Source organism: Salvia miltiorrhiza, chromosome 7 (genome assembly GCF_028751815.1).
Source record: "Salvia miltiorrhiza cultivar Shanhuang (shh) chromosome 7, IMPLAD_Smil_shh, whole genome shotgun sequence".
In the NCBI taxonomy this organism is placed as follows: domain Eukaryota; kingdom Viridiplantae; phylum Streptophyta; class Magnoliopsida; order Lamiales; family Lamiaceae; genus Salvia; species Salvia miltiorrhiza.
Window position 1 is genome coordinate 19,646,611 of NC_080393.1, and position 53,292 is coordinate 19,699,902.

The 53,292-nt window shown below is 35.2% G+C and overlaps 6 protein-coding genes across 8 annotated transcripts; 3 read left to right on the forward strand and 3 right to left on the reverse strand.

Annotated features, from left to right (window-relative positions):
• The first annotated feature begins 2,837 nt into the window (after positions 1-2,837).
• LOC130993241 (transcription factor SRM1) lies at positions 2,838-6,259 on the forward strand. The gene is made up of 3 exons (XM_057918062.1): positions 2,838-4,253; positions 5,506-5,952; positions 6,140-6,259. The coding sequence occupies exons 1-3, from the start codon at positions 3,883-3,885 to the stop codon at positions 6,141-6,143; spliced, it is 822 nt and encodes a 273-aa protein (XP_057774045.1). The 5' UTR covers positions 2,838-3,882; the 3' UTR covers positions 6,144-6,259.
• A 9,741-nt stretch (positions 6,260-16,000) lies between these two features.
• Positions 16,001-17,450, forward strand: LOC130993242 (putative GEM-like protein 8). Of its 2 annotated transcripts, XM_057918064.1 has the most exons (4): positions 16,001-16,459; positions 16,546-16,626; positions 16,719-16,993; positions 17,078-17,450. In XM_057918064.1, exons 1-4 carry the CDS (start codon positions 16,267-16,269, stop codon positions 17,252-17,254), a joined length of 726 nt encoding a protein of 241 aa, XP_057774047.1. In that variant the 5' UTR covers positions 16,001-16,266; the 3' UTR covers positions 17,255-17,450. The 2 variants fall into 2 exon arrangements, with proteins under 2 accessions (XP_057774047.1, XP_057774046.1); XM_057918063.1 differs by having other exon boundaries at positions 16,719-17,450.
• Positions 17,451-17,850: 400 nt separating this feature from the next.
• On the reverse strand, positions 17,851-22,482 carry LOC130993234 (F-box/LRR-repeat protein 4). The gene is made up of 2 exons (XM_057918053.1): positions 20,613-22,482; positions 17,851-19,171 (listed from the first exon to the last, which is right to left on the reverse strand). The coding sequence occupies exons 1-2, from the start codon at positions 20,944-20,946 to the stop codon at positions 18,279-18,281; spliced, it is 1,227 nt and encodes a 408-aa protein (XP_057774036.1). The 5' UTR covers positions 20,947-22,482; the 3' UTR covers positions 17,851-18,278.
• Positions 22,483-23,453: 971 nt separating this feature from the next.
• On the forward strand, positions 23,454-23,873 carry LOC130993938 (uncharacterized). The gene is made up of 2 exons (XM_057918975.1): positions 23,454-23,591; positions 23,664-23,873. The coding sequence occupies exons 1-2, from the start codon at positions 23,454-23,456 to the stop codon at positions 23,871-23,873; spliced, it is 348 nt and encodes a 115-aa protein (XP_057774958.1).
• Positions 23,874-29,376: 5,503 nt separating this feature from the next.
• On the reverse strand, positions 29,377-33,017 carry LOC130993238 (FAD synthetase 1, chloroplastic). 2 transcript variants are annotated; one of them, XM_057918057.1, is made up of 5 exons: positions 32,416-33,017; positions 31,787-31,836; positions 30,364-30,499; positions 29,999-30,174; positions 29,377-29,929 (listed from the first exon to the last, which is right to left on the reverse strand). In XM_057918057.1, the coding sequence occupies exons 1-5, from the start codon at positions 32,661-32,663 to the stop codon at positions 29,418-29,420; spliced, it is 1,122 nt and encodes a 373-aa protein (XP_057774040.1). In that variant the 5' UTR covers positions 32,664-33,017; the 3' UTR covers positions 29,377-29,417. The 2 variants fall into 2 exon arrangements, with proteins under 2 accessions (XP_057774040.1, XP_057774041.1); XM_057918058.1 differs by having other exon boundaries at positions 31,787-31,831; positions 32,416-32,841.
• Positions 33,018-33,987: 970 nt separating this feature from the next.
• LOC130993223 (myosin-1) lies at positions 33,988-44,223 on the reverse strand. The gene is made up of 23 exons (XM_057918033.1): positions 42,901-44,223; positions 41,818-41,919; positions 41,593-41,736; positions 41,350-41,500; positions 41,244-41,271; positions 40,558-40,723; positions 40,368-40,431; positions 40,228-40,241; positions 40,051-40,135; positions 39,673-39,776; positions 39,439-39,577; positions 38,839-38,963; positions 38,568-38,720; positions 38,395-38,484; positions 37,773-37,850; positions 37,209-37,367; positions 36,661-36,867; positions 36,189-36,394; positions 35,961-36,096; positions 35,700-35,829; positions 35,479-35,625; positions 35,128-35,195; positions 33,988-34,919 (listed from the first exon to the last, which is right to left on the reverse strand). The coding sequence occupies exons 1-23, from the start codon at positions 43,246-43,248 to the stop codon at positions 34,263-34,265; spliced, it is 3,501 nt and encodes a 1,166-aa protein (XP_057774016.1). The 5' UTR covers positions 43,249-44,223; the 3' UTR covers positions 33,988-34,262.
• Between the last annotated feature and the right edge of the window lie 9,069 nt (positions 44,224-53,292).

Genomic DNA, 53,292 nt, shown 5'->3' on the forward strand with positions numbered 1-53,292 from the left:
GAGAAGGAGAGAAAGATAACAGAGAACGGTATTCTATATTTCTGTAATCGCAGAATCTATGTTCCATCATATATATAATAAGTAATGTACAATAAATAATATTATTTACAATAGTGCTTTATTAGTACTAGCAATTATTACTCTAAACTAGTAAATTTTTGTTTAACTTAGTTAATGTTTAATAAATTAATTAAATATATGAATTATTCAGGTATAAGTGTAACGAGTGTAGTCAATATTTAATCACAAATTATTGGAATGGGGCGATACAATATTATTATTATGAATCATACCCGTAGCCACTTCCCACTTGGTGGGCCCCTCTCCCTTTCTGAATTTTCTCAATCAAAATGAACACCACCTACATTACCTGTCTCACTCCAACTAGTTTTTGCCCCCACACACATACACACACTCTCTCTCTCTCTCTATATATATATATATGACTTGAGTGACTCAGTGAGTGTGGCATGCTTGCTTTTTTGTGGGCGGTTTGATTTTTTCAGGATATCCAATCAATGCCATCTCGAAATTTCATGAAACCCCAACTTTTCTTTTTTATTTTCATCCCTCTGTTTTATTTGGTGCTCTGAGTACCCATGGTGCTCTCTTAATGCAATAAATTTTTATTAACTTAAAAAAAAATGAATTGCATATTAATGTTGTTAAAACTAATAAAATAGAAAGTGTGCTGGAGATGAAAGCCCTTGGTACACTAATTAGAAAATTCATAAATTAGTAGAGTTGATGTTCGATAATTCATTGATAAAAAAGTAGGAGAATATAATATTCTTAAATAAATATAGTACTACGATTTATGCTTAAACAGTTCAAACTAAAATGTAAACTTTTATATTGATTGTTTTTAAAAATTATTCTTTAAGGTTTGTAGTACTTGTTAATTATGACGCGTAACAAACAACTTTATGTCAAGCCATACCAAATGTAACCATGAAATCATTCCATATGTTTTACAATAAACAAGCGGTCATTTATTGAAATATATATATAAAGGAGAATGTATTTTAGTATATCATGAAATATGGAAAAGACCCACCATAATGTTTGAAAGATTTATCCCAAACATGCATATGATGAAGGGAAATCAATAGACATTTTAGCTAACTTATAATTAAGCCGTAAACATATGTCAAAAACATTATTCCGCAATCTCTTTCTCCAATTTTCTTGAGTTGATTTATCTGAAATATTTGAACATATGACACGGTTTACGCAAAAAAAAAACTCTTCAACGAAAAAAATTTAATTCCTTTCAAAAAAGAAAAAAAAAATCAGTAACCAAATGAATGTTTGACTAATAATACGTGAAAACAAGTATTTATATATATATATATATATATATATCTAAAAATGACATTAAAAATACTAATATAAAATAAATAACATACTTATGAATTCGTTTGGAATCCCCCCGTGACCGTCTTTATCTTTAACCTAATACACATCACCTATTTATTCCACATCATATTTTAAACAAAATAAATTAATCGAAAGGAAAAATAGCCCACCCAACACCATAGTATCATAGTATCGCCATCCATTGTTATATTCATCTGAAAAAACAAAAAGACTCAATCAATTATTGCTTCCAAAAACGATGAAGAAGAATAAAAACCCTACCAAATATCTAACCAAAAATTTCACGCAAGAGAATGACTGAATGAAACTAACAAAATTTACAAAATGCAAAAAATTAATGAATGCAGGGTTAAATACTCTGTTTGCCTTCACTCTATAAAAATAACAATAAATCTATGCAGCCACAATATTGTGGCCACCCACAAATTATTTAAATTGATTTTTTTAATTTATTTATTTTTTAAAAAAAAATTAAAATAAGATTTAGTTATTTTATTGTTCTCCACATTGTACCTATTTTATACTAATTTTTTTCCGCATTTTTATTTTTATTTATTTTTTAATAAAAATAAAAAAATTACTGCAATGTATAGAATACAATGAAATAAATATATCTTATTTTTATTTTAAAAAATAAGTTACAAAAATTTATATATATTTTTTAATTTATATAATTTGTGGGTGGCCACAACGTGACTATTTAGCATCACCATAAAAATAACTATAGGAGCTAAGAACTACGAGTTTTAATAATTATAATTAAATATATTGTGAATAAAAAAAGATATATACTTAATTAAGTGATTGTAAGCAAAATGACGAGTCATATATAATAAAATATATAAATCAATTAATATATTAAAAATAATATAATACTCATAAATGGAATAAGTATAGTATTTTTTTAGATATTTTAAAAGAAAAATTAATTACTCCTTCCGTCCCATTCTAATGATCATGTTTTCTTTTTCGGGACGTTCCACTAAAATAGTCATGTTTTTATTTTTGATAATGATTTTACATTATAAATAATGCGGTCTTTCACACCTTTACACGGTTTTATATTTAAAAATCAAGTTTCTTAATTCTCGTGTCGAAAAATAAATAAATTATTCTATTGGGATGGATAGAGTATTTTTTAGAGAGGGAAGAGATCGTTTAGTAATCTCTTTCCAATTTAACTACTTTAATAAGTTTTCAAACTTTCCAAAATTAGATTGAATGGTCTTTCCAATTCCATAATTGTATTTAAGGAACGTGAGTATTTCCTTTATTCTTCACATAAAAATTGGAGTTAAGATCTTTCACTGATGTTGGTAACAGAGAAAATAATTGACGACCAATACCATCTCTACATTTTACGCTGCAAAATTGATTCTTGAAACAGAGAAACCCAGTTTAGAGAGAGAGAGAGATGACGAAAAGGAATGTCTCGTGGTTACTGCTATAAGATAAAAACCTTTTCCAATTTTCAACTATTCATTGTGCGAGCTTTGGTAAACTGTCAAAAGATGGTTATAAAGTAAATATCAGTTGAAAAGGTTGCGATTCTTTCGAGTATGTCTACCTTTTTCACAGATTTGTACGCTTCTTCATGTCTTTTTCTTGTGCTGTTAAAACGGGTGTTGGTAGGAAATGGGAATCATTGATTTTCGATTCCTTCATCATTTTCTTCTTCTTTGTTATTCAAAAATGTTAAATGGGATTTTTTCGGATTTGTTGATTCTTCAACTCTAAATATGTGTTTGCCTTAATCCTTCTTCTGCTTCACGTGTGCAAAGTTTTGATCTTTATGTGTGTTTCTCTCATAATTCGAGTGTCCAAAAAAAATGACGGCTTCCCTTTCTATGAGAGAGAGAGAGAGAGAGAGAGGTTGGACTGTAAAAGATTGGTATAATTGATAGTATTTAATAGTGGGCCTGTGCAGTGAAAAGAGGAGCTATCAAAATATGGGGTGCTTGGCCATTTGAAATTTGTAGGGATGAGTGATGGCAATTTGAGTGCTGTTTTTATCCATTTTAGACTTCTGGGGTTTCTTGTTTGGTACCAAGGTGGTCTCTTTCACACCTCACACACTGCCCTAATTACTATCACTATTCAATACAAACTCACCAATTAAAACCTCCCCATCTTTTTCTCTTCCTCACTCCGTTTCCATAATTGCAACTTAAGTAAATGCTTTCGTTTTTATGATTTTCAGATATTTCTCATGCTCTCCTAACCAATATTGCCTTTTCTTTTTTCCCTCATCAATAGGGGTCACCATTTCACAGAAACACTCCAGTTCTTGAATTGCAAAGCAGAAAATTTCATCATTCATCATTTACTTCTCAATCACCTTCCCTCCTCTGTTCTTGATTACAATAGATTAGTTTAGATCCCAGCTCCAAGATTTAGCTTATTTCTTGATTGCCTTGCTGCTGAGTGGTGAATTCTTTTCTTGAAAAGAGAAAAGATTAAGTTTTTTAAGATCAAGAAGTGAACTCGAACAAGCCTAGATAGATGCCTGCTGTTGAATCAAGTAGCTCTGTGTGGAGTAGGGAGCAGGATAAGCAGTTTGAGAAGGCAATAGCTGCTTACCCTGAGAATTCTTCAGATAGATGGGAGAAGATTGCTGCTGATGTTTGTGGGAAATCAGTGGAGGAGATTAAGCATCACTATCAACTCCTAGTTGATGATGTTAGCCGCATAGAATCCGGTTTTGTTGAGGTTCCTAGTTACAATTCATCTTCAGATGGCTCAAACGGCCTTGCTGCTGATGATGGAGCTTCTAAAAAAGGCGGCAGCTTCGGCCATTTGAACGGTGATGCCAAGGCTTCCCGCTCCGATCAGGAACGCCGCAAGGGGATTGCTTGGACAGAGGATGAACATAGGTATACAATCCTTGTTCCTCAATTTTGGCATTTTTATGCCATCATCACCTAATTTATTTTACTGTGATTGTGTATATGCAGTGTTGAGCAAATTTGAATATTTGATTGTGGTTTGAATGCTGCTACAGCTCCTTTGAAATCTTGTTTGTGCACACTAGTTATAGAAATCGATCTTTTCCCGTTGTGCTGCTTCTAGTTAAATTCTTACTGAGTGCATTCATGCTTGATTAATGGGATGATTGTCTTGGATTAGTGATGGTGTATGGTAAAAAGATATTCTCAATTCAGTGTGGAGTTCTAGGATAATATTTGCTTGTGAAATCTTGTAGGCACGCTACACGAGGTGGCCCCTGCATTGCTAGAACTAACTGGATCTATGTCTATATTTTGATATAATAACTGATTTTTAGCAGCCCAAATGCCTGATTTACTGCTTTGCAAATAAGTTCACACCCTTCTCTCCACAATCTTCTTTACTAGCTTATAATTAGTGTTCCAAATCTACTCAGAGCTTTCTAACTGATTATTTCTGCAAGTATTGCACACTCGTGGTGCTTTTCTATTTCGAATAGAAGTAGCTAGAGACCAAATCATGCTGTAGATAACTTAAATACCACTGCATATATCTTACAAACCTAATTAATCTTTTGAATCTGCAGCAACCTAGCTTTGTATCTAAAAATCACTTGGCATTTCGCATTGTCTGGTTTTGCATGTGCGACGCTAAGAATACCCCTACTTGCATGCTTGTTATGATGCAAAGTTCCACTTCTTTTCTTGAGACTGTTTATTACCATTTGCTAGATTTTATTCAAGAAAGCCGGTATTCTGTGAGAACAAGGCCAAGCAGGGAGCCTTTATCTATGTTGATTTCTTTCTTTATATATCTTTGCTTCGCGAGGAGATTGAACATTTCCCGACTGCAATAGATTTTCCGCATAGATTCTGGTTCCATATGAAAATATTTCTGCATCATCTCACCACGACACTCTCTTGATTTGAGCATCATCTTAAGTAGTCAGGAAATATCTGGTGTTGGATTTGTAATTTGTTGTTGAGTAGCTGTTGTATGCATCTGTGCTAGACTGAGTACTCGTTAATCTCGTGTACTAGGCGTTCAGAAAAGTCGACACCTGCTACATTAAGAGAAATAGTGAGAAAAGGAGATCACTTTGATACATGGGAAACATAGATGTGATAGCACTACTTTGATAGTTGACTGATGGTGTCATTTCGTCATCTCTCCCAACAGATTGTTTCTCCTAGGTTTGGACAAATATGGAAAGGGTGACTGGAGGAGCATTTCTCGTAATTTCGTGGTGACGAGGACCCCCACGCAGGTGGCCAGCCACGCGCAGAAGTACTTCATCCGCCTCAACTCCATGAACAAGGACCGGAGGCGTTCCAGCATCCACGACATCACCAGCGTCGCCAATGGGGATGTCTCTGTGCCCCAAGGTCCGATCACCGGCCAGACCAATGGGGGACCGCCCGCCAAGCCCAACAAGCAAGTGGTGGGTTCAGCAGCTCAGGGAGTGACCATGTACGGTGCACCAACCATGGGGCAACCCCTAGGCGTCGTCTCAGCAGTCGGGACGCCAGTGAGCCTTCCTCCGCCGCCACACATGGCCTATGGAGTTGGGACCCCCGTCCCGATGGTGCCTGGCGCCCCGATGGCGTACCACGCCTCGGTTCACAGGTGATCCTTCTCAACCAACATGGTGATGAATCATATGGACTGATTACTGATTTATTTCCACTTGAGAAGTAATAATTTTTCTGTATTGCCCTAGAAATGCTGTTGTAGAGCACCATTTTCATATATATTTTTTTTACTTTTTCTTATAAATGTGGAATAGTTGATGGGAGAAAAAAAAATTGTATAGGTGATTGATGGTGGCGGTGCAGCTGGAGATTAGGATGGGGAAAATATTAACTAATATGGTTATATTGAGTCTATGAAACTTTATGCATTAATAATGAGCTTTTGCAGAGATCATTCAACATCTGAGGAAGAGGCTTGTTTTTTCAATGGGTGAAATTGTGAATTCATCTTCTTAATTATTATCTCTCAAGTTCTCAACCACCATTTTCTGGCTAATGAAAAACTATGAAAAAAAATCCATCAATTTTCTTGGAATTACTTTTTTTTAGTGAAATTTGAAAGTTAATTCAGATAGGAAAATGACCAAGAATTTTCCTCAAAAAAAAAAAATGACCAAGAATTGATCCTAATAAATTGCACGACATTGATTAATTATCATAGATTTGGACATTGATTAATTATTATATTCATACATCAATACGTAAATGCGAGAACAAGATATGAATGACAAAAAAAAGTACTTTATTTGTGCTTAAAAAATAAATCTAACACTCATTTAAATCACATAAAAGTGAGTTGGAAATCCAGTACCTTTGAATCCACATTCTGTAAGATAAAGATTACAACCCATTAGATTCCACTCAAAGAATGTAAATGTAAATCATGAGTGGGCAAAGTTGAGGCACCAATATATTTCTTTTCATGTACAATGTCATTCGTATGAATTGCATCTTATATGTTTGAATATTTAATCTAGTTATACTAGTTTGTATTCATTTGAGAATGGTCTAATTTATATTTATATAATTAAATCATTGTAATACATATTCAGTTTATGATGGGATGTATATATCATATCTAGAAAAAGTACATATATATGAATTCATGGGAATGGCTACTGTGAGAACACCTCTTAAAATAAGAGATAAGAATTAAGAAAAATATATGAATTTTATATAGAATACGTATGAATTCACTGTATAAATGTATGAATTACGAAAAATAAATTTTTGCTAGCTTTGAGCTTCGAACTCAGGACCATGAATTCATTTAATATGATGATGAATCAACCGTAAATATTGATGATCTAAAGGCTGAAAATGATTCTTATTTTATATCTTAAGAAGGGTACTTATTTTAGCTTGAATTACTACTCTCAACTTTCCATTTCCCTTATTTGTTTCTAGACCATGAATTGGTGTTTTTATTATTTTATTTTCATTTTATTACGGAGAATCAGAAAATATATATATATATATATATATATATATATATATATATATATATATATATGTTAGAGAGGTACTACAAAAAAGCCCACTTTTTAAGTTATAAATAGGGGTGATCATTTAGTTTTTGATTTAACTTTTCGCTAAAAATGAATCAAATTAAATTTATACTCGATTTAAAAATAAAAGATCAATTTGAATTACATAAGCCAAATAAATCAGATCGAATTGACCAATTTTTTAAAAATTAAAATCCAACCAAATCGAAAAATTAGAACAACCCAACACCAAAAAAAAAAAAATCTAAAAATATTGAAAAAGAAAAGAAATTAAATTGTGTATTTTTCTTTAATATCATTATCCATCTTTTATCTCAATTCTCAAGAACATGCAACACGTATAAAACAAGAAACAATACACTCGCGTGATCATTTTGAAGAAGGAAACTCAATATTTGGCCACTAATTGAAAAAACACAAAATTTGACAATTTTTTACTATTTAGGACTGTTTTGCCCTTAACTAGAGCAGACCGGATTCGAGTTTGCTTGTGGCTTAGGCACACATGACACTATTAGTGCCAAAAGTACCAACAGAAAAAATAAAATAAAAAAATCAAGTAAATTGGTACACTTGACACTATTAGTGTCAATATGCACAAATGATACTAGTGACCATATTAGTGTCATATACTTGTGCTGATACATTGTCTTATCTTATATAGATGAATATAGTTATATGACCATTTTGAATACTTCCCCGTAGGTTTAGATTGTTCATTTAGGGTTTAGATTATCCATTTAAGATTTAGATTCTTCATTTAGAGTGCTGCACGAATGGTACTTATGGCCATATTAGTGTCATTAGTGCCATATATATACTCTCTTTTATGGTCACTAGTACCATTCGCACATGACACTAATTACTGCCAAAAGTACTACTAGTTTTTTTTCGTTGGTACTTTTGGCACTAATAGTGCCATATGTGCCTAACTCGCGCGCAAATCCAAATTTGATCCGCCCTAATTAAGGGCAAAACAGTCTTAAAATGTAAAAATTATCAAATTTTATGGTTTTTTAATTAGTGACAAAATATTATGTTTTCTTATTCAAAATAGTTATTTTAAAAACGCTCTCTATATAACAATCTAACAATCATGATATTTATAAGTAACAAATCATTCATAACAAACAACTAAAATAAATACCTACCAAATGCAACAACAACTTACCATCAATCATACAAAAATAAAGAGTTCAAACTTTCAATGTTCACAAAATCACAATACTCAAAATCAATAACCATCCATCATCAATAGCTTCTAACTCCCAAAAAAATAATGAAGATTTATTAATTTAATGGAGCTTGCAGTAATAAATTTTGTATACCTACAAAATAACACTATACATAACACTAGTACAAAATAATTGAAATAATATAATTTGATTTTTGATTTTGTTCAATTTTAAAAAAGTCAATCCAAATCGAACTGAAAAACTAATTTATTTTTAAAAATAAAACCAAATCAAACAAAAAAAAAACTAATTGCATCAAAATACCTGACTTTATTCCAAAATTTGATTTTTTGGCAATAGTTTTATTTCAACGAGCTTTCAATTTGTTGCAATGTCCGTCCGGAGTAATTTTTCTATCAAATTAAATCTGAGTTGGCAGCCAGAATGCCAACGTGGCATCAGAAATGCCAAATCATACTCACCCTCCCCCACCCACGTCACCCTCTCTCTCTCTCTTCCCCCTGCGCAGACCCCTCCCCCTCCTCCACCCCAGCGTTGCCGCGTCTTTTCCAACCAGCGAACCCTCCCCCTTCTCCACCGCCACTTTCTCCAGCCGGCGAACAGGCGAGAGAGATCTCGAGAAGGGCATCAAAGCAGAGCACTAATAGCTGTCTCCGTCGCCGCGTGCGCCGGCGTTGGTGGTGCCAAACTCCAACAAAGACGGGGAGAGGGGGAAGAGAGAGAATGACGTGGGAGGGGAAGCGGCGACGCCGCCCTCAACAAATCCTCGCTAATCCTCTCTCTCTCTCTCTTCGAACAGAACCGTACACAAACAGCCACATCTCATCTCTCCACCCCCCTCCGTCCTTGCCTGGGTAGCAGCGGAACCATCGCCTCCGAGCTCAGCCTCCCTCATCCTTTCGACTCTCTCTCTCTCTATCATCAGCCGTCGCCGCTCGTATTTCAAGCGGTGGCGCCGCCCTCTGCAAATCTGGCATTTCTGATGCCACGTTGGTGGGGGATGGTGGGTGTGATTTGGCATTTCTGATGCCACGTTGGCATTCCGGCTGCAAACTCAGATTTAATTTGGCCGAAAAATTACTCCGGACGGACATTGCGACAAAATTGAAAGCTCGTTGAAATTTTTGCAACAATTAAAAAGATTGTCAAAAAACCAAATTTTGGAATAAGGTCATGTATTTTGTTGCAATTAATCCAAAAAACTAATAGTATTTTAATATTTCAATTTGGATCAGTCTGGTTATTCGATTTCAGATATTTTGCTCACACCTAAAAATACATTAAAAATTGTATAAATTAGTTTATAGTAAAATTAATAATTTATTAATTTATAGAATATTTTCTTAATTTCAAAAATTTCTCACTCCATCCACGATATTGTTTCCACTTTTGCCATTTTGATCTGTCCACAATATCATTTCCACTTCTATTTATAGTAGTGAGGTCCACAAACTCTATTCACAATAATAGTGAGACCCAAACTTCACTCAGAGCCCCACCACTTTATTAAAACTCGTGCCGTCCACAAAGTGGAAATGATACCGTGGACGGAGGGAGTATAATTTTCAATCAAATTATAATGTGTAAAAAATGGTAGATAATATTTTAATTTATTTAAATTAAACAAAGTCATGCATATTTAATAAAATAAATTCATGCATCTACAAATTCAATGTAAATAATTAAATATATATTCATGTGTCCACCTGATGCATTGTAATTAATTAAATATATTCATAATACATTGTAACTAAATTTTAATTTCAGGAAAATCAAATGATAATATATTTATATTTTAATAAGTTTCCATCATACTCATAATTATAATATATAAAAATTATTAATTTATACTATTAACGAGATCTATATATTTATTAAGGGATTATTCAAAAAGTTTTTATTTTATGATATGATTTTTTGAACTAGCCCAAACTGGAATTTGAAGAAATTTATTACTTAGAGAATTTATTAATTTAAAAAATATTACTATTATAAAATAGTTTTATTGTATATTGAGTAATTTTATCAAAATTAGCTTTTTGTATCCTAATTCCCAAGTCCCAACAAACTAACGAAGACACGCATATCCTCTCATTTACTCTTTTAAGTAAATTTTTTTTGGAAACTTACTCTTTTAAGTATTTGCTACACAAGTACTTTTTTATATATATAAATTAACATTATTAAATAAAGAAATTAAAAAATCGCTTCACAAGAACTCGGAATCTAAAATCTTTAGTCTTAGGCATTAACCACGCACACCTGCTACACAAATACTTTGTTCTTATACTTATTTGTCATTACCCACCAATAATTTATTAGACTTTGGATGTTGACTTTATCTTTAGATCACACATAATCTAGACCATCAACATATTCAATTCGTATATCTCTTCTAATTATTTATCATGCTACAACTATTCAAAATGCTTACATTTCAATTTATTTAAATCGTATAGCTGGATTTTATTTTCTAGGGTGTAGCCAGATTAAGATATATGTTGCAAAAAATCATAATTAAATTCATATCTTATTTGAAAATCTACATAATTCAATCGTCACCATTTTCTTCGATTTCCTTGAAATTACACCATCCAATTCATATCTTATATGAAAATCGATGTTACATCATTCAATCTCCACTATCCATTATGATTTCCTTTGAGTGTGTATTCTTTTTTATTGATAAAATTACCATAAGAAAATAAGAAATAACAAAATATCTCGATTTAAATTCCTTTTTTTTATCAACCAAGAACACACACTAAATCTACATCATCTAATCTATATCTTATATGACACCATTCAATAGCACACTGTCATATAAGATATAGATTACCGGTCAGACGATAGCACATGTCTCCCCCAACTTACGTTACGTTGTGTTTTCAATCAATCAAGCTTGTACATGTTTTTTTAGGTAGATGAGAATTATTATTTGTCACTACTTTCCGAAATTCATCAAATTCTCTATTATAATAGAATTGTATTTATATATACTCCCTCCGTCCCACTATACGTGAGACCTTTTTTTTTACACGGAAATTAAAAAAAGTGTATTTTATTTGTAGGTGAAAAAGTGAAAATGTGTTTAAAGGGTAAAATCTTTACCAAAAAAGGAAAGAGTCTCACTTACAGTGGGACGCCTTAAATAGAAAGAGTCTCAGATACAATGGGACGGAGGGAGTATATAATAAGATAGTTCTAGATTTTAGATGAATTTCCGAAAAGAAAAACTATAGAAAAAGAAGAAATTACTAAAATCAAAATGACTGAAATTTGGGAGCTAGGATTTCTGTTTCAACTAGTTAAATTGAATAATTTGATATTTCCAATTAATATATATGAGGTTCTAAACTATTCTGATCGCATAACGATGAAAATTTTCGTTAATAAACTCAAAAAAATCGAGCAGTAAAATGAGACACCGACAGACTTACGTCAAACTTTACCCAACGCTAACATACGCGTCAGTAAATTAATCACCGACGAATTTTTACGACCGCCGGTAATTATCGACGGCCCTAGTCCTCAAGACCAACAATGTTAACATAAACACTAGCAGATTCCGAAGGGGTGATCGAGAGTCATGATGATGCAAATTCTCTTCCACTCATCTAATAATAAAATATTAATTAGTAACAATTTAAAACGGTGCAAAGATACACACAAACTCTAATATTAGAATGTGTAATCGGACAGAGTGTCTTATTAGAATTTGTGTATATATCTGCACCGTACAAACATTCGCATAAGAGACCTCCTCGTTAACAAAAAAGAATCTCACACTAGGAAAAAAAATAATCTAAAACATTTAAATTATAGATCTTCTCAATAATTATCACTTTTGTTTTCTATTTTACAGAATATATATAATTTATTGCTTAAGTTTCATTTCTGTTTTACGACGGATCGAATCGTCCTCAATACCAACAATGTTAACAGGGACGGATCTAAAGGCCAGGCACCCCAGGCCGTCGCCCGGTCAATTTTTTTTTTTGTTACCTATAAATGTATGATTTTAAATTTTTTTTTTATCTATATATGTTAATCTCGTCCGGTCATAATTGTGTCATTTCAAATAATTATTCAAGATTCAACTCGTTTTCTTTATTAAAATTTTAGGGTTAAGGTGCAGATAGGACCCTCAAGTGGAGGCCCTTAGAGCGTTTCAGTCCCCTTACTAACTGTGTGTGCAGATTGGCCCTCGAACTCAAAAAAATGGTGCAGATCGCCCCCTCTGACTTAACACCGTTATGGACCGTTAGTCAGAGGAGGCGATCTGCACCGTTTTTTTGGAGTTCAGGGGCTAATCTGCACATTTTCCCTTTTTGGAGTTCGGGGGCTAATCTGCACACCGTTCATTAAAAAAAATCACATCTCATCTTCTCCGACCAACTTTTCCGGCGTCAATCACCGTCAGATGAGGAAAATCACGAAATCAAGTTCCCAAGCCCCAAATCGGGAATTCCAAATCGGCGTCATTGCTCCCGGCCAAATCGGCGCCGTCCGCCAGCCTCGCCGGAGCTTGAATCAGCGACAACGACGATCAAATTTTGAGCGAGAGATATGAATTAATTAAAAAGTTAAAAGGTGCAGATTAGCCCCTGAACTCCGAAAAAACGGTGCAGATCGCCCCCTTGACTAACGGCCCATAACGGTGTTAAGTCAGAGGGGCCGATCTGCACCGTTTTTTTGAGTTCGGGGGCCAATTTGCACACACAGTTAGTAAGAGGACTGAAACGCTCTAAGGGCCTCCACTTGAGGGGCCTATCTGCACCTTAACCCAAAATTTTATTAAGATCATCCGGTGAAATCTCGCCCGGTCATTATTAAATTTCTAGATCCGTCCCTGAATGTTAACATCTAGCAGACCCCAAAAAGTTGATCGAGAGTCTTGACGATGCAAATTCTCTTCTTCTACTCATCTAATACTAATAAAATACTCCATCAGTCCACGAAAGAACTTCCTATCTTTCCTTTTTGGGACGTCCACAAAAGAACTTCCTACCTATTTTTGGACTATACCCCACCACTTATAATCCTCTTACTTTTCACTTTTCACAACTCTCAATATTAATTATAACACATTTTCACCACTCCCAATACACTCAACTACCTTTTATCCACTCTCAATACACTCAACAATATTTTTTCTTAAAACCTGTGTCACTCCCTCCTAAGAAGTTCTTTCATGGACGGAGGGAGTATTAATTAGTAACAATTTAAAACGGTACACACAACTCTAATATTAAAATGTGTAATAGGATAGAGTGTCTTATTGAAATTTGTGTATATATCCGCACCTTACAAACATTCGCATAAGAAACCTCCTCGTTAACAAAAAAGAATCTCACCCTAGAAAAAGAATAACCTAAAATATTTAAACAACAGATCTTCTCAATAATTATTATCTCTTTTGTTTTCTATTTTACAGGATATATATAATTTATTTCTTAAGTTTCATTTCTCTTTTTTCTTCTTTGTTATGGTGCTCTTATAAGTATATATATTTTACCTAAACTTTATATGCGTGTTGTGGACAAAATCATGTCAAACGATAAAATACCATAATAAAACAAAAGCATATACTTCCATGGTATATATAAATATTATGAAAAATATTGTCATTGTTTCCGAAAAATAAATATAAAACCCTTATTTGCTGTGATATATGTTCGGATATAAGGTGTCACCAATATAACGAATAAAATAATTAACCACTCACGCACATGCCAATGTTTGTTGTTTAAGGAATCAAATAAAAGGGTATAAACATATGAACATGCAAGCCTTTTCTGGGTTGGAAAATTTGCACCTTGAAAAAGAAAAAAGAAAAAAATGCTGACGTAATGGCCGATTGGGAAAAAGAGAGATTTCTACGACTTTACACGTCGTGATGATATATGATTTAAAAAAAAAAATTGCCACTATTTAATCTTTGTATACATAACATGATAAGCCTCTTTAGCGTCCCTACAAAGTCGTGACTTACATGTTAAGCAACACTTTGAATTCTCATCTTATTTCTATTTTATTATTTATTTCATGTATTTTAGAATTGGGGGTCGTATTTGTATTGTGCTTGGCCCAACTAACTAACTTTTTCTGGTCCAACCAATTCTCATCACTCTTTGATGTAAGTATACAAAAACATATGTACCTAATAACATACCACATGTGCATTATGCCACTTTTGCATGGTTTGGACGTTGCTAGCCAGCCGAAAGTAGTTAGGTTTTTTTTCATTTTTTTTTCAGAGCAGTTAGGATTCTTTTTTAATCTACACAAATGTCGAATTTAATACAGCATCGTTAGTTGTTAATATATGCATATATACATAGTGAAATACGAGACATGCGATGAACATAGAAGACTCGCGTATTTCAAACCATAACTTTATTCATCCGTCACAATTGAATTTCCACAAAAATTTGGGTACAGCCAAGTTGTGCCGTACAATCGGGTTGACCCACACATCCAGACCATGACTCGCATCTTGACTTGAACCCGCATCCTAACCCAAATCATATAAATGACAATATTCGGTTATACCATATAATTGACACTATTCGATTATATAAATGCACTGTAACATTTTAAAATGTTATAGTGTCATTTAAAATATTATAGTGTCATTTACAATCTTATAGTGTCAATTACATGAAGTATCATTTATATGTCAATTATACACAGTATCATTTACAATGTTATAGTTTCATTTATATGCAGTGTCATTTGTATCACAGAATAGCGTCAGTTACATGCAATGTCATTTGTATAACCAAATAATGTCATTTACACGATTTGGATCAGAAAGCTGATTCGGATCAGGATGCGGATCTGGATCTAAGTGCAAATCAACTTAATTATACGGTACATCCGGTTGTACCCAAAACAACCTATTTAATTTTTGGGCAACTCAGTTACAGAGAATTAAAATAAAATAAAATTGCCAACTTTTACGTATATTGGGAGTGTGTCTCTTGTTATGGTAATCACGTCGGTAGATTCCTCAATATATTAAAAAATACAATTACACTTGGCAAGTCAATTCACGTCGGTAGATTCCTCAATATATTTATAAAAAAAATGCGATTACACTGAGCTACAAGGCTCGTGGTAGATCGTAATGTTCATTCTTTTTCCAAATCTTATCAAAATTCCTTTTATGCAAATTGGGGAAGTCTCCTAAATTTGGTGGGTGCATTAATTTGAAGATGGTGGGATGGTGGCATCAGAAAGGGGGCTAAGCCAGCTCAAAAGGTGTTGCTTACACACTCACATTTCCAAAAAAATTCAACATGTTTGGTCTCTTGAAAAAATTAATACAGCTAATTCCTAACTTGGTGTGCACTTTTTCACAAATGTGAAATGTGTCAATTTCAGACATGAGCCCTTTATATTGAAAGGATTAACAAAAAATGATATTTATCTAATCTAATCACTTAAAAGAAGCAAAGAAAGCAAGCTGAGAAACCAACTTTATCAGAAAAATGAAAAGAAAAGAAAAGGGTGATATCTTCCCACCTTTAGCATTTGATGATACAAAGCTGACTCATGCTGCTAAAAAGTAGAGATTAAACAACTGCTCTTGATCTGTTATATATTGTGGCAAAGACATGCTCGTACCAGAACAAGCTTCAGGCAAGGGACAAGTTTTCAGAGACGAACATTCTAAAGCATTTGGTTGGTTTGCAAGCAATGGAAGTGAAGCATATGAGAACGAGATATGGGAAGACGAGTATGCTTAAGGAACATGCTATTGGGGCTCCGATCAGCTCAGCAAAGTACGCATTCGTGTATAAGAACAGTTTGAAGGAACTTTTACCTGATCCTGCTGCACAGTACCAACTGCTGCCTTCTCCAGCCAATCATTATTCCAAGATAAGAACTGGTAAGCGCTTCATTCTTGATCAATCCTGATAAAAAAATCACAGTTAAAGATATAAGTCTGAATCTGAAACTTTGATGACATTGCAGATAGAGGAAATTCAGTGATTGCCAAGATGATCAAACTTGGCAAAGCCATGGATGTCATTGCTCAGGGAATCAGAGAACATGGTATGCACTAAAAGAAGTTCAATGAGTAGATGTTCACCTATTATCACATTTCCATTTTTTCTGATATAGAAATATGTTAATGATTCCTGCAGTGAGACTAGGGCCAAAGTTAAGTGAAACAGTTAAAGGAAAACTGAGTTTAGGCGCGAGGATCCTCCAGGTGGGTGGAGTCGAGAAAGTATTCAAGCAGAAATTCAACGTTACCGATGATGAGAAACTGTTGAAGGCTTCTCAATGCTATCTATCAACAACAGCAGGACCAATAGCAGGACTCCTCTTTGTTTCCACTGAAAGAGTCGCCTTCTGCAGTGAGAGATCCATCAGAATCTCGTCTCCAAATGGAAAGCTGCTAAAAGCACATTACAAGGTAAGATCATCACTTCTATATTTCCAACTCAATACGTTTACATTTCAGCCAAAAAACATGGTGCAAATAAAACTATATGTGCAGGTCATGATCCCCCTAAGGAAACTAAAGAGAGCCCACGAAAGTGAGAATGCGAAGAAACCAGCAGAGAAATACGTGCATCTAGTAACAGGGGACAATTTCGATTTCTGGTTCATGGGATTTCTCAACCATCAAAGAACATTAAAGTATCTCCAACAAGTAATCCACCAAGCAAGATGAGACTCAAGACACAAGGATTCATAGCATATGATCTTTTTGCTTTTAACCTAGTATTGTTGTTTCTTCTTTCTACCCCTCCTCTTAGGAAGTGTAGAGATGTTAATCAGAGCTATACTCTCTATCCTGTACAATTTTGTGAAAATATTTAATCTAGTAGCAGTGATCAAATTCACTTCTTGTGAAGGATTAAAACTCAGTTCAATCTTTCTCTAAATGTATACTCATCTTCTGGAGCAAAATCAAATGCACTGACTAAAAACATCAATAGCAAGACTATGAAGATTTTACACAGAAGTATTGCATACTTACTGCACTCGGCCAATTCTTTCTAAGGAGGGGAATCTAAATGTACAGCATAGAACACACATGTCGGCCACAACACCAAGAAATATCAGGAAGTACCTATGGATGCAAAAAGAAACACTTTGCATGAACATTATAAATGAGATTCTGCAGAAGGTGACATAGTACAGATATCTCCCTTGCACACCTAAACTACAAAATGTAAAGCTTTCGTTGTTCTCCAGAAAAATCTTAGAATTCTCTGAATAAATTTAAAGTAATATAATAACAAGAATTTAAAAGACAGGAGCACAAATAATAAACAGAATGTCACACATAATAATAGCATTGTTTTACAATCATGTTGCGGCTGTTAAGGCCCTCATTTGCACCCGGGGAATACCTAAGAGTAGATTGACATAGAAGAAGCCCTTTATGCCAATTTACAAATTAAGAAATCATTAGACAATTGTACAAAACATGGTGGTGTCTGCTTAAAGAAATGTACAATCAATGGAAGGTATCTACTTCATAATATAATAAAACTATCAAGGAAACAAGGGTAGCAATTGTAATATACATCTGCAGTGACAGACTTGTTTCGGGAACTCAGCTATGCATAAGAATCCCTCTGATCAAGTGGGCACTGCACGCGGGCTCAAGATTCTCCACCCCTTCAGGTGGACAAAGATGAACCCAAAATCCAGAAATCGCAACCGCACCAAGACATTTAGTAATATTCTCAGCATAGGACATCTGGCTCCGACAAGCTCCCAGAAAAATTGACCTTGCATCCTACTGGAAACTGCAATCCAGCCTCCTGGCATCTTACTTCAGTTACATGGGGGCACGAACGCACATCAAGATATTCAAGAGCTTCGCAAGACTTCAAGAGCTTCCTGATTCCATCTACTGTAATTTTGGGACAATTACTTACCCTCAAAATTTTTAAACTCAACTTAGAACCATCATTTCCCAATCCCTGAAAAGCAGCATCAGTGACCTCCTCACAGCATCCAACATCAAGAACCTCAAGCTTCCTGCAGAAGAAAAATATGCATTCTAAGGAAGCGTCTGAGACATTTAAACACCAATCCATTCGGAGATTCTTGAGACTGTCGTGACATGCAGAAGCAAACTGCTTTATGGATTCATCAGATAATTCTCGACAACCACCAATAATTAATGTCTCTAGATTTTTGCAGTGTTTGGCCAGGGAGATTATGGACTCATCCCCAATCTTGTAGCAATCAAGTAATTTCAGAGTTAGCAGTGAAGAAGAACAAGCTTTTGATATACTAGATATGCCAATATCCCCGATATTACTGCACTTATTGAGATCTAATTGTTTCAATCTCTTGCAACCCTTGACAAGAACAGTGAGACCCGAGTCAGTTATATTAGAGCATCCTTGCAAACTTAACTCTTCTAAATTACGACAGTTCATCGAAAGAGCACTTAATAAGGCATCTGTGACAAATCTGCAACCCACGACATACAAGGCTCTCAGGTCGCAGCAACCCCTTGCTATAGATGAGAGCCCCTTATCAGTTAGCTTTCTGCAATAGGATACATCTAAGAACTGCAAAGAAGGAATCCCAGATGCAAGTGATGCCAATCCCTTATCTGTTATGCCTGTTGAACAGAAAAAATTTCATGTAATCTGTTATCCTTCCATCATAAGCCAGCTTAAAAGCCACATATTTGATTTAGTTGATTGTGTTAGTAAACATGAGAATGGTAGACCTCAAACTAATTAAGTTCCATGTAATAGCTGTAATCTCAATTCGGAACACCAAAGTAGCTTCCTACGAATTGGAAGCATAAGTCATAGATCTAATCTAGCCATAGCAAACAAAACCATGCTATTACTTTCCCGTCAAAATAAAATAAAAACAAGAATCCTGTAGAAGTTATAGGAACTCCAATTCTCTTATTTCTTTAATTCAAATCCAAGCCTAGGCCCTACTCCATTTCCACATTGCTATCAAAAAACTAATTAAAATTTTTGCCTTATAACTAAATTTGAAATTTGTTGGTTCATTATCATAAAATTGCAAAAAGAGAAGAAAGAAAAAGAGTAATGAAATAAAAAATGGCCATTTCAGGTCTATTTGAAACAGATTACCTTTTACATTAAGGTTAATAGATCACACATGATGGCAAGTGGAAAAATATCTACAAAGCAATTAGTATCTCTCCAGAGAGAGTGATGAATCACAACATAAATGCAGTTACACTTTGCATTAGGTTGCTTCATTTTGGTTCAATCAGATTTTGCCTTCATTTCTCCACAAAAAGTAATTTGGACTCCTTCACGAAATAGCAGGGCTGGTTTTGCAACCTACCAGATACCGAAAATGATAGAGAAATACACAATTATTTGAAGTCTTTACTTGTTTGAGAGGTGTACAAGTCAGTCCCATTACAATTTCAGCCTTACTAGCATATGAATTCTTTAATGGCAAATACTTTATTTGGAAAAGCACAACTTGCCAACAATAGCATCTCTAGACGAAAAGATCCTGTTTGAAGCAACTCTACATTCGGCACCAAATGTAAACTCCCTCAGTCTAGTAACTAAAGTTTACTTTTATTTAGCGTGGGGGCTTATCTAAGTCTAGGTCTGAGGTCTGGATGTAAAAACAAATACTGCAGTTTGCATAAATTACATTATATATTTTGACATCATTAATCAGCATAACTGTTTCTAAATTACACATTCGCAGCAGCTCTTTCACTCAGGATATTAACTAAAGGGGAAATTCAAAAAAATCAAATAATTTTTCCGAAGAAAAAATTCCCAATTAGTGTGCAAACATTGTTTTCTACAGTTAAACGACATTATAGAGCCCATAACAAGCACTAAAAGAGTGAAAGGAACAATCTTTCAAAAAAAATCAGTACCCCTTCCCAAAAAACACCCACTGTCCACTGAATCCTAAATTAGGAAAGGAATAGGAAATAAAAAAAATAAAAAATCAAATTTACCGACAAAAAAGAGTAGTTTTGAAGAATCACGGTGAGTGGTCAAGTGAAGTAGTAATGAGCAGAGAATTAAGGAAATTGATGGTACCTTTACAGTTCTGTAAATTGAGAAGTCGCAAGGAGGAGAAGGCGGCGGCAATGACTGAGAGATCGGAGTCGGTAACGCCGGGATAGAAGGAGCGGGAGACGGACTGAGAGAGGTCGAGCTCGCGGAGGCGCGTGAATCGGGCGGCGAGGCGGTTGAGCATGTGGGGGCCGGCGCGGGCAGAGAGCTTGCGCCTCTCGATGCTCTGGAGATGGAGCCACCTTTTGCAGACAAGGCCGAAGAGCTCCTTGTCCTTGTCATCTTGGAGCTTGGAGAGGACGGCTCGGAGCTCGTCGTCGCCCAGTCTCTCGTTAATGCCGTCTTGGGGCTGGGCCATTCCGCCGATTATACTCAGCGATCACTTTTTCACAACCCTTCCCTTATATATATCTCACTCTCACATGATGGAGATTGGAGACTCTCCTCTCTCCAAATCACCACAATGCCCTTCCAACTTTGCTTTTCATTCAGGAATCAGTATTATATGAATTTTGTAACATTAAATTGTTGTTGAGACAATAATTGTCTTTATATTATACTCGCCTATAATAATGACGTTTTATTATGAATTTTGTAACATTAAATTGCTGTTGAGCCGATTCCAAAAAAAAAAAAAATGTTATTGAGCCAATAATTGGCTTTTTATATTATACTCAACGTCTATTATTGGAAGATTATCGTTTCGGTCAGGGTTAATTACGTTAAAATTCAGGAATTTTATCTCAATTTTAAACTTTTCCATAACCTTTAAATTTTATCTGGAATACCATCAATTTAATGGGTCGTTCAATTTTTCCACAAATTTCATAATTCTCCAAATTAGAAGCTGACATGGCACATTTTAAGCTGCCGGAAATATGACAAGGAATTGTCCGACGATGAATAAAACGACGCTGTTTAGTTGGAGTAAAACGACGTCGTTTGGTTCTTTGACCTCTCTCTCTCTCCACTTTCTCTCTCTCTTCTCCGTCACATGGAACTGGCGAAGGTCTCCTCCCCTTTCTTTTTCGGCGAAGGTCGCCGCCTTTTCGGCCACCATCGTCTCTCTCGCTCGCTCAGACTGGAAAGCAACGACGACATCAAGGTTGCTTCCAAACCCTCAATTTCAGTCGCCGTCGCCTGACACCCTAAGTTCTCCCCTCAATCCCAGTAGGTGGTGGCGTTGCAGCGAGGGCCCGAAGATGGCGGCGAGGCACCCGAGTCCAATCGGGTCTTGGATCTAGCAGAGATTTCGGACGCCCAATTTTGGGGAATCAGGGTTGGCGGTGTCGAAGAAGAAGCCAGGGGATTTGGAGCGAAAATCGAGTTGAAAAATCTTGATGAGGAAGAGGTTAATTCCAAGAGACGAATCAAATCTTGATGACGAAGAGGTTATCAAGTTCTGCAAGAAAAATTTGGTAGCATTCAAGGTTTCAAAGAAGGTTTTCGGAACCGATTCACTCCCTAAAATCGCATCTGGAAAAATTCAGAGGCGAACTATTTCCGAGGAGTTCCTTGCACAAATATCTATTACGGCCATGGCGGTCGCCGACAGCGAGCTGGAGGTTCGGGGAGGAGGCATCGGTCTTAAGAAGGTGGTAGGGCAAGAAGAAGGGGGACCACCTGACGGTGGTGATGAAGGTGGAGGCGACGGAGGAAGGGTTAATGGAACGGCAGTTTGGAGAAGGGGATGATTTTTAATTTTTTGTTTATTGTTTTCCAAGTGTCAAATTTTCAGTCTAAATAGGCGCCATATCAGCTCGATACCACCATGTAGGCGCTAAGTAAGATCAATACTTCATCGGAGTTCAAAAGTGTGGAAAAATTGAACAAGTCATTAAATTGATGGAATTGCAGACAAAAAATAATGTTCATGTGCAAGTTGAAAATCAGCCCAAAGTTCATGAGTTTTAACGTAATTAATCCTTTTTTAATTGATATTTAATACTCCCTCGATCCCTCCATCCCATTAATAAGAATACCTCACTATTATAAGTAAAAATCTCATTTTAAATATGAGTGAAGTTGTGTGAACTTTATTATTATAAGTACAGCGATGAGATTTGAACCCTCGATCTCACTATTCATAAATAGAAGTTTTTACTGCTTGGTGTTCCCTTGGAGACAATTTGAAATCCTCATTTTAAAAAATAAAAAATCTCCATTCTTACTGTCAGTGTCAACTTACCACCAATTTCAAATTGACTTCAAATCAATTTCAAAATTGAGTGGCAATTTTGTAGTTAGAATAAAATTGAAGGTTTATTTATAAGCTATACATCTTTTTTTTTCTTTAACTTCTTATTTTTCTATTTTATTTATTTTTTTAAATTATAAAATTCGACTAATTATAAAATATTTTATATGCGTATCAAATTAAAAATCATGACAAAAGCTTTAATTTGATACTATATGTTATGTAAATATTGGATTTAAAATATAAAAATTATATTTATTTAAAGATTAAAACGGGTTAAGTACCAAATCCAACCCCAACGTTGGGGCCCTTATCGCAAATAGAACCCTATACTCAGGGTAAGCGCTGTTTACTACCTCAACGTGGCTAATTTTAAACAAATCCACCCCCGCGTTTTGACGGCCCCAAACGCCGTCTGTGAATTTTTTTTTTTTAATGCAGGTGGGCCCCATTTCAACGGTTTTAAAAACAAACTGAGGGCATGTTAATCCCTCATTCAAAATGGACGAACCCTAGGTTTTTCAATTTCTATTTCACATCATTTGGGGAGCGAAAATCTGTAAATTAATTTGGGGTTTCAATTCTTGATTGCAAAAGGGAGACGCGACCATTGAAGCATTATGAGTTCCAATTCATTTTATGGGTCGAGCAATTCCTCTGGAAGAACAATGGCGGACGCGGATATTGAAGCAACTCCACATTTCTGCAACTGCAAAATTGATGGATCGAGGTTGAGGGCACCTATAATGACTTCATGGACAAATGATAACCCTGGCCGTAGGTTTTATGGGTGTCGAAATTGGAAGGTAAATTTTCATCTCTTATCAATTCGAAATTTCTGAAATCGTTTTTGAGTGTGTAAATTTTTTGCTTTTCAGTCGAAGAATTGTGGTTTTTTTGTGTGGCATGACGAGCCCATGGGTGAACGAGCAAGAGGTTGTGATTTTGATGTCGAAAAAGCTGAGTTGAACTATGCCCTGCATAAGATGAAGAACGTGTGTGATCAATGGAGGAAGAAGACTTTCTTGGCTTATTCAATGTTGATCTTCAGTTGGTTATTGTTTTTTGTAATTTTCTTTGTCCTTTAGAAATGTATTGTATCAATGGTGATATGTTTAAAACCTCTCTTCGCAATCAATTATATACAACTCTTTTGCTTTCACTTTTATTAAGCATTTGTGTTTCTGTAAGTTACCTGGATCCTAAACACAATAGCAATGGCAATGAACACAATATATAGACTGAGAAGGCAGATTTAAAAGCATCCTTACATTACAAACCAAATATTATGCCACACTTCCAAAATCACCAGTTCCAAAATCACCATAACACCATAAACATGCTTCGACCATAACAACATCTTAACCCAAATTCACAACTAAAGTTGGAAATGCAAAACTACATAAGTCAGAAACAGAGCACATATGGAGCAAAGCAAATCAAATCTAAAGTCTTGAGAGCACATATGGAGCAAAGCAAATCTAATTACTAGACATTAGAAATGCTTGAACTTTGTGATGATTTGCTTTTTGAGAGTCTTGTTCTCTTCGCAACAGCCTCATCAACCAACTGGCTTGTAGTCACACTATCGGATCCTTTCCACTTCAATCCGGGTGGCTTAAATGGAAGATTGCTCGGCCCCCTCTGTAGTGTAGAATCCTTGAAGTTGATGTCATTGTACTTCCTCTTGCATTCTCTCTCATTTGGAATAGGATATCTTCTCGGTGGATCCGAGCTCTCTTGAGTTGATACTTCACCGTGAGACACAACTCTCTCACCTTGCATTCCAGGCTGCATTTTATATTGAAATAAGTTAATATTGTTTCCAAACTTATACAATATGAAATCTGAGCAATATCTTACATTTATGGTTGTCTTGCCAGTTTGAAGGTCAACATGAAGCCCCAATCCAGCTTTCCCTATCTTCGCAGCTGTTGATGTAGAAGGTTGAGAGCTTGAATCCTTCAAAAATTAGTAAAAACAGGAGTTAATTACTATTATGGATCAAGTTTTATACTCTCCTAAACAAAGGTACCTGTTTTGGAGCATTTGGGCAATGATTTTTCTTGTGGCCATTGGATTTACAAATGCTACAAAGTTGCACTTGTCCAATCCTTGAAAGCTTGTGTGTCTTCTGCCTTGCCTCATTTGTAGCTCTCACTCTATGCTTCTTAGGCCTACCTATTTTTGTTTCAACTTTTGGGGGCTCAACGGGGGCATGTCCTTCCATCTTGTAGAATTTTGCTCCTGGAACAGGCTGAATTGCATGGGCATAACTGCGCGCGTAGGTTTCCTTATGATACCAGTATGCTATCTTACTCTCCGGCTCTATCTTCGAATGATACATAGCCGCAATAGCATGTTGGCATGGTATGCTACACAATCCCCAAGCCCTGCATGTACACTGCATTTTATCGAGAAGCACGGTGTGCTTGTCCAAGCCCTCCCCAACTTCGTACCCATTATCACCATCATCCGTATATCCTCTAACATGCTTATGATAGGCTTACTCCTAGCTTCTAGCAAACTGGAATTAAAAGATTCAGAAATATTGTTGTCAACCATATGTGTACTTGACCTGAAATCCTGATATGCTCTGCACCATGTATGTGGAGGATACTTCAAAAGTTCCTCAGCAACTTTCTTCTTTGTGGCACCAATCTTTGCCAAGTTTTGTTTGAAGTCCTCTTCATAAGTACTCCATGCACAAATCCAAAATTGTTTCTTCAACTCTGAACCTCTCCAGTTCTTCGACCAATTGGCATAAATGTGGCGCGCACACCATCGGTGCTCTGCATTCGGGAGTGTGGTTTCCACAGCATTTATGAGACCCTATAAAAAATTAGTGAATAATCATAGATTAGTATGCAATAATATATCAAATGCAGTTAAGTAAGATGTAGCAGTCGTGTACCTTTTGCATGTCAGAAATTATAGTTACCCTGTCGCCTTGTCCAAGTTCTAGTTCACTCTTCAACCACTGCATAAACCATGTCCAATTCACCTTGTTTTCCTTGCTGACCATGGCCCAAGCTAGTGGCATAATTTGCTCGTTTGCATCCTTACCCACTGCTGTGAGTAAGACACCACCACTAATGCTCTTCAAGTGGCAGCCATCGAGGCAAATTATAGGCCTACATCCTGCCAACCAGTTTCTCTTGCAAGCATCCAACATCACGAACAATCTTCTGAAAACTCTCTTACCCTCGGCTTCACCATCTTTTGACAACTGCAACTCACACAAAGATCCAGGATTAGTCTCCTTCAGGATGTCAATGTAAGCCTCAAGCATCCTGAATTCGTTGATATGGCTCCCATTGAGCTCTGTTAAAATAATCTTCCTTGCTCTTTTGCATTTGAACAGGGAGACATGAAGCTTGAAATAAGTTTTGACTTCTTCCTGAATCTGCTTGGCTGAGAACTTTGGATCTTTGTAAAGGTGCTCCTTGAAATGGTTTGCCAAGAAAGTTTGGGTCATACTTGGCACCACCCTTTGTTGGTAACAATCATGCTCTAAAACCAAGGTCTTCACAACCATGCCTCCATCAGCACCAATTTTCGAGCAGTAGAACAGAAAAGGGCAATTCATCGCATTAAGACAGATAGCTCTCAACCTACTCTTCTCGTTCTTCACAAACTGAATCTTATATCCATTCTGTATGGCATATAGATTCACTGCATCCCTTGCATCCTTTGCAGATGCAAAAGTCTGCCCAAGCTCGAAGCTTGGGTTGATCTCCACCTGCTCATCATACTCTTCATCCCCATCTGAATCTTCAGCATGCACAACATATGTGTCATCATCTTCGTCATCTTCCCCATCATCTTCATTCTTGTCTTCTTCTCCTTCAAGGTCCATATTGTCCTCTGCTTCCCACTCAAAAGTTGCACCCTCTTCATGAACCTTTGCACCCTCACCATCTCTACCCTCTCCCTCAATTCCAGCAGCTTTATCACCATCAATACCCTCCATCTGAATTCCCCAACCCTTATCACCATCTCTACCTTCTCCCTCAAATCCAGCAGCCCCATCACCATCTCTACCCTCTCCCTCAAATCCAGCAGCCCCATTACCATCTCTACCCTCTCCCTCAAATCCAGCAGCCTCATCACCATCTCTACCCTCTCCATCAATTCCAGCAGCACCATCACCATCTCTACCCTCTCCCTCAACTCTCTTCATCTTTCCACTCTCCCCCTTTGCTTGAAATCTTTCAAACTTCTCAATTTCTTCTTCATCTAGTAACCCTCGGACTCGACTAACCAATTCTGAAGGAAAAGGAAGCCTCTCATCGTCTATGTAAAAATAAACCTTGTCCCAACAACATATAAAAGCAACATTTAATACTCTCCTAGCCGATTCTTCATCATAAACAGCATAAAGTCCATTTTCATAAGTCTCTTCATAGTCTTGCACATAATAGCATTTAGGATTTGGGAAGCCTAGTTCTGCATATTTGGCAACTATTTTTTCAAAGGTCATTGAATCAACAGTTTCTCCCTCCACCAAATCAGTGTTCACTTCTTCATAACACCAACATTCCTTTTTCTCCCAATACCCCCCATAGTTGAACCAAAATCCCTCGAAAGCGATACTGAAAAAAAAAACGCATGGTGCTCAAGACAACTCAGACGAAGATAACAATGAAAAATTTCTCATTTGAAAACACTTACCCTGAACCATCGTTGTTGTCGTCTTCTTCCGCCATTTATTGCAAGCTTTCTTCACTCACAATTAACTCTCGATTTTTTTGTACACAGAGAAGCAGCGGATGAGAAGATTGAATTTTGAGAGTTGTAATTGGAATTTTGGTAGAGGAGACCTTTGGGTTTCGCATGTATAGCACAAAACCCCTTCGTCTCCCGCTCTAAACCGTTGAAATTGGGCCCACCTGCATTAAAATAAAAAAAAAATTCACAGACGGCGTTTGGGACCGTCAAAACGCGGGGGTGGATTTGTTTAAAATTAGACACGTTGAGGTAGTAAACAGCGCTTACCCTGAGTATAGGGTTCTATTTGCGATAAGGGCCCCAACGTTGGGGTTGGATTTGGTACTTAACCCGATTAAAACTTAAGAAAATTCTCTCTTCACTCTCCTCTTTTTTTTGAATAAATCTATTCTTTCAATTATCTTTTAACTTATAATTGTTTTCTTTTTTCACAATATCGTTTTTTTTATTAATATGAATTATTCTTTATTATTTTTATATTAAACTAAAATATATGTATCTTAAATTAGTAGTATTTTAATTATATTTATAATTAGGGTTAAGGTGCAGATCCACCCTTGAAGTAGAGGCCCCTAGAGCGTTTATCCCCCCATTCTCGACTCTGGCGCAAACACCTCCCCATAGTCCAAGAAAAGGGTGCAATTAAACCCAGACCTCTAACGCCGTTAAATGTCTTGGTTTAATTGCACCCTCTACTTCAGAGGTGGATCTGCACCTTAATCTTTTTTTCTTTTTTTTTTCAATTTCGGCAATCCACCTCCGTACTCATCGGCTCCGACTTGCACCTTGTCAGCTCGCATGCACCCAATCTCTTGGTCGTCGATGCTGTTGTGCGGGGCGATGAAGAAGTTGGTGGCATTGCTCATGTCGGCGGTGGGCAGTCGACGACCAACAAATTGGACGCGTGTGAGTTGGCAAGGTGCAAGTCGGAGCCGATGAGTACTGAGGCAGCTAAGCTGATGCCGAATGTGGGTTGTCAAAATTGAAAAAAAAAATGTTAAGGTGCAGATCCATCCCTGAAGTAGAGGGTGCAATTAAACCCAGACGTTTAACGACACTTAACGGCGTTAGAGGTCTGGATTTAATTGCACTCTTTTCTTGGACTATGGGGAGGTATTTGCGCCAAAGTAGAGAATGGGGGGATAAACGCTCTAGGGGCCTCTACTTTAAGAGTGGATTTGCACCTTAACCCTTATAATTTTTATATAATAATAAAATGATAATCAATTTTATATATAATAAAATATAAAAATATTTTTCGTGCGTGAGTTCAAATGCTAGTACTCTATAATAATAATGTGTAATATTAATTTTCATTGTCAAATAATTTAAAATAATTTAATAATTATAATTATCATTACACTTTATACATAATTGAAAATTACGTTTTTAAATTCAGAATTTTATTGAGTAATTAGTAGTATTTTACTTTTAAATCATATTTTACATTTATTATATTTTATTTCTGTTTAATTTTTAAATTTATTTATTTAAATATATCATTTAATTTTGATTTCGCCTTGCATCGCACGGATGATCTACTGGTAAAAAATAAAAATCCAATCCCTCCATTCCTCAACTACAAAAATAATTATAGTGGGAATAATTAAGTGTGAGTAAATTAAATGATATTTTGCTAATATCATTCACCCACAAAATGATTACCATGGAGACCTAAACATTCAAAATTTAGTGATTATTATGTGAGATGCAATAACTTAGCGTAAGGTGTGGTACTGTGGTTCACCATAATTCAGAAACAGTTGATAAAAGGGACGGGACAGCATATGAATTCTGCTCCCAAAATTGACAACACGCCATCTCAAATAAACTACTACAGCCAACCCATTCAACACAGAATCAACAAATCGTTATCCAATAATTTTACTAAAAAATAAATATCAAAGCTTGGATTCACCAAAGTCGATACCCAGTAACAAGTTTTGAGCACTAGTATTTATATGAGGAGCTACTTCATCTAATTCCAAATGAATATATGTCGAATCAATTGTCACTCTGCATGCTACCACATTCTTATCACCAACTACAAGAGAACAATTTTCATATAGACCTTCTTTGGGTGAGAGATTCAACAAACAAGGTCTACATTTTATCGATAACCTCTTCCTATCACTAAAAATGTCTTCCTTGTTTCTTACCATTAGCATAAGCCGGTGATGGCGTCCCAGCAGCTCAGAGACGTAACTCATGTCCCCATTGGCAAGAGCATGACGAACTCGCGTGGATGATACTTGCCCTCTCTCTTGCGAGCTGCTAGAACCCATGTCCGTTGAATGTTGGTGCTTGTCCATGACAGTGTTTATTATGCACGCTTTCATGCCATACTCGTCACACAGCCGCACCAGATCAGATGAATCGCCGGCAGCTCTGTATCCAAACCGGTAGTTTTCACCTGAGAGATTATTACACAAGCTTATTATTTCGTTCTCGAACCTTACTATAATAAACTAGACAGACGCACCCGCCACAACGCCACAAACTCCAAGATCCACTGCTAATCTCTCGGCGAATTGTTGTGGAGTGAGATATCTGACTTGTGAAAACTCAACCTCAACTTCCTTCGGTGTAACATTACCACAAAATGGAGCCCAAGAGGAAAGAACACGCTTCCGGTCACTTCTTGCCACTATAGGAGCCCTGTTCAATAATATGCATGCAGAGGTTACGAAATACTTAGTTTAACATTCCTCCAAGACCAATATTGATTTAGTTGTTAACTACATGAAAGTAGAAACATAACCATAATGTGGAAGTACACTATAAAAGAAGTCAATTAGAAGATACACAGATTTAGGACAGGGTTCGGACAAAGAGGGCATTCCATACCTAGGTTCCCATCCAAGTACCTCTCCCATTCCAACAAATGACATCAGATATGGAACTCCAATCTTTGCTGCTTGGATTGCAAGCTCCCGATGACCGATGTGAAGGGCATCAAACTTTCCCAGTGCTACTATTCCTCCTATTATTACAGCACAAATAAATCTTTCAATCTATGGGCAGATATTGAATCATCTCATGTGAAATTGGCATAAACAATTACTAAGCAAAGTAACAACAGTAATATCTTGAATACAAAGATAGTTATTGGAAAAAGCATCAATGATAGGGTAATTTATGCCTCAAATTCATGATTTATGCACAATTCATGTTTAAAACTGCCACGAAAAAGTTAACATGATTTCTGAAGAAGTCTCTATCACCGCATACATCTATATCAGTGTGTTGCCGTGAGTGTATAAGTCTCTCTATATAGAGATTTAAAGTTTAAACACATACTGTATATTATTGATTGAACATATGCATAAATGTTAAGAATATTGTTAACTATTGCAATAAAACTCAAGAAAAAGGACACAGTATGCATCGAGTAGTAAAAAACTAGAAACATGAAATGGATTATCCAATTATTTGGCAGCATAAAACGGTCATTGTCTATAGGAGTGTATAGCATTAGCACAACAGAGAAAGAGCCTCAACCAGGTCAAAAGGCCTCATGAAGCTGAGGAATAATATTGTATATTAATTGCTAGCATGCAGCTTAATACATCAGAGTTTCTGGCGTGGAAATGGTGCAGAGCACATACGGAGGACTGGAGGAGATAAGTTTACTTAATCAGATTGCATCCAGAAGGTAATCTAATGTTCAAGTAATAGTAGATTGAGCATATAGATACATCCACAATAACTGTTTTTTGATCTTGGATGTCATTAACATAGCTGTCAACAGAAGTGAAATGATAAATCAAGCATCATTTGCAGCTAGAACTCAAGTGACTCTGATAGAGTTAATAGAGAAAGAGGGTAAAAGAAAGATTGCTTTATTCGAAAGAATTGAGCAAGATCCCCAGAATGAAATTCTCCAACAAAATAGAAATCTAGTCCATTAGTCTAATCTGAAAACCAGAAAAGTAGGAGTCACTGACTGCCTCCTGCATTCTGGTGTTATTTATAGGCGATTACATATACATAAATTAGGTAAGGAAATAATTTTGGTGATCATAAATCCGTGACTCATGCTAGTTAGACCCTCTGATTATCCTACTCATCACAGATGTAAAAGTCATGCTAATTAGACCTCCTACTTGAACATTTTATTACTAACAAAACAAACAAAAGAACTAAAAAAATCGTTAACAATTAACTGTTCAATTTGAAGGTACATGCATATGTATACAACAGTTAAGGAGAACAAGCGGGGGGGGGGGGGGGGGGGGGGGGGGGGTGGCGATTGGGTTTGAAAACCAACCTGCTACTGAGACTCTTTCAGATGGAAGATCCGCACCATTTTCAGCTGGGCTATTCATAAAGAAATATTTTTTAATAAATAATATAATGGTGAGAAGACCAAATACATCAACATAAAAGAAGCAAAAAAAAGTTTATGCATTGCAAATTTGACACTGAGCAAGTTGAAAGGGGAAACACAATGGAGGCACACTATGCATTCATCGACTACTTGAGAGTTAAGAGCATGCAGGGAGATGAAATTAGAAAGAATACTGGTTAGACAGCTAAATTTCCACAAGCTTCACATGATTCAGATTAGGTAATAATTCATGGCATGCCCAATTTGGCAGAGAAAACTGAACCTCATAAACAATCCTAGGTCGATGATGATAGTATCAGACCATATGCTGTTGAGAGCCAATATAATCGATTGATATACAGATTGCCAATTGATTATTGTAAGTGATCTATTTGATTCCGCAGGCAGTAGTTTCTCTATGGCTATCACGTCCACCTATACTATAGTGCTCAATGTAATGCTTTAATCAGACAGTGATTTATCAAGGGATGCAGATCAAATGTTTCAATTCTATAAAATAACCCAAAATTGAGCAAAGTGAATTCCAGAGTTCAGAATTAGAGCATTACCTGAAGCACTCTGAGAAGAGGGGAGGCTGAGAGGCATCGTCGTTGATGAAAGAAAGTCGGGCTAAATCGTCGTCGCTACTGGCAACAGACGAAGCATTGGAGCCCGACAACTTGAATCCCAAAAATCTTCTGGAGGAGCAACGAAACCTAGGCGGAGCAGCTCTGTCGAGACAAGAACGGCAGCGTTTGATGGTGCAGCTCCCGAATTGGCGAGGGTTGTAGTAACTGCGGCAGCCGCCCATCATCATTGTTTTCCTGCGACAGCAGCAGCTGCCAAGAAAAACGAGGAGTAATTTGTGGGAGTTTTAGCGGCGAGAATGGGCGTTGTGGCCAATTTGGTTGGCCATTGTTGCTGAATGCTTATCCGGGGTAGAGGGTTTTCTCTCCAATCGAGACCTTTTGCCATTACTTCAAACTTGAATGACTCTTTTGAGATTCGCCAAACTTCAAGGACCATTTCCAAATAACCAAAATTTCAAGGTTTTTTCTAGACACAAAAGATACTTGTATAACACTATCTCACCACTCTATCTTAAATTAATCCATTGGAATTCAAATTATGCGAAATTTCTTCAATTATGCGTGATTTCTTCAAGTCTTTCAACCTTCACTAAACTAAATAACTGAATCATTTATATCAATAAGCTTCCGGTCCGAATAGTCTTGTTTTTTCCGTCAAGAAAATTTATCTTTTATGGACCGCACAAAATCATCCACATTAATAAGTGAATATTCAATTTCAATCTCAATAGTCATACATAGATAATCATTGGATGCTTGAAACATTAATTCATTAGCATTATTAAGATGAATCTTCTCGATTGAATTGTTTGGTAATTGAACTCTTAATTTTATTTGAACAAATAGTCTATCAAATGTTGTATTTCTAATAGAAAACAATCATACATGAGATCATCTAAAAGAAGCATCGATTAATATCATAAAATATCAAAATGCTCCACTTGGTGGATATATGAGTCAACAAATGTCTCCTTGAATTCTTTTCACAAAATATGGAGATTCAATATTGACATTTGTGTATGAAAGTTTAGTGACTAACTTGTCTTGTGCACATGTATCATATGAGAATTCATTTACTTAAAGAATCTTCTGACTCTCTATGTAGTTGCTTCAGACGTTCAAACATATCATGCCAAAGCATAAACTTTTTTGTATCATTAAAGCTTAAACTTTTTTGTATCATTAAACTTCGGGCTTATGATATGGTTCACCTTAATTACTTTCATGAATGTTTAATATATTTCATTGCTATTGCACTATTAGCTAACCAAACAATCCATTTAGATTTCTTAAAATAGTTTAACCAAATAACAATAGAGAAGGTAGAACTCTCTTGTGCTGGAAACATTTTATAAAGTACATAGAAACTAGAGAGAAGAGAATAAGAATGTGCATAAGTGTATTATTACAAGGATCAAATACCTGTATTTATCATGGGAAATATTAGAGTTTAAAATTAGATCATCATCCTATAATAGGAAAGATTATTTGTATATATTTACAATAGAGGGTTATATTTAACACTATAGACGATCGACGTCCAAAAACTCGTGAAAACAAAGACAATGAATTAAGCAAACAATAATAGAGAATGTGAGATATCAGAAAAGCATGCTACAACTTTACCAAATCGAAAAATCAAGCTTTCTCTACTTGAAAAAAGAAAAATGACCCTTTTCAATGAGGCAAAGCCATTCTAACCTTGTGCTCAAGCTTTACAAAGAGTAAGAGTGGCACTATAAATAGCTAGAATTTCAGTTGCACAAACTCAACAACCCATATTGCAATATCAGTATTTCCTTGAACCAAAAATATACACTTCAGCTTCAGCTCATCCTTGTGCTGTTTCTCCTCGCCCACCATTTCTTTCTCACCTTATCTGCCGACCCCTCTTCGCTCCCGAGCTTGTTCAGTATCACCTTCGTTTCCCTCAATCTCGACCCGTAATCCTTCTTCCAAGCTTCAAACATCTGTTTCAGCCTCCGCAGCTCGTGATCCGGGTCCAAGCTCGCCTCCGTCTGCCCCGACTTCACTTCCACCAAGAACTTGGCATCGTCTCCGAATACTTGACTCCTCTGCTCGAACTCTTCAGCCAACCGCCCAATGACGCTTAACCCTGCACTCGTTGATCTTCCCCCGTTTTCTTGGATCCTCAAATTGTTGCCCGTGTCCCAGCTAGACTCTCTTTCTTCAGTTCCATTTACTGAGGCGTCTGAGTTTCTCTGGGAATCGTCCAAGGCGAGGCTCTTCTTTGCAATGGAAAGGCTCGACTGCAGCGATCTCATCTGCTTCTGCCACACCTCCTCCATAGACTTCATTTTTAGCTCGTATTCGGACCAACGACTCTCATACTGTTGCAACCGTTGGTGAAGGATGTCGTTCTCCTCTTCCTTTTCTCTCAGGGAAGCCTCAGCCCTGAGAACACGGCGTTGCAGTTCAGCGAGGAACGATGATTTTACCAGCACTTCTTCTGGCTCATTACCCTGATCCACAACATTAAACTCAACACATCAACATGTCACATTCCCCATTTCTTGACATTATTAACCTAATTAATGCACACAAAATTTCCTAACATCATTTCTTCACATTCATAACCTAATGTTGATTTGTATCTACTTAATTGGTTCCAATGTGATATGAATATAGCATCATATTATGATTGGATGGTAAGATCCAAAATCTGAGTACCTTTCTTCCTCCAAATTGCAGCAATCCTATATCTCCTGAGCATCTTCTGACCAACCAGCCACGAATAACTAAAAAATGGGAACGTAAATATGAGCTTATTAGTAACGCGCGCAGCTCTATAAGGTCTCAACGAGGAACCGAGTCACAAACATAAACTCCCAGCAATATCAAGTTTTATCACTATCATTTTCAAGAAAGCAGATGCCAACACTTTATAAGACTGCACGTAGATCTCAAAGATAAAGCATAAAAGAAACTTTATAAAAGTTCAGAATTTGCAAAAACTAGTTGACCAAATTTAACGATTTATCTAGTGTTATCACTGTGTGGAATAACACAGTTGATGATTACCTGATTGCATTGAGGTAGATGCCTCCCTAACTCTATTGAACTTTCTCCTCATAATCCTAGCTCTGGCATGCTTTTGGATAGATATAGCTGCTCTATGCCTGCGTAGTATGCCTGCATACTCCTTTCTAACTTTTTCGCCACGGATAACTGCATCAAGAGGTTCGACATCACAGACGGGTTTATAAGTTAAAGAAAGCTAAAACATGTGCACGATGACATACATGACTGTAGGGTGGCAATCCCTCTCTTAAACTCCTTTAGCTGGCATCGAGCCTGATGGCCTCTAAAGCAACTTTGGACACGCAATATCCCATGGAGAGTGCGATTTCTTGTGTCTTCAAGAACCCCAATCTACATAGATTTGAAACACAGACCAAATATTAGCCAAACAAACAGAACCACTAACTGCTCAAGCCAAGAGGTGTACAACTAAGATCAAAGGGAAAGACAAACAAGTAACTAAGTTCCATAAATATTCTAACCTGTCCAGTTCGGAAAAACAATTTTGTGTATCCAACTTGGTACATCTCGGGGAGAATGTTGAACTGATGAAGAATTGCTACTGAAACACTGAGCGGGTCCTGAGACGCTACATGCTCTAATAGAAGAAAACCATACCTGATAACGAAAGGAGACTGGATGGATAAACAACAAAGATAGAACATAGGAAAAAGAAGTTGCGCAATGGTTATTTATAATATCTCTTTTACCTTCTCGCAAACTTTTGATGTGTCATTCTGGTAGGAAAACCAGATCTTGATATCCTAACAACTTCTAAGACTCCACAGCACCGCAACTGTTGTAGTATGAGTCCTTGATTATAGCTACCAGGAGATTGGAAGTTGTTGGGCTTTATACAGCGTATGAAGTGTGGAGTCGTGCTTTCAAGACGTTGCATTAACAGGAAAAGTTGGCTCTGAAGCAAATAATAATAGCAAGAAACCATCATGATTAATGAGTATGGGAAAAAAAAGGGAGATAACAAAAGAAAAGCAAAACAGCATGACGAAGCACTTGATCTAAAAGAACCAAAAAAATCCAAATAATTGGACAATTCCAATTGACCCACGTCACCAAGTTCGTGTTTGAATTGAATAATAATATTAAAATAAGCATCAAACACCTCCTAACTCTATGCTGCATAGATACACCAGTCAGCATGGTTAGTAAGACTCGTTTTACCTTGAATTTCGTCGTAACACTTAATTTTTGTGAATCTGCGCCACCAGATTTATGCAGTGCCCCTACTACAGGCTTCTCGGTGTGATTAAGCATGCTGGATGCAAATGCCTGAGGAAGGAGGCACGTGCAAGAAGAAAGAAGTTCAATTGAATCCAAATGAAGTAAATCCCTGTTCTTCTCAAGAAAACCAGTGGTGTCGTATGTAACCTGCCATCAGAAATGAAATTATTGAATCTCCGAGAGGAAAAAGGAGTATTTAAATGAATAAAATTAACTGAAACTGAAGATGCTGAATAATGTTATCTATTGGTTTCTTCTACTAGTGTCTACCGGCAGATTAGAAAGCGATCATGAGATCATAGAGACAGTAAGATGCCAGCAGTCCACATAGTTCTATTCCGTTTTACTTCCGTAATTGAGAATTTATAAGATAAAAGATTTAATCTATATTATTTTGAAAATTATCCTAGGGATGACATGATTTGGACCGGCGACATACCCCAAATAAACGGGGTACCGACCATGAAAAATATGATAGAAGTCAATACCTCTCCAGCATAATGGCGAACACTAAAAGCTTTCCCTCTTTCTCCTTGAAAACAAGGATTAGAACTTAGATGTTGCTTGAGCTTATTCGCAAAGCTCAAATCTGTACCATTTGGAAAGGTTGATTCTTCATCAAGCAATGACTGTAAGCCCAATGGTTTCTGCACCCAAAAAAAAACCTTTCAACAGTCTAGCAGGAAAAGAAAAAAAAAGCAGAATAATCCACTACATAAAGATCATTTGTTAATCATATAAGACATAAAATTCCATCCACCAAAAAGAACTTCTGACCATGATCTGTTTTAAATTTCTGATGTATTATAGGAAGTTACAGGTGCAAAGTTTCATAAACTAAATCTGGAGAATCCACAGTATTTATGCACAGTGCACGGAAACTGTTAATGTAGCTTATCTGTGGCTTCCAACCAAAGAGAAATCTAATAGAATACAGCACAAGCACCACGTAGTTTCAGCACTAGATATATATCCAACAATTTAATATATTCAGCCAAAAAACTAATAAGAACATTAGTTGCAGAAGATGTTGACAAGGTTGAGAATCAGACCTTCTCAAACAGATTAAGACAATCTTGATTGTCTTCAAAATCAACTTTTGCCCAGTCAATGCCGTCTTGAATGTATTCCTGGAGAAAGGTTTAAGGTAATCAAAACCAGTCCCCATTCAATAATGTAAATAATACTTGGGAATGCACAACACATTAAGAATGCCACCCAAGTGCATTTTGTGACAATGATTTGATAAGCCTAAAGTGTGTATTTAAGTTGGGCATCTGAAGTAACTTAAACTTAATTTTGCAAAAACATAGGCTTGCTGAGTGGTAGTAAGGTCATCCCTTGAACTTCACCTAATCCACCAGTCCAACGAGCATAACACCAAGATCAGGTTATTCTCAATTTCTCATATATATGGATTATTTAGTCTTTAAGGAAATAATTAACTAGAAAAGTATGCGCAATGGAAAGTTCCAGGGAATTCAGGTCCTTCACATCGTAGAACAAAGAATTAATCTGTCATACAGATATTAAATTCACCATACTGAAATAAGAAAAATGGTTCTCCAAAAATTACAAGTTAATCGAAGGCAGATTATCAGATGAACAAGATAAAATGCAATATTTATGAAGAAACTATGAAACTACATTTAAGCAGAGATATGACATGGTTACCTCTTGTTCCAATTTAAACAAATGGCGATTGAAGTGTTGTTGTAATCTTTCATTGGCATAGTTAATGCAGAACTGCTCAAAGCTATTTCTCTAACAAAAAAAATAAAAAAAATTAGTCAGAACAATATAAACAAAGACAAACAGACAAGTTGAAGTATATTAAAAACACTCACCTCAAATGATTCAAAACCATAAATATCAAGGATACTGATGGATCTGCCTGTACGCCTCTTGCCGACTGCTAGTGATTTATTTATCTGTTCCACTAGCCAGTCAAACAAACATGAGTAAATCGATTTTGCCAATGCGTCTCTTGTATCCATGGCCTGTGATATCAATGTAAGAATGAACAATAAAAGTCAGGAGACTTGGCATGTATACTTGTTGAAATTCCACAAGCCCTTGGCATTTCAAGATTAAGTGGTTTCACACAAACTGCCCAACCTGTGCTAGAGTGAGTTTCTGAACGATTGTATCATTTCTTTTCCCTACTCTCATTTTTCGAGTTGATAATGCAAGCTTCAGTTCCTCCACTTTGCACCCAATCAATGTGGCAACAGTATTTAGACCTGAAAATTGGATGGACATATATTATCGAAAAAATTCATCCATATTGCAGGAGTTACAAGACTGCTTTGTACATAAAGACATGCAGTTAAAGAATAGAAGCAAGTCACATGCGTTAATATACAAACATTATACTCAAGAATTTCATATTAGCTGCACCACATTGAAACAAGTTATGAACTATTCAATGATCAAGTACATATTCTCTTTTAACCTATGAACATAAACTTAATACTTGCAATACCCAGTGATACAATGATATATAATTTCTACCCTGCAACCATAAAATCAAGCTTTAGGTGAATAGGCTTGAAGATAACTGAAACTTTTTACCAACAGTTCACATAATCGGATAGAGGACAGAAGAAAAGGCAAGCATAGCGCATCAACTTTGGCAGACTTAACATGATAAACTTTGTTTATCAGAAATAGATTCAGGCTGAATCATTTAGGATATTCACCCTGATATATTCTCACCTTCATCAATCACGGGTTCAACATGATTTTCACTATCAATTGAAGTAAAAGTGACATTTCCTAGCCATAGTACTGCAGCCAGCATTGCAAATACGCTATCCTGATCTTCCTTACTTACATGAACAATATCCAGAGCATCCTGAATTTACGGCAGATGATATATAGCTGAGTTGGTTTTAGTTCGCAGTACAAGAAAATGGATAAAGTATGATGAGAATAAGTCCATAGGGATACCAGTACTATGCGGTATTGTTCGGCATCATCAACCCCGGAGATCGTATAGCAATTGCTTTGCCTCAAATACTTGAACTCGTCTGCATTCTTTAAGTTCAATTTTTCTGCACAAAAGAACAAGAAAGTGCAGCTGAATGAAAAACATATAACCATGACAGAAGAAAGGGGCAACAAGGAGTGACGTACAACCAAAAGCAAGCAGATATAGGAACGGGCAAGAGAGAGTGAACACAACAAAATGCAAGAAATATAGCACCGGAGTCGATCTGATGACCAAGAAAGCAAATTTACACCGGACTCGATCTGAAGACCAAGATAACAAAACATTGCCAGATTGCTGATAATGACCTAGAAACAAGGATAATGGTAAAGCTTTACCTCTTAGGCTAGGTGAAGCCCCAGCACAAAGTTGATAAAATATATGATACGACCTTTCTCCCTCCGAACATTGAACAACTCTTGACTGTTCACCAAAACAATCTATCTTAGTTTTCTGTATACTGTATACCAAAGTAAAATATCTAATAGAAAACCTGAAAGAAGATCGGTAATTACCTTCTCTAGTAAAACTGTACGTACAAGGAACCGCATTTGATGGAGCAACAAAAAAGAAACAAATTAAGAAGGGGCTCTATAATTCTGCAACATTATGCAATAATTTTATTAAAGGATATACATGGTAGAAGTAATCTTACAAGTTTGAATCTTGGCACCCGATATTTTTCCAGTTTCACTGAAGTGGATTTCAATCAGCTTTCCCTGCAGATAGTCTTAATTACTTAGAAGCAGCAAATTAGTGGGTATTCACACCCAATAATAAGTTGAACTACTGATATTTCATGCTAACCAACCAAGAAATAGAGGATGGCATGATAAGCAACTTACAAATCGACTTGAGTTGTCATTTCTTAATGTCTTGGCATTACCAAAAGCTTCCAGAATTGGATTCGTTTTTAATATCTCATACTCGATGCCACTACCACCTCCCAGAGCAGCCAAATATTGCATGGCTATCTTTGCAGTCTCCGTTTTTCCAGCTCCACTTTCCCCACTAGATAAAAAGAGATGGACAGAACCAAACTTGTCAAATATAATTATTACATGCATAAAATATCACTTAAGTGGGGAACACCCTACACATATATTTAAGCACATCAGTTATTGAAAAAAAAAAAGATGTACAAGTCTCCAAGGTATTAACTTTTAAGTGTTATTCTCATGTATAAGGAACTAACCACACATCTCTACAAGATAGAATAACCAGATATTGACCAACCTTAAGATAAAGCAAGCAATAACTGATGATAGTGATAACCAAAATATAGAACTGATACTGATGCTGCTTCATGATCCAACATGATATGTTGGTAAACAGATGTTATACATAAGAAGCGACAAACAAACAAACAAACAGCAACCAAAAAAAAAAACTGAATTATAACATTTGAAAGCAGATTCAACCAAGATTCTGCAAAATAAAGTTGGCTACTAAATAATGAAGGGCAACAAAATTGCATGTGCAACATGAAGTACCAAAATAAACAATGAAAGTCATGTATTGTTCCACTAACCTTATAATGATAGATTGGTTTACTTCATCTGCAGAGAGGGAAAACCAAATTGTCGAGTTAAATTACTTTCAGCAGATTCTTACTTAGCTTTCTAGAATTTAATTACCTCGGATCATTTCACGCATAGCTGTATCCGTAATGGCATATACATGAGGGCTGTCTAAAGATTTGCGCTTGTAAGCTTCAATATAATCATTTCCATATAACAAGACTTTTTTAAAGGGATTAACTGCCACCAGCACTGGACCTGCTTTAGTCTGCAATAAACAGAAAAGTGAGAACCAAGTGTTCATAGAACTAGAAAAAATGGAAATATCCTAAAAATTTAAACACTAATATACTAACTTACATAAATCAAATCTCGATCATATCTATACTGGAGATTGTACAATACTGAAGGTTCGTTTAGGTAACTTAATTGCATGAGATCATCTACACCATCAAGAATATCAGGATTTGCTGGTATCAGAGTTTCTGAACTCACTTTCAGTACCTAGACAAGGAAAATTGTTAATGAAGAGCGCAAGGTAACAGCTCAAGAAAACACAATGATGGAAACCAAAATGTTGCTCACTTTTCCCTCAGGCAATGTTATCACTGAATCGTTACCAGTAGTCTGAAGAACTGTCCCCAGCTCCCAATTACCATCAGGAAGCTGAACCCACGACTGAATTTTCTGTAGAATAAACTCACAAGTCAAAGACGATCTCATCAAAAAAATGACAAATAGGATCTTCATATAAAGCTCTTTTCTACATGAAGTTATAGGTCAGTTTCTACTATTAAATTGTTGCCACCATTTTGGTAATTTAAGAGCGTAATCCTTAAGCAGTTCAAGTAGTGGTGCTTCTCAATAGCAAACAAGCTCTATTAAGTAACTAGATGAATAAGGTGTTCTTTAAGAACACATATGAGAAAACAGAGTTACAATAGAAACACAAAACAATTGCCTCAAGGAATGCAATCTGAAATGTCCTCTTCTCAAAAACAGCTTCTTGGGATTTGTCCTCTCAGTCTCGCCTGGATGACAATTATTTAGTGTTCATTTGCTATGTCAATTAAATAGGGTCTTATTGTACATTAGAAAAGGCAATTAGGTATATCTTCTTCATCAGGTTTAATCATAATACAAAGGCATATGAGTTTGGCATTATATACATGTGACATCTAAAACATTATATACATGTGACATCTAAAACATTAAACTGAAAATAGAAATTCATGCTCTAGAAATGCTGCTCTCAACCCTATTCAGCAAATTGCAAAATACCAAAATGTTTGGACTTTCAGCTAGTCATTCTATTGAACCCTCTAATTATAACTTTTTATATGTCTAATAATACTTAACACAATAATGCCATTGTTACTACCTCTGATTAAGCAATAGTCACATTATTGAATTTTTCTTGTATTTCCATGTCCCCCTTTATTGCATAAGCAAAATTAGGACATGCTCAGTGCACACTACCAAATGCAAGAAGAAGCACAACTCAATTGGACCATAAATAAACTTGGAATAGAATCTAATAAGGAGTATATATGAAAACAAACAAAAGCAAAAACATGATATAGCTTCACCAGGCAAGAATTCCATTTCATGATATGCAACAGAGATCACCAAAAAAGAACAAGTAGAAAAGTAATACTCCAAAAATACCTTCTTCGATGCATACGGGGTGGTGTCACTCCACTTCGAATCAGCATATGATTGTTTAATTGGCCGCAGGGGAGTAATGGCATCCTTATTATCATCGCCATCATCAGCCAAAGAAGCCCCATCTTTGGCCGGCAAGTTCAAACTTCCATAAGGTGATTCATCACTATCTGAACCAACATGACCACTGCCATTAGCTGCCCCTTCTGAGGCATCCCTCAATTCTTCAACATTTTCCGATATAGTATCAGGCAACATTGTCCTATCAACAACTTGATCACCCGCATACCTAAAATCCACGGGCAACGACTTAATCGACTGATAGGAACGCGTATCATTAACGGGCGACATTATACTCAAGACTCAAGAGGGTCCTTTGCCCCTCTCCTCAAATTCAATGAACCGCAATCAACACCCCTATAATTGGATCAAAAGGGGAGCTTTTTCCTCCCTTTTTGTTCTTCAAAAGTGAATACTACTTTAACTCCAGAGGCCCACGGACTTAGCTGCCGAACTTAATGGAGGGGACCATACAATTACCGAACAACACCACCATTAGTGACACTTCAGTAACCAGTCACGCCACCCACCATGTCAAAACCTACAAATCTTGAACCCCACTTGCCCAATTATGAATAATCCTCAATCCGAAAACCTATATACCTTAAAAACCACTCCAAGAAATTGGGCAAAAAAGATCCAAATTCCCCCGAGCAGAAAAACACACTCAATACAAATCCCTCAAATAAATGGGATCCTACAAACTGAAAACCCAAGCTCTAAACAGATCTTAACCCTCACAAAAGCAAGAGAAATCTAAAGGAAATGGAAAAAGGAAAAAGTAACTCAAATCTTGAAGCACTTTATCTTGTCACAAGAAGTCACGGTGCTGGGTTTTCCTTGCAGGCCCCCGATCGATCAGTTGTCGTGAAAAAGACAGCAAATTTTGACCAGAAATAATGTGCAAAGTAAAAACAATTGAAAAATGGAGGAACACAATAAAAAAGGAGGCAATTTGAAATCAAAAATGCATGCAGTAAATATCGAGCCAAGAACGGCGCGTTACAGAGGGATGGAGCGCAATATAATAATGGGATGAAATTTTCAAAAATAGTAAGCAAAAGTTTCAAGATATGGAAGAAGAGGAGAAAGCAGAAAGCAGAGAGGGCAGCAGTAGCTTTTTGCTTTGGTGATTGTTATTCCTCTTTTTCTCTTTTGGTGCTTTGTTGATGGACGCTTTGAAAGCCAAGTATATCTATTGTATTGTATCTATGGCTATGGCTATCTATGGAAGTGGGGTTTCTCTGCTCTTCGCTATGTCATCCACTTCATTTTTCAAATTTTTCGCCACCAAAAATAAAAACAAAACTACGCTTTTTTCTAAATTATTATATTTTCAGGTTTATTTGACTGTGTTTGGACTTTGTTGTAAATTTTCTCATAGAAAGCAAATTACTTGCTATTTTTATCTGAGCAATTTCTATTTGTCATTACAAAATTATATTTTTTGATTAAATTTATTTTTATATCAATATATATCTTTATTGTGTTTCACATTGAAATTAATCATCCATACTCTAAAACTAATAGTAGTAATATTTTTATTGTACTTTGTCTTGATATATCATATATATATCAAAATATTAATTAATAAAATTCCCACTTTTTCTCTTAGACAATTACATCCTCCACCTCTAATGTACATAATCCTCCTGTGCCATATTCTAACCCTTTTTTCTAATGTACAATTTTATTCCTAATGGTTTAAATTATAAAGCAAAAGACCATTTCGCATTTGGTTTGCCGCCTCCCTGTAACAGCTCCACGTGCAACGGAAAGTAACCGTTGATGATTAATCCAACGGCGTATATTCAAAATGGAGCCAAACGACTGCGACCGGTGCCACCGCTGACTCCCTCCACCGCCCTTCCATATTTATTCATATTAATTACTCCCTCCGTCCCAATATTGTTGGCCACATTTCCTTTTTAGTTTGTCCCACTATTGTTGGTCACTTTCCTAAAATGGAAATATTTATCACATTCAATCTCTTACTTTATCACATTATCTCTCCTACTTTATCACTTTATTACATTCTCTCTCCTACTTTATCATTTTATTACCTTCTCTCTCATACTTTATCACCTTCTCTCTCCTATTTTATTACTTTTATACTATATTACCCACACACTTAAAATACTAATCTACAACTCCTTAATTCCCGTGCCGAAACCAAATGTGGCCAACAATATTGGGACGAAGGGAGTATATAATATTAACTGTAATTACTGTCTTAATTGTCCAAGACAAAATAGTGCTTATTTTCACAATTATATACAAATCCCCCGCTAAATTAATCTCATCCCATCTTTGACACCATGAAATGAACATTTATTTAATAAATACTATATGCGTGAATTAAAATTCAATTTTTATGTATATTTAAAAAAATCACTTTATACATCGATGCATGCATAGCATGATGAGTTGATAATTAATTTCTACAAATTATATATAATTGTTCCAGACCATATAGTAATTTATCGGGGGCTAATTTTTTCTTGTAATTAACCAACATCGGATAAAGTGCTATTTAATTAATCGTGTATTCTGTCAAAAAAAAGTGTATTATGGTTTACATGTTACTTTATGTTGTCAAATTATTTTCAATTTGATAGCATTCAGATTTATGATCTTCTAAATAATAAAGTGATTGCTCTGTCAACATCAGACCACCGTAGAAGAGAAGAGCAATTTGATGTATTAATTATTTGTATATTTAGTTACGCATCCAAACATTTATCTCCACGGAATAAATAGATAATGAAAAATGAAAAATACATCCAATATTACTTGGGTTTCATAGTTCTGAAACTATGGTGATATTTTTTTGAAGATAATTTAACCTAATTATGTCCAATATTATAGCCACGTGTAACGTTCTATCCAGTGTTTCGGTTTTCGTCCTCAAAAAAAGAAAGGTAAAAAAAAGTGTCAACAATTTATAAAATCCTTGTACTTTTCTTTCTTTCTCGTATTTGAAGGAGGGAAGAACAATTTTATATTGGATTTATTCTTTAGTAGCTATCAAGTTATTAATGGCTTTGTAAGTATCCATTGCCGATTCTATAACATCAAATATTTATTCTGTAATATTACCCCGAAATATATATACCAGAAAATATTGTCCGCAATATATATAGGAAAAAGATCAAATCAAAATATTTATTATGTGATATTACCTCGAAATATATATACTAATAAATGTTGTCCTCAAAATATATAGGGAGAAGATAAAATGAGAATGGACAAATATGGTGAAAAATGAGAATGAATGCATAAGTCAATATATATTTTATATAAGTTGGTTGTAATGACTGCATAATAAAATTTCATTAATTAGATAAAATTTTCGCTCCCTCCAGAATTCGAATTCAGGTAAATATTTGTGCAGTACTATACTGCAGTTTATGTAACACTATATACTAACTTATGTTATATTCTTATTTTTTTACGAAATATAGTATTCTTAGTATAACTCATATATATATATATATATAGAGGGAGGGTACTGTGAGAATGGTAAATTTTTGTGACACCTAAGAACTAATCCCATCCATTGATTAAGTGAATCCAACGGCTGGCACATGATTACATTTTCAGCCTATAAAGTTGGCGATAAAGGGCAGCATTGTATTTCCTCAATTCTCAAATCCATTAGTTTCCTTATATGCAAGGTAATATCCATAATTATGGTATTTTAGATTTTAGTCAAACAAACATATCTTCTACTACCCACTAACTCACGTTTTTAGTGAAATTGCATATCTTGGTGGTTTTATCTTTTAGCCATCAAGAATCGATTTGCCAAAAATTTCGAAGCCATTTTACATTCTGTAACCCACGTCTCTTTTTTGGCATAACAACCATCCGCAGAGCTTCGATTCTTTTCTCCTCAATTCCAACAATGTCTGACGAAGGTTAGTAATCGGTTGTTCATGTGTTAATTCCATTGACATTTGTTGCTTAATTATATACGCCGATCTCAGTTTTCATTTATATTCTGTAAATGGTTTTGTATTCAGTACTTGAATTGAGATAGTTTGTTTAAATAGAGACGAAGTTGATATGTTATGTGTTTTGAATTGATGATTTTTAGTAGTGTGAATACATAATTTATATTCATGTTCAGTTGAATAGTCTTATTCAAGTCATAACCTTCATTGTTTCATGAGTTCAATTCATAGGTTATGTTATTTTTTAACCCATTGTTATTTTTGGCTTCTAGTATGAAGTTATTTTGTTTTATGTTATGAATTAGTGATTACAAGTAGTTTTGATACATAATTTATATATATGTTCATTCGAATGCATGCAGTCAAGGCATGATTTCAATTTTTCTGATGAAGGTTAGCAATCGAATTTTTATGCGTTAATTCCAACGTTTCTTGTTGTTTAATTTTTATCGTGGATCTTAGTTTTTGTTTATATGTTTTAGTTTCAGTCGTATTCAATTTTACACTTGAATTGAGATTGTTTTGTTAAATAGCTTCTAAGTTATGACTTAGTGATTATAAGTAGTATGAGTATATAATTTATTTATTTTTTCTGTTCAGCTGTATATTTTTATTGAAGTATGAATATTCACTATTTCATGAGTTTGATTGTTATGTTATGTTACTTTTATCCCATTATTATTTTTGATTTAATAATTATGAAGTAAGTATTTTTTATGTTATGAACTATTTATGTTCATTTGAATATGTTTATTCAAGTTTGAATATTCAATAATTTATGAGTTTGATTGATATGTTATTTTATTCTTAATCCATTGTTACTTTTTGTTACATAATTTAAATAGTTGTTCCTCTGTATTTTGTTATTCAGTGTAGTACATACTAAAGGTAGCGGATGTGGTGGTCGGAGGAAGTTGACGAGGGAGAAATTAGTTGAGCAAGCTTTGAAGCCCACAAGAGAAGATGCAAGAAGTGCAATACGTTGGTTAATCGCGACTCTAGGAACTGTCTAGGAATTGACGCAGTAGAAGAATGAACTACTATGGGTTTTTTTTTTTTTTGTTCTTTAGTTGTGGAATCCATCATCCAAGTTTTAATTTTCACATTATTTATCTCTCATGAACAATGTTTGAAAGTTTTATTCATTACCTTAGTTTGTTGTTTGAAACGTGTTGAACTTACCTTCAATTCGTGACTGTAGTAATTGATGAACAAGAATTTTTCAATTAATGAACATGTTCTTTGTTCATGTATATTTTCACATGAATAAACTCGAATGCTGACAGGGCTTGTTCACATGAATTTTGTATCCTCAACATATGTTGTTCGCGCAAACATAAAGTCGCATTCATGCGTGTTGTTCGTGTGAATAAAACAAATGTATATTTATATATTACATTAGTTTGTGCTTTGAAAAATTTTGACCATACATTTTATCCATGACTATATTGAATTATGAATAGACATTTTCCAATTAATGAATATGTTTTTGGTTATAAATTCCGAACATGGAACATCATTTATAAAACATTAAAAAAATACGGGCAGAAGTCTTTGATATTGCTGAACAACGGTGCATAACCAAATTTATGCACATTTTTTCATAAGCATATGTGAGCAAAGTAAAACAATTAAAAATAAATAAACTTTGATTTCAACTAACAAATGCAATCATGAGTCCGTGCTTTATTGAAATATGACATAAAACATAGTATTTTTTGGAAGTTTATAACTTGTTCATATTACTGACTTGTCTCATCCAAACAAGACATAGTTCGCATTGAAGTTACCATTCTTGCACAACTCTCGATAATGTGTAGACGCACATTTCAACAGCCCTCCCCTCACATCATTGTACTTGCAATTTAAAATCGTGCCACAATATCTAACTCGCATACGACTCATATGACGTGGAGACGATGACGACATTCCACACTTCCAACTTGTTGATCCATCGCCCTTAAAAGTCATGAACAGCATTCTGAAATTCAACTCATACCATATTCATGATCGACGATAGATATGAATAACGCATATTATATTCAAAGACATTATATTCATAGCATTTGTCATACATGAACAACCCCACATCATATTCACACATTCAATTAGCACAAACAAAATCTTACATGAACAAATATATCTCATATTCACATTATAATCATTGTCAAAAATAATAATGATCAACAAATGGTATATTTATATTTAGTAATGCCTAAAATATTCACACAAAAAATATACATAAGCATACGAACAACCCGTAACCACTTATCATATTCATATCCAAATAAAGATATGAACAAAACATTTTGTCAGAAATAAGTACTATGTTCACATGAACAACAAACATGAACTACAAACATAGACGCATGAACATGAAAATGCTATGTTGGAAATAAGTACTATGTTCTCTAGAAAAAATGCTTCAACCAAATAGTGACATGTTCACCAAAAAATTCCTGACCAGAAATAAAAAACCCACCGAAAATAAAAAAATCATAGATTTGCAAAAAAATACATACATTCACCGAAACAAAACTCCCTACAATGAACAATGTCCATATAAAAAAATTGCAAAAAGTAAACAATGTTAAATACATACACTCACCCCAAAATTGCAAAAAACATAGCAACAATGTTCATATAAACAAATCTCCCTACAATCCACCGAAAAAAAAGGAAGGCTATAGATGAACAAATCTTCCTCCACATCTTCGGATTTACAAAAATTGTACAAAAAAAAAAAAACATGCATAGATGCCTCTGTAAGTGACAGAAATTTCTTGTTCATCGAAACATGGAGTATAAAAAAAAGGGGGGATAGGCTCTCAAACCTTGTTCGATTGCCGGATCTTTCGACCGATATAGATGAATAGCGGACACCCAAGTGACAGAAATTTCTTGTTGGTCGGAATACTTACTTCTTCCTCGGTAATGGCGGCCGAAAAAGAGAGATGAAGATGAAAAGGGTAAATGGGTTGTGAAAAGACACTAATTTAACTCAAACATTGATTTCTTCCTTTTAGTCAACGCAATAAATCAGGGATACATTAAATCTTGATTATGATTCCTTTTTTATTCACAGATATAATTACTTGTATGACCTTTTTCATACTAATCGGCAGTTTAGATTTAATAGGGTAATATAATTTTTAATAAAATTCTATTAATGACAACCATTGGATCAACTATAATCAATGGTCTATGATTGTTCTTAGGTGTCACAGATTTCTAAATTCTCACTTGATACCAACCCTATATATATATATATATATATATATATATATATGGGAGGACTACGGTATAAACACTTCTTAACGTATAAAATATAAACTAATTAAAATATATGAATTTTATGTTGAACACCTATTAATTATCTGTGTAAATGTTTGAATTACGGAAAAAAAAAATTGCTACATTTGGGATTCGAACTCAAGACCATGAATTCACCCAACAAGGTGATGAATCAACCGTAGATCTTGATGATCTAATGGCTGAAAATGATTCTTATTTTATACTTTAAGAAGTGTTTTTATTTTAGTCAACCCCTTACTAGGTTCTAGTGAGAATTTGATTTTTTATAAGAATTGAGAATGATGAACAAAATTCATACTACGAACAGACCAATATAATTGAATAACAGACATATCTATTTAATATGTTGAAAATTTTTTCACCTCCAGAATTCGAACCGTTGACCAAAATGCTTGTTCATAAAAATTATTAATTTGTTTATCAAAATGAAATGACTTGTTCGCCACTATTCAGACGAATTCTCAATTCTTACACTATTTGTGAATTCTCAATTGATCCTCTCCTCTCTCTCTCTCTCTCTCTATATATATATATATATATATATACACACACACACAGGGGAGGGCTAGAATAAAAACACTCTTAAGTGTATAAAATATAAATGATTTTCAGCCCTTAGATCATCAAGATCTACGGTTGATTCGTAACCCTGTTGGATGAATTCGTGGTCCTGAGTTCGAATCCCAAAGGTAACAAAAATTTGTTTTTCGCAATTCGTAACTCTGTTGGATAAATTCGTAACCATGTTGGATAAAATTCGTACATTAAAAAACGTTTATATTTATATTTTAAGAAGTGTTTTTACTGTAGCCCTCCCCTATATACACATATATTAAGTGATATTATATTATATCCAAACTTTAGGTAGTATGCACTACTACAAAAATGCACATACATAACACCTCATACATAACGGTTTTTTCTAAAAACCGTTTTTTCTAAAAACCGTTATGTATGAGCGCATTTTTGGAAAAGATAACGGTTTTGACCAAAAACCGTTATCTATGTACTGTTGTCTAAACGCATAGATAACGGTTTGAGTTAAACCGTTAAGTTTGAGCGTTATCTATTAGTTACATACATAACGGTATTACAAAACCGTTAAGCCGACCGTTATCTATGATCATCTTTTTAAAACGGTTATTCCGACGTTACGAAAAACGTTATATATGAGTATTGTTTATAACGGTTTATTAAACCGTTATGTATAAGCGCTTTGAAAACTGTTATGTATAAACATTATTTTTTAAATTTTTTTATTATATTATATTTAAAAAGAAAAACTAAATTGATTATTCTATAATATGAATCAATTTGTAAATACAGAGTTTAAACTGTATTTACAAATAATTATAGGAAATAATACAATAATAATAATTCGTTCACAATCATTCAACAAATGAATGAATCAATTGCGCTCTGCTGTGACTGACTTCCACTTATGGAGGCTGCCAAGCAATATGGAGGGTTGCTGGTCATGGAGGCCAGAAGAAAATATCGCTTTTAGACTTGAGGTTGCAACTCATATATAACTATATTTATATTTATAGCTTAAGATTAAGATTATGATTTTTCTTATATATTAATCTAGCTTCGTTTGCTACTGCTTCTTACAAAATTTGGTATTTTTGGAGCATATTAAATGAGCTTTTCGCATTTTTCGATTAAATGGACAGTGTATTTATTTATTGTCCTGCATCATCTTCTAGTTTAATCTAAATATACAAATTTTAAAGAAATTACATCCCGTTATTAAATGCATCACCTAATCTTTATTATATATTCAAGTATATATAACTTTGCATGACAAGTCAAGAGAAATGGGCAGAAGCCACCGTCCATCTCCTCGCTTTGACAACAGCTTTCTCAGCCTCTCTCGGTTCAGTTCCAAAATTTAAGACCTATAAACTCATTAACTCTTTTCAACTTAAACTTTGATTATTGTAAAACTTATAAACTTGTGATTTAGATATTTTATTATGATTTTGAGCTAGAGATTTCATGAACATTTCAAAAGCTAGGCCTCATTACCCTAAAATATTGACTTAGGCTTACATGCTCGTTCTGTCAGTTTCTTCGACAACAAACTGTAGTCTATTAAAAGATCATGATTCATGATAAATTTTCAAACTAAACTAAATGGTAAGCATCAAAACACACAACACAAACACACATACCACATATAATCGGCTCCAAGCCATCGCCACAACAACAAATGGAATGGAACAAGCCATTCCCCAACCTACTCTCCATATTGACTACCTAGATACATGCTTATCTATGATATTTACATAACCATGGCTACCAGTTGAGCTATGGTGCAAAACTAAAAGCACATACATGCTTATCTATATATGATATTTACATAACCATGGCTGCCAGTTGAGCCATGGTGCAAAACTAAAAGCAAGAGAATATAAAACTAACCTTCAAGCTAATCTCTGCGCCAATTTTCTCTATCACCGTTTACCTTCCAACCTAAAACAATACAAATGAAAATAATAATTAAATTCAAAAAATATAGTCATTCTTCAAGTCATGGAGTAAACTGAAAATCTCATATCCTTGTAAATGTGAGGTTCTAACAAATACTACTAGACAATTAGAAAACTAAAAAGAACTAAACAGGGGATAAGCTGGGTACACCCAAATCTCAAGGATGAGAAACAACCAATTAGAAAAAGAAGAAAAAAAAACGAACTTGCAATTCTAGATTCTGCAATATGGAGGTGTTCGTAATCCTCATTTATAGCAAATATACTGTGAAATTCAGACTTTAAACACCACCAAATCTCAATATGAGGAGAGGCTAATATACGGCAAACATCATGCTTACTTGACATATTATAAATAAAACCAACTCCTTCAAATTACAATCATTAAGAATAGTAATACTAAAGTACTCAGAGTAATCATCAATTTATCATAGGCAGCAAAATCATCATACATACAAAACAAAACCAAAGCAAAATCAATCCCACTCAGCTTCAGATCAAAAAGTATTCCACACCAACAGAAAAGGTTTCAACTGAGACTCAAAAGCAACAGAAATAAGTAACAAATC

Coding starts and splice junctions, on each gene's coding strand:
- LOC130993223 (XM_057918033.1), bottom strand. CDS start 43,248: ATGTCGCCCGTTAATGATACGCGTTCCTATCAGTCGATTAAGTCGTTG. Junction 41,920..42,900: donor CCCCGTATGCATCGAAGAAG/GTATTTTTGGAG, acceptor TTTATTCTACAG/AAAATTCAGTCGTGGGTTCA. Junction 35,196..35,478: donor ATCTACCTCAATGCAATCAG/GTAATCATCAAC, acceptor CCCATTTTTTAG/TTATTCGTGGCTGGTTGGTC.
- LOC130993234 (XM_057918053.1), bottom strand. CDS start 20,946: ATGGCCCAGCCCCAAGACGGCATTAACGAGAGACTGGGCGACGACGAG. Junction 19,172..20,612: donor CAATTTACAGAACTGTAAAG/GTACCATCAATT, acceptor TCTGTTCAACAG/GCATAACAGATAAGGGATTG.
- LOC130993241 (XM_057918062.1), top strand. CDS start 3,883: ATGCCTGCTGTTGAATCAAGTAGCTCTGTGTGGAGTAGGGAGCAGGAT. Junction 4,254..5,505: donor TGGACAGAGGATGAACATAG/GTATACAATCCT, acceptor CTCTCCCAACAG/ATTGTTTCTCCTAGGTTTGG.
- LOC130993238 (XM_057918057.1), bottom strand. CDS start 32,663: ATGATGATGGGCGGCTGCCGCAGTTACTACAACCCTCGCCAATTCGGG. Junction 31,837..32,415: donor CTCTTCTCAGAGTGCTTCAG/GTAATGCTCTAA, acceptor CTTTATGAATAG/CCCAGCTGAAAATGGTGCGG. Junction 30,175..30,363: donor GTACTTGGATGGGAACCTAG/GTATGGAATGCC, acceptor ATTATTGAACAG/GGCTCCTATAGTGGCAAGAA.
- LOC130993242 (XM_057918063.1), top strand. CDS start 16,267: ATGGAAGTGAAGCATATGAGAACGAGATATGGGAAGACGAGTATGCTT. Junction 16,460..16,545: donor TTATTCCAAGATAAGAACTG/GTAAGCGCTTCA, acceptor ATGACATTGCAG/ATAGAGGAAATTCAGTGATT. Junction 16,627..16,718: donor TCAGGGAATCAGAGAACATG/GTATGCACTAAA, acceptor TGATTCCTGCAG/TGAGACTAGGGCCAAAGTTA.
- LOC130993938 (XM_057918975.1), top strand. CDS start 23,454: ATGGCGGACGCGGATATTGAAGCAACTCCACATTTCTGCAACTGCAAA. Junction 23,592..23,663: donor ATGGGTGTCGAAATTGGAAG/GTAAATTTTCAT, acceptor TTTGCTTTTCAG/TCGAAGAATTGTGGTTTTTT.